The sequence below is a fragment of the Ictidomys tridecemlineatus genome, chromosome 3 (genome assembly GCF_052094955.1).
Source record: "Ictidomys tridecemlineatus isolate mIctTri1 chromosome 3, mIctTri1.hap1, whole genome shotgun sequence".
Lineage (NCBI taxonomy): Eukaryota > Metazoa > Chordata > Mammalia > Rodentia > Sciuridae > Ictidomys > Ictidomys tridecemlineatus.
Window position 1 is genome coordinate 50,804,041 of NC_135479.1, and position 72,089 is coordinate 50,876,129.

At 39.6% G+C, this 72,089-nt stretch overlaps 3 protein-coding genes and 3 pseudogenes across 3 annotated transcripts; 3 read left to right on the forward strand and 3 right to left on the reverse strand.

Annotated features, from left to right (window-relative positions):
• The first annotated feature begins 1,928 nt into the window (after positions 1 to 1,928).
• On the forward strand, positions 1,929 to 2,887 carry LOC101958618 (olfactory receptor 1468-like; annotated as a pseudogene).
• A 6,035-nt stretch (positions 2,888 to 8,922) lies between these two features.
• Positions 8,923 to 9,864, reverse strand: LOC101973954 (olfactory receptor 1E16). Its single transcript, XM_005337383.4, has one exon. The coding sequence runs from the start codon at positions 9,862 to 9,864 to the stop codon at positions 8,923 to 8,925; it is 942 nt and encodes a 313-aa protein (XP_005337440.4).
• Positions 9,865 to 24,137: 14,273 nt separating this feature from the next.
• LOC101958895 (olfactory receptor 1468-like) lies at positions 24,138 to 25,096 on the forward strand (annotated as a pseudogene).
• A 6,003-nt stretch (positions 25,097 to 31,099) lies between these two features.
• Positions 31,100 to 32,041, reverse strand: LOC101974238 (olfactory receptor 1). The gene has a single exon (XM_040270538.2). The coding sequence runs from the start codon at positions 32,039 to 32,041 to the stop codon at positions 31,100 to 31,102; it is 942 nt and encodes a 313-aa protein (XP_040126472.2).
• A 3,751-nt stretch (positions 32,042 to 35,792) lies between these two features.
• On the forward strand, positions 35,793 to 40,171 carry LOC101959184 (olfactory receptor 1468). The gene is made up of 3 exons (XM_005337407.3): positions 35,793 to 35,803; positions 38,325 to 39,244; positions 40,146 to 40,171. The coding sequence occupies exons 1-3, from the start codon at positions 35,793 to 35,795 to the stop codon at positions 40,169 to 40,171; spliced, it is 957 nt and encodes a 318-aa protein (XP_005337464.2).
• Positions 40,172 to 51,631: 11,460 nt separating this feature from the next.
• On the reverse strand, positions 51,632 to 52,370 carry LOC101959467 (ras association domain-containing protein 5 pseudogene; annotated as a pseudogene).
• Between the last annotated feature and the right edge of the window lie 19,719 nt (positions 52,371 to 72,089).

The following is a 72,089-nucleotide window of genomic DNA, read 5'->3' on the forward strand; positions in this document are numbered from 1 at the left end:
ACAACATCAATTTGATGGCATCTTCTGTATTAAAGTGGAAGAATGTTTCATTCACATCAGTATTGCTGAAAAGGACAGGGCATCTGATGGACCCTAATATTTTCCATGAATAGAAAGCTACATCAGAGAAGTTGGTAATGCAGTGACAAAATGTAGTGCTAGGTGGTGACGTCTAGAGAGTTTGTGTTCTGGGTGGATGAAAGTAGCGATTATTCTACTTAAGGAGCGTTGACTTCCTTAAAGTTGAAGGGACATGTCTCATCCTGAAGGACAGCCAACAAATATAGATGAAGCATTGGCCACATCGAACACCATACCAGGTGCTGCCCTATTGCAGGTATAAGGCAGACATGGCCTTTTCTGGGTGCAGTTCACAACCTGGTGGGAAGTCAGCTATCAACCTGTGATCCAGATGCAAGTGGTATGACAAGAGAAGAGGATATTGTGGAAAATGCTGCAGGACTCCCCTAGCATATGGACACAAGGGAGTTTTAGCTTAGCAAGTGTCATGTAATATGCCTGAAAGTAAGTGTGAGTAAGCCAGGTGAAGAGAGAGCAGAGGGACAAAGTGATTGGCAGGAGAAACAGTGTGTATGAGATGCTATTAATTCCAGAATTGCTGCAGAGTAGAGTGCAATTATCACTGTGTGGACAGGTGAGACAGTGGAGGTAGATGCAGGTCAGGTAATAAAGCAACATTTGTGCCTTCAAAGGGAACATTATCTTCAGAGCGATGCCAATCCTCTGAAGCACTAATCAGGAGAGAGTTGATCGATTTCTACTTAGAATGCTACTGAGTAATTGAAGCATATTGAAGGGGAAGGATTCTGAGGCATAGAAACAGGGACATGACTTGAGAAACTGCTTCAATAGAACAGGTAAGATAAGATGACACCATGGACTAGGAATGTGGCCTTGTGATCAGGAGTGGAATATATGTGATGTGGTATGTTGGAGTTGGTGGTAAGAGAAAAGGATGAACGAAACAGCTCACAGACTTCAGATCTGATGCTGCATTCCTTTTCTGAAATATGAGAGAGTAGATGAATAGGAGGGTGGTACAGAGGCAGTGCAATCTGATGAGAGTCATTAGTCATTATGGGACACAGAGATTTATTGGTTGCTTACTGATTTTTATTTTATTTTGTAATTTATTTTTTTGCATCACTGGGGATCAAATCCAGTGTCTTGAGCATACTAGAGAAGCACTGTATCACCGTGCTATATCCCCAGACCCTACATCTGAGTTTAAAATGGTAATCTAAGACATTGGAGTAGATGAGTTTTTCTTGGGGTTGTATATAGATTTATAATAATGGCATATTAAAAATCCTTGAGGAACATCAACATATAAGACACAGATGGAATGGGAGTCAGTTGTGTTTCCCTGGGATTAGCAGTCAGGCAGGTATAAAAAATAACAAAGCATTTTGAGTCAGAAGATAATAGATAAGAGTGTTTAGGAAAGGATAAAATATTCAAACATGTTCCCTAGAAGTTAAGAAAAAGACGTCAATGATGATGCGGAGAATAGACAGTGGGCATTAAAGATTCCAATTATATAAAGAAAATGAGATTAATTATTATAGAATGAATATCAGACAATGTATGATAATAGAACAATGTTCGGGCTGGGGATGTGGCTCAGGCGGTAGCACGCTCGTCTGGCATGCATGCGGCCCGGGTTCGATCCTCAGAACCACATACCAACAAAGATGTTGTGTCTCCCCAAGAACTAAAAAATAAATATTAAAAAAAATTCTCTCTCCCTCTCTCTCTCTCTCTCTCTCTCTCTCTCTCTCTCTCTCTCTCTCTCTCTCTCTCCCTCCCTCTCTCTCCCTCTTAAAAAAAAAGAACAATGTTCATTTCTTTGGATTGTTGAGGGATTTTTAAAAATTATTTTCTCTGAAAGACACTGGAGATAGAGGATGACATGAAGGAACCAAACTCTCATCTCAAAGTTTCTCCTTGTGGGCCTGCCCATCCAGCCAGGGCACCAGAAGCTGTTCTATGCCCTATTCCTTTCCATGTATCTTACCATCATCCTGGGGAACCGCATCATCGTCATTGCCATTTGCTGGATTCTCATCTCCACACACCCATGTATTTGTTTCTCAGCAACTTGTCTTTCTCTGATCTCTGCTTTTCCTACGTGACCATTCCTAAACTATTGCAGAACACGCAGAGTCAAGTTCCATCCATTCCCTTTGCAGCCTACCTGATTCAAATTTACTTCCTCCTGCTGTTTGGAAACCAGAAGAGCTTTCTCCTTGTTCTCCTTTCCTGTGTGGAGTTCATAGCCTATGACAGCTGTGCAGCCATCTGCTTCTTGTACTACACTGCTGTCCTGAGCCCTGAGCTGTCTCTCCCTGGTGGTGTTGTCCCGGGTGCTGACCATGCTCCATTCCATGTTGCACACTCTGCTCTCGGCCAGACTTTCTGTTCAGAAAACCTGATCTTACACTTTTTCTATGACATTTCTGCTCTACTGAAACTGGTTTGCTCTGATACTCATGTTAATGAGTTGATGATATTTATCATGGGAGAACTCATTATTGTCATCCCATTCCTTCTGATCACCATGTTTTATGCACAAATTTTCCCCTCCATATTCAAGTTTCCTTCTTTTTGTGGTATCTACAAGACCTTCTTCACCTGTGGCTCCCACCTGTCTGTGGTGTCACTGTTCTAGGGGGCCAGTACTGGTCTCTACTTATGTTCATCATCTAACAAATCTAATGTGAAAGATTCTATTATGGTTCTGATGTACACAGTGGTGACTCCCATGCCGAATTCCTTCATGTACAGCTTGAGGAACAGAGAGGTGAAGGGAATTCTGAGAAGAGTGTTGAGTAAAGAGACAATTCTATTCTCTGTATCATGGTAAACCTTGTGATACATACATAATTTTATCCAATATAAATGTTGAGTTTGATATTTGATTATCATTGCAGATATTTCTTTCCATGTTTCTATTCAAACAGAAAATTCCCGATAAATAAAAACTGAAATGGAGAGTGTAGTTGATGTAAAAGATAATCTAAATGACTTGATGGGAAGGTGTCCTGTTTGTTAATTCTAGCTAACCTTGAAGGCATAATTTAAATCATTTAATTGAAGTTTCTGTAAGAAGATCTTAAACCACTAATTTATCATGTGTTCCTTTTGAAAACCACAACTTGGCTTTAAATGATAGTCTGTTCTCCCAGGTGAATGCTAAGATTCAAACAACTCATGTCAGCAGTCACTCTTGTAAATTTAATTTTTCATTTCTAAGTAGAAATCTCTATCTGAGCAAGTGTTTATAACATTCTCAACCATTTTACTTCTCTTTTCTTCTCATGTCTGCATTTTCCTTCCTTTTTTACTTGACGTGTATTTAAATGCACATCATGTTTACCTTCTTATGGCAGTTTAATTTGTATTTGTTGGAAACTAAGTCCTCTTGGGGCCCTAAATGTTGTTGCCTCAAGCATGGTCGAGGAGGCCAGAATCTGCTTTTCAACTTCCCTCTTTAAGGATCACCTTTCCTTCCTTGGTTCTTTAAGTATTCCATAAACTTTACTTCCATGATCTTATTTAACTCTTGTGATGATTCCATGAAGGACAGGAAAAAATTATGATGTCAGAGCTTGAATAGATGATATTGACATCATTATCCTAGATACATATATGTATGACTGCATATATGGTGTGATGCTACATTGTGTGCAACCAGAGAAATAAAAACTTGTCCTCCATTTGTATACAATGAATCACAAAGCATTCTGCTGTCATATATACCTAATTAGAATAAATAAATAACTATTAAAAAAGATTGAACAATGTGAAATTTGAACATGCCAGTGTTCCACTATGTGTCAGTACTGAACCTATTTAAAAGCACCAGATTATTGATTGTGGGGGTTCTGCTCACCTACCCACCTGAGAAATAGAACGTGCAGCCTTACATTTTTTTTTTCTGTACCAGGGATCGAACCTAGGACCACTTAACCACTGAGCCACATCCCCAGCACTTTTTAAAAATATTTTATTTAGAGACACGTTCTCACTAAGTTTCTTAGGGCCTCATTAAATTACTGAGGATGGCTCTGAACTTGTGATCCTCTGCTCAGGCTCCTGAGTAGCTAGTATTACAGGCATATGCTACCACACCCCAGCTCAGCCTTACACTTTTCAGTGTCAGCTGTATGTGTCATTGTCTAGGTTTCCATTCTTGGTCATTAGCTTCCTTGTCTCCTGCAAGTGATGATGACAAAATGTGTCATTTCAACTTCTTTTAAATGGCACTGACCTCCACATCTCTGCAGGCCATTTCATAGTTTTTGCGCTCATTTTTCAATAGATATCTACACTTGATACTTTCTGACACACAAAGTTGAACTCTTTATTATTTATACACATATGCTCTTTGTCCTACATTCCATTTCTTGATTCACATTACCTTCCAAATAGCTACCTAATAAGCTGTGCACGTTTGTGTAAATATGGCTGTATGTTCACAAAAGGGATTAACATTCTCAGTCATATGGAAAAGGATCATGTTGGGCCCTCACCTTACACCCTGTACTAAGTTACAGGATAGGGAGATGGCCAAAAGAGAGCAATGTGGTGGTGGCTATTTCCCTAAATTAGTGCTGCCACATTACATTTAGCTTTCTACAAACATCATTTTCAAGTGCTGGTGACAACAGACCCAGGTAATTGTTAGCATAATTGCAACCATTTTCCTTTCCCCCCATCCCCACTTTATGAATACTGTTCTTATTCCCAAGATAAAACTTACTGGTCTGGAGCTGTGCTGGTCTCCCCCTGTTTTCTCATTGAGAGATGGGAGGCAACTTTCCAGCCCCTGAGATAGGGATGTAGTGATTTCCCTGTTCTCTCCTTGAGAAGATAAAAGGACATGCTGGTTTTCTTGTCCCCCACCCCCCTCCCCCACCTTCGGAGAGATAGGGAAACTGCCTGCCTTGTTTCCGAGAAACAAGACTTGCCTTCCACAAGATCAGGGACACTCACTATGTCAGTCAAAACTAAACCCGCCCCTAGCCCCGGCCATGATTCTAGCCTATAAGAGGTAACATTCAAGGGGGAGTCGCTGCTGCTGTCCCTGCTTGCTGCTGCTGTCCCTCTCTCTGTGCAGAGCAGCCTTGTCAGGCTCCTGACAATAAACCCACTTTTTATCCCAGATGTGTGTGTGTGATTAGTCCTGTGCCACTTTGCTTTCAGTAATCGTGTTCTTAATTTGGCTCATGGCTTACTATTTCCTCCAGTCCTTACTCCTTAACATTTTGGGGGACACCAATGAGGCTCTGTGTGCCTGCCATTTTCTCCCCATCCTTTTCAAGAGAAATAGATGCGAATCAGTGCATATTTTACCCCGTGGCTTTGAACTAGTAGAAGATTCCAGCAAATTGATGAACATTTTTCAAAGTTTCGGGGTAATTTGGGGTCCTCTTGAATTCTTACAACTTAGTTATTGATTTCAGGAGTGATCAGGTGATGAGAAATGAATTAATTCCCAATCAATGTCATATACATAAATGTCTTAAGGATTTTTAGGATACTTTAAAATTATATTCAAAGATAACGTTATATTTTTTCTACTTCATAATTATCTTTACTTTTAATGCTAGAAAAGAAAATACATCCTGAAATAATGTACTATTTATTAATTTTAATTAAACAAATGCTTTCATTTTGGTTATATGCAAGTTGAAAATACAATTAAGTTAATATAATTAAGTTAAGCTCTTAGTTTGCATGGTCATATGTTTGAAATTTAAAAAATGTAGCTTCTGAGTTTTGCATAAATTTAAATATTTTCTTTAAAGATTGTAGTTAAAATTTAGTGCTTTAGCCATCTAAAATGCACTTTCATTATGTGAGTAAAGAATTTATTTAATATTTTACCATGTCAATTATTCCAGTACCATTTTTAGGTACTGCATTCTTCACCTACATTTAATTTAAATACCGTATTCATCATAAAACAATCCTCCCCCATAGGACTGTTTCTTCAGATACTTCCTCATTTCTTGTAACTTTTTTTTCCATTCCTATACAAGTACTTGTATAGGAGTTTTTTAAAAGATATATATTGAAATTGCTAGGCATGGAACCAACTTACATTTCCAGGTTTTCAAATAGTTCTTAGAAATTTTACTTATTTTCTCTTTCATGTAAATTTAAGTTTAAGCTTTTTCATTTCCATAAAAATAATTCCACTTGGCATTTGGCATGAATTTCATCAAGTGTCCTTGAGGAGAACTGAAGTTGTTCAAATCTCATCAAATTGTGGATAGTTTTGATCATGCTGATTAGGAAACCCAGGGTCTCATGTAGGCTAGGCAAGTGTAAATTGTAGAATTTTGAATTGACTGGCTTTATTATATCAAAATTTATCTGCAAAAGCTGTTTAAAATGACTATTCTTCTAATGAGAAATTCTTAGACACAGATAGCTTAATACTACTGAGTCATGAAGAAATAAAAACCAGAACTTACCAATAACAAGTAGCAAATTAGAACCAATAATAAAAAGCCTCCCATCAAAGAAAAACCTAGAACATAGGTGACTTAACTGTTGGGTTCTACAAAATAGTTTAGAATGATTAACTCCAATTTTTCTTATGTTTATTCAAAAAATTTTTCAAAAGTAATTCTTCCAAACACATCCTATGAGACCAGCATTAACCTGATGCCAAAATCAGTAAGGAAAGAAAATTTCATGCTAATATTTTTATAAACATATATACAAAAACTTCTCAGTAGAATAATACTTTGCTGAATCCAAAACCACATTATAAAGATTTTCATCATGCTAAAGTGGGATTAATCCCTGAGATGCAAGAATGGTTCAAAATACAAATCAATAAACATGATACATGACATCAATAGAATGAAAGACACAACCCATGATTATCTCAATAGATATGGAAAATGTATTTGATAAAATTTAACACCTCCAAAAAACCCTCAAGAAATCCTTCATAGTGGGAATGTACCTCAATATAATCAATATAATAAGGTCACTTACAATAAGCCAACAGCTAAAATTATACTAAAATGGGTACAGCTGAAAGCTTTTGCTCTAAGCTCTAGAAGAACAGGATGTTCATTTTTACAAATTTTATCCAACATAGTGTTGGAAATTCTGTCCAGAGTAACAGGCAAGAGAAAGAAATAAAGGGCATCCAAAATACAAAAGAGAAGTCAAATTGTTTGTTTGAATGACATGATCTTCATCTTGAAACCCCCCAAATTCCATAAAAACATTAAAATTAACAAATGAGTTTAGCAATTTTTCATGGTACAAAGTAAGCATACAATTTTATACCAAAAGTGAATTATATCAATTGGAAATCAAGAAAACAATCCAAATTACAGTAGCTAAAACGTTAACTAAAATACCTATAAATGTAACCAAAGAGGAAAAAAAGATATCTACTATGAAAATTATAAAATATTGTTGAAAGAAACTGAAGAGGACACACACACGAAAGAAAAAAAGAAAGGAAGGAAGGAAGGAAGGAAGGAAGGAAGGAAGAAAGAAAGAAAGAAAGAAAGGAAGAAAGAAAGAAAAAGGCATCCCATATTCATGGATTGAAAAATCAATATTTTAAGTGGTCCAAACAGTTTGTGATTAAAATACATACATTTAAAAATATTTTAAAATAGAAGTCCATAATACCCAAAGTGATATATGGGTTCAGTTCAGTCCCAATTAAAATGTCAATACACTCCATCAATGCAATTTCTACAGAAATACCCATGACATTCTTCACATAACTAGATAAAACAATTCTAGATTGTTTAGAATAAAAGGAATAGCTAGGAAGTGAAAGAATTAATGGGAGCTTTTGAGAAATTTCTGGCATTTAGATAGTTGTGGGATCAGCAGATATATGAACGGAGGAAAGAAATAGGTTTGAATGCCATCACCAACAGAGTACAACTAAGGAAACAAATAAATGAAGAATGGAATCAACCCATGTTATAGAGAGCTGAGTTAAAAAAAAAGAATGGCTACTCCCCTCTTTTGGAAGTGGGAGAAAATCAAAAGGAACCTCAGAATCATTCTCTGATCTTGCACAGGCTGAACAACTGATTTTCTGGATGACATGGAAAGTCAATGAACTTCCTATTTTGCAATTCTAAACAATGAGTATCTTTTCTACTTCCTTTGAACTGTCATGAATGTATAATAAAAACATACATGTCAGGAAATTTTGTGAAGTCAAAATATCAAGCAAAAAGGCATCCTTTAAAACTGAACCAATCTCAAGCTTCCTTGCCCAGTCCTGGAGAAATAATTTATAGGGTTCCTGCTCTATGTAATCACAGGTAAAGACAGAATTATGCAATTACCAGCATTACAAAAAGGGTTAGAAAATGTATTTAGGGTCAGGGAAGGGCAGAAAAATTAACATAGACATGAAAATAAATAAGGGATGTAGGAAAGCTAAATGATAGAATGATGTCAAAATTTGTGCAGAAAAATTATGTAGGAGATATTAGAAGGAGCCTGGGATTTTGAGATATTTAAATGTTATTGGGCAACAACCTAAGATTATGAAGCACTGTTTAAAACTTATGCCATATTCAAAGCATGTTTTAGACAAGATAACAAAATACAGGGGAATCTTAAGAATGTGAAGAATGGAAATCATAAAACAGTAGCCCTTACCCTGTGCTTTCCCAGGATCACCAAGAAAAGACAAACAGGAAGGCATAGCCAGGTTAACAAGACCTCCTTCCAACTAATCAGCTAAACTTCCTCTCTTTTACCTGTTGAACAATTAAGTGATATGCTACTTCATCAGAAGTTATCATGATGTGGGAAACAATCTACAATAATATCCCAATATTAATATCAACAAATTTACTGGATAAAATGATGTAAAAGTCCCAGTTATTTCTATCATACACAGAAGGGAATTTTCTTCTGACAAAAGACTCTTCCTAGGGCTCCCTTCATGTCTCTGTTCCTCAGGCTGTAGATGAAGGGGTTCAGCATGGGAGTGACCACCGTGTACATCAGAGACATGACAGTGTCTTTCACAGTAGAATTACTAGCTGATGGAGATATGTATAGAATTATGAGTGGCCCATAGAACAGCGACACCACAAAGAGGTGGGAGCCACAAGTGGAGAAGGCCTTACGGATACCTCGAGCAGAAGGGATCTTGAAAATGGAGGACACTATCTTTGCATAGGACACAAGAATGAGTAGGAATGGGAAGACAAGAAAGAGTCCTACCACAATAAATATCACTAACTCATTGACATGGGTGTCAGAGCAGGCCAGCTTCAGCATAGCAGACATGTCACAGAAAAAGTGCGGGATTACGTTGTCCACACAAAAAGAGACTTTTGCCATGAGCAGGGTGTGCAACAGGGCATGGAATGTGGTCAGCACCCAGGACAGCACCACCAGGGAGAGACAGAGCTTGGGGCTCATGATGGTGGTGTAGTGCAGGGGGAAGCAGATGGCCACATAGCGGTCATAGGCCATGGCCACAAGGATGAAGTTCCCAAGGTCTCCAAAAAACAGAAAGAAGTATATTTGTGTCAGGCAGCCTGCATAGGGGATGGAGGGGACTTGCCTCTGCATGTTCTGTAGCAATTTGGGCATGGTGACAGAGGAAAAGCAGAGGTCAGAGAAGGACAAGTTGCTGAGAAACAAATACATCGGAGTGTGCAGATGGGAGTCCAGGCGAATGAGGGTGATGATGAGGAGGTTCCCCAGGACGGTGGTAAGATACATGGCCAGGAACAGGGCATAGAAGAGGTTCTGGTGCTCTGGCTGGATGGGCAGGCCCAGGAGGAGGAACTCTGAGATGAGAGTTTGGTTTTTTCCCATTATTATTTGTCTCCAATACCTTTAAAGGAAATAATAAGGCCCTTTAAATACCCAAGTGAAAATGATCATTTTTTTCTCATACACAGTGTTTACGTGTTTTACAATAGTTGATCCCACCACCATCACAATAAGTATAACCTTCAAGTGTCTTTTATCTCTATGATCATTTATTACTTTTTCTCATCTTCTTTTCAACATGTTTCAGTAGCCCATTCTTTCCTAAGTACTTATCTGTTTGATTCTGTCACAAAAGGAGTGTAGAATTTTCTTTTCCCTGCCTGACTGGGTCATTCTTAGCAACTGTAATTGGTCTCTCTCTCTCTTTCTCTCTCTCTCTCTCTCTCTCTCTCTCTCTCTCTCTCTCTCTCTCTCTCTCTCTCTCTCACACACACACACACACACACACACACACACACACACACACACATATGCCACTTTCTTTTGGGTAACCTTGGTTGATAAAGCTCAGTATGGTTGGGCACGATGGCATGTCTCTGTAATTCATCAGCTCGGGAGGTGAGGCAGGAGGATCACAAGTTCAAAGCCAGCCTCTGCAACTTGGCAAGGCACTAAGCAACCCAGTGAGACTTTGTCTCTAATAAAACATAAAAAATGGGCTGGAGATGTTGTTCAGTGGTTGAGCTCCTCTGGGTTCAATCCGCAGTACCAAATAAACAAACAAAACCCCAAACTGTCTCCAAGTCATCAAAAATGCAGAGGAGGAACATTAAAAGATGAGGGAAACTCATTCAGTAAATGATATAAATGAGTTCTACTGCTGGGAATTCCACCCCTCTGCTGATGGTGTTTAACAGAACTGCATTAACAGTTCGAACCTTTGGATACCATGTGTTGGCATCATAAAGGGAAGAAACATGAGGAGAAAATCATGTACCTGGTTTCTCAGACTTTTGCTTACCTTTTGAGTTTGTGGGACTATCTTTGTGTCAAGAAGCTGTGCAGGGATCACAAAACCAGAGATAACAGCTGCAGATGTTTTCATAGATGAACCACTGAGCTTCTTCTTCTTCAGCCATTAAATCCAATATCCTCACTCTGGGATGCACACAAGAATCATGTAGGGCAGTGTTTCTACACTTAACACACATGCAAATTACTTATCATTAAGACATTCATTCCAGTGCAATAGCTCAGACTCTATACTTTAAATGAACCTCCAAGTAGTGGTGTCAATACTGTGATCACTGGACTGTACTTGAGTAGCAAATACACACATTGCTGTTTAACTCAGATTACTGAGCACCTTGAGATAACTTAATTGGAAGATCTGTGAAGTGGCTTGTGCAACGCTTTTTAAAGTCCCTCAGGTGAATGTAAAATAAAGAAAGGTTAAGAACTGTTACAGCATGAACCCTGTCTTACAGGCTCAGTATGTCAAAATGCTGAGACCTTTGAGGATTCATTGCACAGTAAGTAATATTAATGAGCAGTGTTATTAATAAAAAGTGTTGTAAGTGATGAACTTTATTCAAAATATTTCTATACTGTGGCAAAGTCTTGGAAGGCAGCTCGATGGAAAAGAGGGAAGTTGTCACACCTGAAAACTTACCTGGCAGAACATCATACAACCTGGCATAGTGACAACTTACCCAGGGTGTCTGAGGGTGACTCTGGGGCCCTGACCCAAGATTTTGCTCCCCTTTATTCATTACAAGCATATGAAGTAACGTCCTCTGTAGGCATCACGTGTCTGCCATCCCTTCTCATGTCTCACCTTCTAGCCATCCACGGACCCCAGAGGCTCTGTATCCCAGGGGAGTCCAAATTCGGGCCTAACTCATTAGGCACAAAGTAATTATCCAGGATCTCTTCAAGGCAAATTATCAGAGTCCTGGATGGTGACTGATTAAAGCCACTGATCACACCCTACTGTACTCTGGGGAAAGGTAGGGATGGAGAGCCCAGGGATGTATGATGAATCATTGCCCATTTAGGGAATGGACAGGAATCCTGTGCTGTTGGAGCCTACATTGGGGACTTGAAGAAAAATAGTTGGATAATCCATAAAAATAAATCAAGTACTAGATTGTGAATGATTTGAAATATCTTAGGAGTGTAGCATTTTATACAAGTAGCATCAGATTGCCCTTTTTGTATTGCTGTGAAATAAGTAAACCTCACATAATGAAATTTACTTGATAAGGTTCAAATGAACCTTCAAGTGAGCATTGTATTATGTAGAAAATGCTACATAACAAAGTCTAGGTCATTCATCTCACTTCATCTCACTCTGTAAGAATTTTATCATGATACAGTGTGACAGGAAGAAGAAGAATGAATATAGTTCAGTAAAGTTTTAGGGGGAGGGACTGAGGTTGTGTCTCAGCGGTGGAGCTCTCGCCATAGTACATGTGAGGCACTGGGATTGATCCTCAGCACCACATAAAAAGATAGATAAAATAAAGATATTTTGTCCATATACAACTAAAAACTAAAGATATTAGTGAGAGAGATCACTAAGACAATTTATTATAGTATATGCTTTAAGTGTTCTAACTTATCATTAGATATTGTTGTTGATCTTTTTTTAATTTTTTAATTTTTTTATTGTTGGTTGTTCAAAACATTACATAGTTCTTGATATATCATATTTCACATTTTGATTCAAGTGGGTTATGAACTCCCATTTTACCCCATATACAGCTTGCAGAATCACATCAGTTACACTTCCATTGATTTACATATTGATATACTCATGTCTGTTGTATTCTGCTGCCTTTCCTATCCTCTACTATACCCCCTCCCCTCCCCTCCCCTCTTCTCTCTCTACCCCCACTACTGTAATTCATTCCTCCCCCTTGTATTATTTTTTCCCTTTCCCCTCACTTCCTCTTGTATGTAATTTTGTATAACCCTGAGGGTCTCCTTCCATTTCCATGCAATTTCCCTTCTCTCTCCCTTTCCCTCCCACCTCTCCTCCTCGTTTAATGATGGTCTTCTTCTCGTGCTCTTCTTCCCTAGTCTGTTCTTATTTACTCTCCTTAAATCAAATCAGACATTTGGCATTTGTTTTTTAGGGCTTGGCTAGCTTCGCTTAGCATAATCTGCTCTAATGCCATCCATTTCCCTCCAAATTCTAATATTTTGTCATTTCTTAATGCAGAGTAATACTCCATTGTGTATAAATGCAACATTTTTTTATCCATTCGTCTATTGAAGGGCATCTAGGTTGGTTCCACAGTCTTGCTATTGTGAATTGTGCTGCTATGAACATCGATGTACCAGTGTCCCTGTAGTAGTATGCTCTTTTTAGGTCTTTAGGGAATAGACCGAGAAGGGGGATAGCTGGGTCAAATGGTGGTTCCATTCCCAGCTTTCCAAGAAATCTCCATACTGCTTTCCAAATTGGCTGCACCAATTTGCAGTCCCACCAACAATGTACAAGTGTACCCTTTTCCCCACATCCTCGCCAGCACTTATTGTTGTTTGACTTCGTAATGGCTGCCAATCTTACTGGAGTGAGATGGTATCTTAGGGTGGTTTAGATTTGCATTTCTCTGTCTGCTAGAGATGGTGAGCATTTTTTCATGTACTTGTTGATTGATTGTATGTCCTCCTCTGAGAAGTGTCTGTTCAAGTCCTTGGCCCATTTGTTGATGGGGTTATTTGTTATCTTATTGTCTAATTTTCTGAGTTCTTTATATACTCTGGATATTAGGGCTCTATCTGAAGTGTGAGGAGTAAAGATTTGTTCCCATGATATAGGCTCCCTGTTTACCTCTCTTATTGTTTCTTTTGCTGAGAAAAAAACTTTTTAGTTTGAGTAAGTCCCATTTGTTGATTCTAGATGTTAACTCTTGTGCTATGGGTGTCCTATTGAGGAATTTGGAGCCCGACCCCAAAGCATGTAGGTCGTAGCCAACTTTCTCTTCTATCAGATGCTGTGTCTCCGATTTGATATCAAGCTCCTTGATCCATTTTGAGTTAACTTTTGTGCATGGCGAGAGAAAGGGATTCAGTTTCATTTTGTCGCATATGGATTTCCAGCTTTCCCAGCACCATTTGTTGAAGATGCTATCCTTCCTCCATTGCATGCTTTTAGCCCCTTTATCAAATATAAGAAAGTTGTAGTTTTATGGGTTGGTTTCTGTGTCCTCTATTCTGTACCATTGGTCCACCCGCCTGTTTTGGTACCAGTACCATGCTGTTTTTGTTACTATTGCTCTGTAGTATAGTTTGAAATCTGGAATCGCTATACCGCCTGATTCACACTTCCTGCTTAGTATTGTTTTTGCAATTCTGGGTCTTTTATTCTTCCATATGAATTTCATGATTGCTTTCTCTATTTCTACAAGAAATGCCGTTGGGATTTTGATTAGCATTGCATTAAACCTATAGAGAACTTTTGGTAATATCGCCATTTTGATGATGTTAGTTCTGCCTATCCATGAACAGGGTATATTTTTCCATCTTCTAAGGTCTTCTTCAATTTCTCTCTTTAGGGTTCTGTAGTTTTCATTGTATAAGTCTTTCACCTCTTTTGTTAGGTTGATTCCCAAGTATTTTATTCTTTTTGAGGATATTGTGAACGGAGTGGTTGTCCTCGTTTCCATTTCAGAGGATTTGTCGCTGATATACAGAAATGCCTTTGATTTATGCGTGTTGATTTTATAACCTGCCACTTTGCTGAATTCATTTATTAGCTCTAATAGTTTCTTTGTAGACCCTTTTGGGTCTGCTAGTTATAGAATCATGTCATCTGCAAATAGTGATAATTTAAGTTCTTCTTTTCCAATTTTTATGCCTTTAATTTCTTTCGTCTGTCTAATTGCTCTGGCCAGTGTTTCGAGAACTATGTTGAACAGAAGTGGTGAGAGAGGGCATCCCTGTCTTGTTCCAGATTTTAGAGGGAATACCTTCAATTTTTCTCCATTCAGAATGATGCTAGCCTGAGGCTTAGCATAAATTGCTTTTACAATGTTGAGGTATGTTCCTGTTATCTCTAGTTTTTCGTGAGTTTTGAACATAAAGGGATGCTGTACTTTGTCGAATGCTTTTTCTGCATCTATCGAGATGATCATATGGTTCTTATTTTTAAGTCTATTGATGTGGTGAATAACATTTATTGATTTCCGTATATTGAACCAGCCTTGCATACCAGGGATGAATCCTACTTGATCATGGTGCACAATTTTTTTGATATGTTTTTGTATTCGATTCGCCAGAATTTTATTGAGGATTTTTGCATCTAGGTTCATTAGAGATATTGGTCTGTAGTTTTCTTTCTTTGAAGTGTCTTTGTCTGGTTTCGAAATCAGGGTGATGTTGGCCTCGTAGAATGAATTTGGAAGTTCTCCCTCTTTTTCTATTTCCTGAAATAGCTTGAAAAGTATTGGTATTAGTTCCTCTTTAAAGGTTTTGTAAAGCTCTGCTGTATACCCATCCGGTCCTGGGCTTTTCTTAGATGGTAATCTTTTGATGGTTTCTTCTATTTCCTCAATTGATATTGGTCTGTTTAGGTTGTCTATATCCTCCTGACTCAATCTGGGCAGATTATATGACTTAAGAAATTTATTGATGCCTTCACTGTCTTCTATTTTATTGGAGTATAAGGATTCAAAATAATTTCTGATTATCTTCTGTATTTCTGAAGTGTCTGTCGTGATCTTGCCTTTTTCATCCCGTATGCTAGAAATTTGAGTTCTCTCTCTTCTTCTCTTCTATAGCATGGCTAAGGGTCTGTCAATTTTATTTATCTTTTCAAAGAACCAACTTTTCGTTTTGTCAATTTTTTCAATTGTTTCTTTTGTTTCGATTTCATTAATTTCAGCTCTGATTTTAATTATTTCTTGCCTTCTACTTCTTTTGCTGTTGTTTTGCTTTTCTTTTTCTAGGATTTTGAGATGAAGTATGAGATCATTTATTTGTTGTTTTTTTCTTTTTTTAAGGAATGAACTCCAAGCAATGAATTTTCCTCTTAGAACTGCTTTCAATGTGTCCCATAGATTCCGATATGTTGTGTCTGTGTTTTCAAACTCTAAGAATTTTTTAATTTCCTCCTTGATGTCTTCTAAAACCCATTGATCATTCAGTAACCTATTGTTCATTCTCCAAATGATGCATGATTTTTCCTTCCTTCTTTTATCGTTGATTTTTAGTTTCATTCCATTATGATCAGATAAGATGCATGGTATTATCTCTGCTCCTTTATATTGTCTAAGAGTTGCCCTGTGACATAATATATGATCTATTTTTGAGAAGGATCCATGTGCTGCTGAGAAAAAAGTGTAGCTGCTTGATGTTGGGTGGTATATTCTATATATGTCAATTAAGTCTAGGTTGTTAATTGTGTTATTGAGTTCTATAGTTTCCTTATTCAACTTTTGTTTGGAAGATCTGTCCAGTGGTGAGAGAGGTGTGTTGAAGTCTCCCATGATTATTGTATGGTGGTCTATTAGACTCTTGAACTTGGGAAGAGTTTGCTTGATGAACATAGCAGCACCATTGTTTGGGGCATATATATTTATGATTGTTATGTCTTGTTGGTGTATTGTTCCCTTGAGCAGTATGTAGTGTCCCTCTTTATCCCTTTTGATTAACTTTGGTTTGAAGTCTATTTTATTTGATATGAGTATGGACACTCCTGCTTGTTTCCGCAGTCCATTTGAGTGATATGATTTTTTCCAACCTTTCACCTTCAGTCTATGTATATCTTTTCCTATCAAATGCGTCTCCTGTAGGCAGCATATTGTTGGGTCTTGTTTTGTGATCCATTCAACTAGCCTGTGTCTCTTTATTGGTGAGTTTAGGCCATTAACATTTAGGGTTATTATTGAGATATGGTTTGTTCTTCCAGACATATTTGTTTATTAATGCTGCTAAACCTGATTTGTTTTCCTCTTTGATTATTTTCCCCCTTTACTGTCCTACCTCCCACTGTTGGTTTCAATTGTTGTTTTCCATTTCCTCTTCCTGTAGTGTTTTGCCAAGGATTTTTTGAAGAGATGGTTTTCTAGCTGCAAATTCTTTTAACTTTTGTTTATCATGGAATATTTTAATTTCATCTTCCATCCTGAAGCTTAATTTCACCGGATACATGATTCTTGGTTGGAACCCATTTTCTTTTAGCGTTTGAAATATGTTATTCCAGGATCTTCTAGCTTTTAGAGTCTGTGTTGAGAGATCAGCTGTTATCCTGATTGGTTTACCCCTAAATGTAATCTGCTTCCTTTCTCTTGTAGTTTTTAAAATTCTCTCCTTATTCTGTATGTTGGACATCTTCATTATAATGTGTCTAGGTGTGGATCTCTTATGATTTTGCACATTCGGCGTCCTGTAGGCTTCTAGGATTTGGGATTCTGTCTCATTTTTCAAGTCTGGGAAGTTTTCTCGTATTATTTCACTGAATAGATTGTTTATTCCTTTGGTTTGGAGCTCTGTGCCTTCCTGTATCCCAATGACTCTTAAGTTTGGTCTTTTGAGATTATCCCATATTTCTTGGATGTTCTGCTCATGGTTTCTTAGCAGACTTGCTGAGCTGTCTATGTTCTTTTCAAGTTGAAATACTCTGTCTTCATTGTCTGATGTTCTATCTTCTAAGTGATCCACTCTGCTGATAGTATTCTCAATTAAGTTTTTAAGTTGGTTTATTGCTTCCTGCATTTCTAGGATTTCTATTTGTTTGTTTTTTATTTCCTCTATCTCCCTGTGAAATTGATCTTTTACTTCCTGGATTTGTTTATGTAGTTCCTTGTCAATGTGATCTTTCATTGTCTGATTTTGCTGTCTCATGTCTTCCTTGAGACTCCAGATCATCTGAAGCATGTATATCCTGACCTCTCTGACATTCCATCTGTTGGAGCTATTACCTCTTCTAAAGTTGAGTTGACCTGCATTGCCTGTGGTCCTTTCTTTCCTTGTCTTTTCATACTGCTGGTGTTTCTTTCTGCTTGGTGAAACTGTTGTGTTTTTGAAATTTTCCTTCTATTTATTTATATTGCTCTTGTATAGTTGAAAAGTCTCCCTTGCAGGGCAGGTAGTGGCTGTGATCCTCCTCCAATTGGTGTGATCCGTCTACCACGTTGGCGGGCCCTAGGTCTGCTCTGCTGGCCGGTAGAAGGTCCGCCTACCCAGCAGGCACGAGGGGCACCTCTGTCACTCTGCAGGTTGCTGGGCCTAACCTACCGATGGGCCGCAGGTCCGCCTACCTTGCAGGTGCGGGGGGAGGGGCCGGCTCCGCCCCTCAGCAGGCCGCTGGGCCTGATCTGCCGGTGGTCACAGTCCCGCCTACCTTGCAGGCACTGGGGGAGGGGACGGGCCTGCCCCTCAGCAGGCCGCTGGACCTGTCCTGCTGGTGGGTCGCAGGACCACGTTCCCTGCAGGCGCGTGTGTCAGCTCTGTCACTTGGCAGGTTGCTGGGCCTGACCTGCCCGTGGGTCACCGGTTCGCCTACCTTGCAGGCACTGGGGGAGGGGCCGGCTCCGCCCCTCAACAGGCCGCTGGGCCTGATCTGCCAGTGGTCACAGTCCCGCCTACCTTGCAGGCACTGGGGAAGGGGACGGGCCTGCCCCTCAGCAGGCCGCTGGGCCTGATCTGCCTGTGGTCACAGTTCCACCTACCTTGCAGGCACTGGGGGAGGGGCCGGCTCCGCCCCTCAACAGGCTGCTGGGCCTGATCTGCCCGTGGTCACAGTCCCGCCTACCTTGCAGGCACTGGGGGAGGGGACGGGCCTGCCCTTCAGCAGGCCGCTGGGCCTGATCTGCCTGTGGTCACAGTCCCGCCTACCTTGCAGGCACTGGGGGAGGGGATGGGCCTGCCCCTCAGCAGGCTGCTGGGCCTGATCTGCCTGTGGTCACAGTCCCGCCTACCTTGCAAGCACTGGGGGAGGGGACGGGCCTGCCCCTCAGCAGGCCGCTGGACCTGTCCTGCTGGTGGGTCGCAGGACCGCGTTTTCTGCAGGCGCGTGTGTCAGCTCTGTCACTCGGCAGGTTGCTGGGCCGGACCTGCCCGTGGGTCGCCGGTTCGCCTACCTTGCAGGCCTGTTGTTGATCTTTTCCTGTGCCAATTTACCATGTTTTAATGTTGGCTGTCTGTCAAGGGCTCATACATAAAGGCCTAGACTAAGTATTGCAGTATAGGAGTTGCTATGGTTAAGTGGCAAATACATGTAGAAAAGTCCTTAGGTTATTGTGGATGATTTCAAAAGAATCATGGAATCTCCATTCTAGTTTAAGATGTGATCCTTTCTCTGCATGTGCTCTGCCATCCCTATCCCACATCATGAGGTGATCATGCCAGGGCTGACCTGGCCAAGGCTGCACTAGGCCATTTGCCATTAGAACTCCTCAAACTGTGAGCTAAATGAACCTGTTTATAAGTTGACTGTGCTAGATATTTCATTGTACTGGTGGAAAGCTGGTACAGGAGTCTCTTTAATATTTGGTCCTGGAAAAATTGGATTTCCACATTTCACATTCTGTACAACAGTTCATAGAAACTGGATGGTAGATTTTAATGTTTGTTTGAGTGCTGAGGAGATTCCCCATGACATTCGCTCTGTGGAGCCAGAGATATCCAAAAGCAAAAGCCAAGGTGAGATGGAGCAGGATAGATGTGCAGTGCTTTCATGTGGTAGCCACTGAAATCAGTTGAGATCACTGCAACACTGACTGAAATAAGTGGCTGAGAAAACTTAGGATGGTGCATTAGAAGTGTATAGTTCTGAAGGGACATGGTCTTCTGCCAAGGGATATAACCATCCTTTGTTTGGCCATTTTCTGATTCATGTGTTAGCTAATGTGCAAACAGCAGAGTTGCTACTGTGCATGGGGTAGTTGACATTGATCACTAAGGGGAAACTTTGTTACTCTACACGACTGGAAAAGAGAAGGTGGCATCTGAGTTTCTGGGAATAGTTTGTGTGGCACTTTATATTTCCAAGTCCTTTAACAAACATTAATGAAACTATAGAACCCAATAAAGGTGACACCAATCAGGATGCGGTCCCTAGGAAGGAAATTTGCAATGTGTCATTATGTGAAGATCCTGAAGCTGATGATGGTGAAGGAGGAGTGGATGGTGAGAAAGTGAATTACATACATCAAACCTGGCTTCCCAATCAAATGTGGAGAAAGAATATTCTTGGCATTAGGAAGAGACATAGAGTGCTGGGGATGTGGCTCAAGCGGTAGCGCGCTCGCCTGGCATGCGTGCGGCCCAGGTTCGATTCTCAGCACCACATACAAACAAAGATGTTGTGTCCGCCGAAAACTAAAAAATAAATATTAAAAAAAGGAAGAGACACAGAGAAAGGGATGATAATTGTGCTGGGTATTCAAGGATTTCCACAGAAAATGAGCCAAATGAGGTGCAGAAATCAATTAATTTTCAATACTACATGAGGAAGAATTGAAAATGGTCTGGGAAGTTTTTTTTTCTGATTCTTCTGATTTCTTTGTATCTGCATGTGCTTTAATCATAGAAGTCTGATCCTTGTTAAATGCATTTCTTCCTCTCCTACTGACAGTGAGCAGCAAGATGGGGAGAAATAAAAGGTTCTGCCATCCTTGCTGTTTCTGAAACATGAATTTACTCTACTCAAGGACTACTGTATGGTGTATGGATCCCTGTTATCCAAAGGATAAAGCCTAAACTCTTAAACTCCTAAGATAGGTTGGGACATTCACAGTGTGGTCCCTGATTACTTCGTGGTTTCTGCAGCCATCCACCTTCACATCCTGAAATGTAGGCTGCAGCCACACAGGTCTCCTGCCCCTTCCCCACACAGGCAATGAGAAAGCATCTGTTCTGAGCTGCTCAGCATCTTCACCTTCCCCCAAAGGATGGGCTGGTGTGAACAGAGGCTGTCATGAGTCACCACTACAGGAACTTTGGGAGAATTAGTCTCTGAGAGGTCCTGGCTAATTATTTTGTCTGTAATGAGTTCCTCCAGTGTTGGTACTCCTCTGGGATGCAGAGCTCCTCAGACTTCTGTGTGTAGAAGGGGAAGAATGATAAGGGATGGTGCAGTCAGGTGAAGATTATGGAGACTATTATTCCTGTGTCTCTAATGAATAAGGGGAAAAGGATCTTGGGTCAGGGCCCTGGAATCACCTTCAGCCACCCTGGATGAGTTGGTAGCAGAGTGAATGAGCTCTTGTCTGTCTTTCAAATGTGATTGATTTGAATTCTCAGGTTGTATAATGTTCAGCAGAATAATTTTTTAGATTGTTAAGTTTCTTCTTTTCCATCTTTCTGCCTCCCAAGACTTTCTCACATGGTTTTAATACTTTGATTAATGTTTGTCTCACATTTTTATGTTTTGTTGATAATAATATTCATTGCTATAACTTATTGTGCAATGTACTTGCAATGATTGTATCATTTGCCCTTAAAAATAGTCTGTGAATACAAGTTCAGTGCTGTAATAATTCTTGAGCATTCTTTAGTTTACATTCCCCTATAGAGCTCTAAAAAGCTTGGCATTAGGAAGGCATGGGCATGGGCCTCCTATCATGGATTCTGATTAAATTTATCTAAAGGGGCTCAATAACCTGCTTTTAATGACAATGTATGTGTTTACTACTGAAGTGCATTTCAGTGACAGCAGTACTGATATCAACTTAGTGTCCATTTAAAATGTAGAAGTTGATTTACAGAATCAGATTAGGTTTTTAACAGAATCCCCAAGTGACTTGCATGCATATTAAATTTTAGAAACACTGTCCTAGGTGATTCTTATGTTTGGGTCAGGTTGAGAACTATGGATTTTTAAGCTGTAGAAGTTCATTGGGTCATCAGTGATGACATCAGCAGGTGATGTCTGTGATTTGTTGTCCCTGGATATACTCCCAACACATGAGATCTTCCTACTCACTCACCAGGAAATGAAAAATTCTGAGAGACTAGATGCATGGTCTGTCTACATATTTCTTCCCATTGTAATGCCAGCACCAAATATTTAAGGGCACATACTGCTAATGCGGCAGTGTTAAACACCATCAGCAGGGTGAAGTTACCAGCAGTTGTACTCATTCTTTTCATTTTAGCAAAATGAGCTTCCCACATCTGTTAAAGCTCTTCCTCTGTTTTCTCTGACAGGTTTGTGATGTACTGGGGTTTATTACAGCTGAGTAGAAGAATTAATATGATGTACATGGCTATGATTTTGTGTGTGAATTTATTTTAAGAACATAGTTCATATGATTTGGATATTTCTAAGTTCACAGTTTGCAGACTGTAGATCAGGGAAGAATGGATGTTACACTTTTGAATCCAGAGCACTCTGGAGGCAGAATTCTTCCTCAGGGGAGAAAAGTCTTTTGGGGGCAGAATTCTTGATCAGGAGAATAAAGTCTTTCTTTCCTCTAAGTTTTTTAACTGATGATACAAGGCTCATCATATAGAGGGTAATCTGCTTTTGTTAAAGTCTATTGATTTAAATGTTAATCACATTACAAAATATCTTCATGGCAATGAAAAAGTGATATTTGATGAAAACTTGGCCTCAGGACTGAGCAAAGCTGACACATAAAATTAGCCATCATATATGGCTAATTCCTCTGAGGAGGAACTCAAAGGAGAGCTTTAAAAATATGTTTCTCTCCTCTCTTTTATAATAATTTACATAATGCTCTCAGATTTATTTTCATCACATCAATTTGATGGCATCCTCTGTATTAAAGCAGAAGAATATTTCATTTGTATCAGTATTGCTGAAAAGGACAGGGCATCTGATGGACCCTAATATTTTCCATGAATAGAAAGTTACATCAGAGAAGTTGGTAATGCAGTGACAAGATGTAGTGCTAGTGGTGAAGTCTAGAGAGTTTGTATTCTGAGAGGATGAAAATAGAAATTATTCTATTTAAGGGAAGTTGACTTCCTGGTACCAGGCCATGTGCTGTCCTGCTGTAGACATGAGGCAGACATGGCCTTTCCTGTGTGGAGTTCACAACCTGGTGGGAAGTCAGCTATCAACCTGTGATCCAGACACAATTGATATGACAAGAGAAGAGGATATTGTGGAAAATGCTGCAGGACTCCCCTAGCATATGGACACAAGGGAGTTTTAGCTTAGCAAGTGTCATGTAATATGCCTGAAAGTCAGTGTGGGTAAGCCAGGTGAAGAGAGAGCAGAGGGACAAAGTGATAAGCAGGAGGAACAATGTGTATGAGATGCTATTAATTCCAGAATTGCTGCAGAGTAGAGTGCAATTATCACTGTGTGGACAAGTGAGACAGTGGAGGTAGATGCAGGTCAGGTAATAAAGCAACATTTGTGCCTTCAAAGGGAACATTATCTTCAGAGTGATGCCAATCCTCTGAAGCACTAATCAGGAGAGAGTTGATTGATTTCTACTCAGAATGCTACTGTGTAATTGAAGCATATTGAAGGGGAAGGGTATTGAGGCATAGAAACAGGGACACGATTTGAGAGACTGCTTAAAAAGTCCAGGTGAGCTAAGATGACATCGTGGACTAGGAGTGGCCTTGTGATCAGGAGTGGAATATATGTGATGTGGTATGTTGAAGTTGGTGGTAAGAGAAAAGAATCAACGAAACAGCTCACAGACTTTAGATCTGATGCTGCATTCCTTTTCTGAAATATGAGAGAGTAGATGAATAGGAGGGTGGTACAGAGGCAGTGCAATCTGATGAGTCTTTAGGGACATCTTCAGCTTAAGGTGCCTATGATACACTGAAGGGAAGATAATGGTTATGGGACACAGAAATTTATTGGTTACTCACTGATTTTTATTTTATTTTGTAATTTATTTTTTGGACCACTGGGGATCAAATCCAGAGTCTTGAGCATACTAGAGAAGCACTGTATCACCGTACTACATCCCAAGACCCTACGTCTGAGTTTAAAATGGTAATCTAAGACACTGGAGTAGATGAGTTTTTCTTGGGGTTGTATATAAATTTATAATAATGGCATATTGAAAATCCTTGAGGAACATCAACATATAAGACACAGATGGAATGGGAGTCAGTTGTGTTTTCCTGGGATTATCAGTCAGGCAAGTATAAAAAATAACAAAGCATTTTGTCTCAGAAGCCAATAGATAAGAGTGTTTAGGAAAGGATAAAATATTCAAACATGTTCCCTAGAAGTTAAGAGAAAGACATCAATGATGATGTGGAGAATAGACATTTGGGCATTAAAGATTCCAATTATATAAAGAAAATGAGATTAATTATTATAGAATTAGTATCAGACAATGTATGATAATAGAACAATGTTCATTTCTTTGGATTGTTGAGGGATTTTTTAAATTATTTTCTCTGAAAGACACTGGAGATAGAGGATGACATGAAGGAACCAAACTTTCATCTCAGATTTTCTCCTTGTGGGCCTGCCCATCCAGCCAGGGCACCAGAAGCTGTTCTATGCCCTATTCCTTTCCATGTATCTTACCATCATCCTGGGGAACCTCATCATCATCATTGCCATTTGCTGGATTCTCATCTCCACACACCCATGTATTTGTTTCTCAGCAACTTGTCTTTCTCTGATCTCTGCTTTTCCTACGTGACCATTCCTAACCTATTACAGAACACGCAGAGTCAAGTTCCATTCATTCCCTTTGCAGCCTACCTGATTAAAATTTACTTCCTCCTGCTGTTTGGAAACCAGAAGAGCTTTCTCCTTGTTCTCCTTTCCTGTGTGGAGTTCATAGCCTATGACAGCTGTGCAGCCATCTGCTTCTTGTATTGCACTGCTGTCCTGAGCCCTGAGCTGTCTCTCCCTGGTGGTGTTGTCCCGGGTGCTGACCATGCTCCATTCCATGATGCACACTCTGCTCAAGGCCAGACTTTCTGTTCAGAAAACCTGATCTTACACTTTTTCAGTGACATATCTGCTCTACTGAAATTGGTTTGCTCTGATACTCATGTGAATGAGTTGATGATATTTATCATGGGAGAACTCATTATTGTCATCCCATTCCTTCTGATCACCATGTTCTATGCACAAATTTCCCCCTCCATATTCAAGTTTCCTTCTTTTTGTGGTATCTACAAGACCTTCTTCACCTGTGGCTCCCACCTGTCTGTGGTGTCACTGTTCTAGGGGGCCAGTACTGGTCTCTACTTATGTTCATCATCTAACAAATCTTATGTGAAAGATTCTATTATGGTTCTGATGTACACAGTGGTGACTCCCATGCCGAATCCCTTCATCTGCAGCCTGAGAAACAGAGAGGTGAAGGGAGTTCTGAGAAGAGTGTTGAGTAAGGAGACAATTCTATTCTCGGTATCATGGTAAACCTTGTGATACATACATAATTTTATTCAATATAAATATTGAGTTTTAGATTTGATTATTATTGCAGATATTTCTTTCCATGTTTCTATTCAAAAAGAAAATTCCCGATAAATAGAAACTGAAATGGAGAGTGTAGTTGATGTAAAAGATAATCTCAATGACCTGATGGAAAGGTGTCCGGTTTGTTAATTCTAGCTAACCTTGAAGGCATAATTTAAATCATTTAATTAAAGTTTCTGTCCAAAGTTCTTAAACCACTAATTTATCATGTGTTCCTTTTGAAAACCATAATTTGGCTTTAAATGATAGTCTGTTCTCCCAGGTGAATGTTAAGATTCAAACAACTCTGGTCAGCAGTCACTCTTGTAAATTTAAGTTTTCATTTCTAAGTGAAATCTCTATCTGAGCAAGTGTTTATATCATTCTCAACCATTTTACTTCTCTTTTCTTCTCATGTCTGCATTTTTCCTTCCTTTTTTACTTGACGTGTATTTAAATGCACATCATGTTTACCTTCTTATGGCAGTTTAATTTGTATTTGTTGGAAACTAAGTCCTCTTGGGGCCCTAAATGTTGTTGCCTCAAGCATGGTCGAGGAGGCCAGAATCTGCTTTTCAACTTCCCTCTTTAAGGATCACCTTTCCTTCCTTTGTTCTTTAAGTATTCCATAAACTTTACTTCCATGATCTTATTTAACTCTTGTGATGATTCCATGAAGGACAGGAAAAACTTATGATGTCAGAGCTTGAATAGATGAGATGGACATTATCCTAGGTACATTTATGTATGACAGCATATATGGTGTGATGCTACATTGTGTGCAACCAGAAAAATAAAAACTTGTGCCCCATTTGTGTACAATGAATCACAAAGCATTCTGCTGACATATATACCTAATTAGAATAAATAAATAAATATTTTAAAAAGGTGGAAAAATGTGGAATTTGAACATGCCAGTGTTCCACTATGTGTCAGTACTGAACCTATTTAAAACCACAGATTCTTGATTGTGGGGGTGCTTCTCACCTAATCCCACCTGAGAAATAGAACGTGCAGCCTTACATTTCTTTTCTGTACCAGGGATGGAACCCAGGACCACTTAACCACTGAGCCACATCCCCAGCACTTTTTATATTTTATTTGGAGACAGGGTCTTACTAAGTTTCTTAGGGCCTCATTAAATTTCTGAGGCTGGCTCTGAACTCGTGATCCTCCTACTTAGGCTCCTGAGCAGCTGGTATTATAGGCATATGCCACACACTCCAGTTTAGCCTTACATTTTTCAGTGTGAGCTGTGTGTGTCATTGTCTAGGTTTCCATTCTTGGTCATTAGCTTCCTTGTCTCCTGCAAGTGATGATGACAAAATGTGTCATTTCAACTTCTCTTAAATGGCACTGACCTCCACATCTCTGCAACCCATTTCATAGTTTTACCCTCATTTTTCAATAGATATCTACACTTGATACTTTCTGACACACAAAGTTGAACTCTTTATTATCTACACACATACGCTCTTTGTCCTACATCCCATTTCTTGATTCACATTACCTTCCAAATAGCTACCTAATAAGCTGTGCACGTTTGTGTAATTATGGGTGTATGTTCACAAAAAGGATTAACATTCTCAGTCATATGGAAAAGGATCATGTTGGGCCCTCACCTTACACCCTGTACTAAGTTACAGGATAGGGAGATGGCCAAAAGAGAGCAATGTGGTGGTGGCTATTTCCCTAAATTAGTGCTGCCACATTACATTTAGCTTTCTACAAACATCATTTTCAAGTGCTGGTGACAACAGACCCAGGTAATTGTTAGCATAATTGCAACCATCTTCCTTTCCCCCCACCCCCACTTTATGAATACTGTTCTTATTCCCAAGATAAAACTTACTGGTCTGGAGCTGTGCTGGTCTCCCCCTGTTTTCTCATTGACAGATGGGAAGCAACTTTCCAACCCCTGAGATAGGGATGTAGTGATTTCCCTGTTCTCTCCTTGAGAAGATAAAAGGGCATGCTGGTTTTCTTGTCCCCCACCTCCCCACCTTCGGAGAGATAGGGAAACTGCCTGTCTTTGTTTCCAAGAAACAAGACTTGCCTTCCACAAGATCAGGGGATGCTCACTATATCAGTCAAAACTAAACCCGCCCCTAGCCCCGGCCATGATTCTAGCCTATAAGAGGTAACATTCAAGGGGGAATCACTGCTGCTGTCCCTGCTTGCTGCTGCTGTCCCTCTCTCTGTGCAGAGCAGCCTTGTCAGGCTCCTGACAATAAACCCACTTTTTATCCCAGATGTGTGTGTGTGATTAGTCCTGTGCCACTTTGCTTTCAGTAATCGTGTTCTTAATTTGGCTCATGGCTTACTATTTCCTCCAGTTCTTACTCCTTAACATTTTGGGGGACACCAATGAGGCTCTGTGTGCCTGCCATTTTCTCCCCATCCTTTTCAGGAGAAATAGATACGAATCAGTGCATATTTTACCCTGTGGCTTTGAACTAGTAGAAAATTGCATCAAATTGATGAACATTTTTCAAAGTTTCGGGGTAATTTGGGGTCCTCTTGAATTCTTACAACTTAGTTATTGATTTCAGGAGTGATCAGGTGATGAGAAATGAATTAATTCCCAATCAATGTCATGTACATAAAAGTCTTAAGGATTTTTGGGATACTTTAAAATTATATTCAAAGATAAGTTTATATTTTTCTACTTTATAATTATCTTTACTTTTAATGCTAGAAAAGAAAATACATCCTGAAATAATGTACTATTTATTAATTTTAATTATACAAATGCTTTCATTATGGTTATATGCAAGTTGAAAATATAATTAAGTTAATATAATTAAGTTAAGCTCTTAGTTTGCATGGTCATATGTATGAAATTTTAAAAATGTAGCTTCTGAGATTTGCATAAATTTAAATATTTTCTTGTATAAAATATTTTTAAAGATTGTAGTTTATATTTAGTGCTTTAGCCATCTAAAATGCACTTTCATTATGAGAGTAAAGAATTCATTTAGTATTTTGCCATTACAATTATTCCAGTACCATTTTTAGGTGCTGCATTCTTCACCTACATTTAATTTAAATACCGTATTCATCATAAAACAACCCCCCCCATAGGACTGTTTCTTCAGATACTTCCTCATTTCTTGTAACTCTTTTTTCAATTCCTATACAAGTGTATACTTGTATAGGAGTTTTTTTTAAAGATATATATTGATATTGCTAGGCATGGAACCAACTTACATTTCCAGGTTCTCAAATAGTTCTTAGAAATTTTACTTATTTTCTCTTTCATGTAAATTTAAGTTTAAGCTTTTTCATTTTCATAAAAATAATTCCAGTTGGCATTTGGCATGAATTTCATCAAGAGTCCTTGAGGAGAACTGAAGTTGTTCAAATCTCATCAAATTGTAGATAGTTTTGATCATGCTGATTAGGAAACCCAGGGTCTCATGTAGGCTAGGCAAGTGTAAATTGTAGAATTTTGAATTGATTGGCTTTATTCTATCAAAATTCATCTGCAAAAGCTGTTTAAAATGACTATTCTTCTGATGAGAAATTCTTAGACACAGATACCTTAATACTATTGAGTCATGAAGGAATAAAAACCAGAACTTACCAATAACAAGTAGCAAATTAGAACCAATAATAAAAAGCCTCCCATTAAAGAAAAACCTAGAACATAGATGACTTAACTGTTGGGTTCTACAAAATAGTTGAGAATAATTAATTCCAATTTTCCTTATGTTATTCAAAAAAAATTTTCAAAAGTAATTCTTCCAAACACATCCTATGTGTTTGGAAATCAAACACTGATGCCAAAATCAGTAAGGAAAGAAAATTTCATGTTAATATTTTTTATGAACATATATACGAAAACTTCTCAGTAGAATAATACTTTGCTGAATCCAAAACCACATTATAAAGATTTTCATCATGATAAAGTGGGATTAATCTCTGAGATGCAAGAATGGTTCAAAATACAAATCAATAAACATGATACATGACATCAATAGAATGAAAGACACAAACCATGATTATCTCAATAGATATGGAAAATGTATTTGATAAAATTTAACACCTCCAAAAAACCCTCAAGAAATCCTTCATAGAGGGAATGTACCTCAATATAATAAAGGTCACTTACAATAACCAACAGCTAAAATTATACTAAAGTGGGTACAGCTGAAAGCTTTTGCTCTAACCTCTGGAAGAAAAGGATGTTCACTTTTACAAATTTTATCCAACATAGTGTTGGAAATTCTGTCCAGATTAACAGGCAAGAGAAAGAAGTAAAGGGCATCCAAAATACAAAAGAGATGTCAAATTGTTTGTTTGAATGACATGATCTTACATCTTGAAACCCCCCAAATTCCATAAAAACATTAAAATTAACAAATGAGTTTAGCAATTTTTCATGGTACAAAATAAGCATACAATTTTATACCAAAAGTGAATTATATGAATTGGAAATCAAGAAAACAATCCAAATTACAGTAGCTAAAACGTTAACTAAAATACCTGTAAATTTAACCAAAGAGGAAAAAAGATCTCTACTATGAAAATTATAAAATATTGTTGAAAGAAACTGAAGAGGACAAATACACACACAAAAAAAAAAAAGAAAGAAAGAAAGGAGAAAGCATTCCATATTCATGGATTGAAAATTTAATATTTTAAGAGGTCCATACAGTTTGTGATTAAAATACATACATTTAAAAAATATTTTAAAATAGAAGTCCATAATACCCAAAGTGATATATGGGTTCAGTTCAGTCCCAATTAAAATGTCAGTACATTCCATCAATGCAATTTCTACAAAAATACCCATGACATTCTTCACATAACTAGATAAAACAATTCTAAATTGTTTAGAATAAAAGGAATAGTGAGGAAGTAAAGAATTGCTGGGAGCTTTTGAGAAAGTTCTGGCATTCAGATAGTTGTGGGGTCAGCAGATATATGAATGGAGGAAAGAAATGGATTTGAATGCCATCACCTACAGGATACAACTAAGGAAACAGAAAAATGAAGAATGGAAGCAATCTATGCTATAGAAAGCTGAGTTAAAAAAAGAATGGGTACTCCCCTCTTTTGGAAATGGGAGAAAATGAAAAGAAACCTTAGAATCATTCTCTGATCTTGCACAGGCTGAACAACTGATTTTCTGGATGAACAACTTATTTTCTGGATGACACAGAAAGTCAATGAACTTCCTATTTTGCAATTCCAAACAATGAGTATCTTTTCTACTTCCTTTGAATTTTCATGAGTGTATAATAAAAATATACATGTCAGGAAATTTTGCAAAGTCAAAATACCAAGCAAAAAGGCATCCTTTAAAACTGGACCAATCTCAAACTTCCTTGCCCAGTCCTGGAGAAATAATTTATAGGGTTCCTGCCTTATATAATTACAGGTAAAGACAGAATTATGCAATTATAGCATTAAAAAAAGGGTTAGAAAATGTATTTAGGGTCAGGGAAGGGCAGAAAAATTAACATAGACATGAAAATAAATCAGGGATGTAGGAAAGCTAAATGATAGAATGATGTCAAAATTTGTGCAGAAAAATTATGTAGGAGATATTGGAAGGACCCTGGGATTTTGAGATACTTAAATGTTATTTGGCAACAATCTAAGATTATGAAGCACTATTTAAAAATTATACCATATTCAAAGCATGTTTGAGACAAGATAACAAAATACAGGGGTATCTTAAGAATGTAAAGAATGGAGTTCCCATAAAACAGTAGCCTTTACCCTGTGCTTTCCTAGGATCACCAAGAAAAGACAAACAGGAAGGCATAGCCAGGTTAACAAGACCTCCTTCCAACTAATCAGCTAAACTTCCTCTCTTTTACCTGTTGAAAAATTAAGTGATATGCTACTTCATCAGAAGTTATCATGATGTGGGAAACAATCTACAATAATATCCCAATATTAATATCAACAAATTTACTGGATAAAATGATGTAAAAGCCCCAGTTATTTCTATCATACACAGAAGGGAATTTTCTTCTGACAAAAGACTCTTCCTAGGGCTCCCTTCATGTCTCTGTTCCTCAGGCTGTAGATGAAGGGGTTCAGCATGGGAGTGACCACCGTGTACATCAGAGACATGACAGTGTCTTTCACAGTAGAATTACTAGCTGATGGACATAAGTATAGAATTATGACTGGCCCATAGAACAGCGACACCACAGAGAGGTGGGAGCCACAGGTGGAGAAGGCCTTACGGATACCTCGAGCAGAAGGGACCTTGAAAATGGAGGACACTATCTTTGCATAGGACACAAGAATGAGTAGGAATGGGAAGACAAGAAAGAGTCCTACCACAATAAATATCACCAACTCATTGACATGGGTGTCAGAGCAGGCCAGCTTCAGCATAGCAGACATGTCACAGAAAAAGTGCGGGATTACGTTGTCCACACAAAAAGAGACTTTTGCCATGAGCAGGGTGTGCAACAGGGCATGGAAAGTGGTCAGCACCCAGGACAGCACCACCAGGGAGAGACAGAGCTTGGGGCTCATGATGGTGGTGTAGTGCAGGGGAAAACAGATGGCCACATAGCGGTCATAGGCCATGGCCACAAGGATGAAGTTCCCAAGGTCTCCAAAAAACAGGAAGAAGTATATTTGTATCAGGCAGCCTGCATAGGGGATGGAGGGGACTTGACTCTGCATGTTCTGTAGCAATTTGGGCATGGTGACAGAGGAAAAGCAGAGGTCAGAGAAGGACAAGTTGCTGAGAAACAAATACATGGGTGTGTGCAGATGGGAGTCCAGGCAAATGAGAGTGATGATGAGGAGGTTTCCCAGGACAGTGGTAAGATACATGGCCAGGAACAGGGCATAGAAGAGGTTCTGGTGCTGTGGCTGGATGGGCAGGCCCAGGAGGAGGAACTCTGAGATGAGAGTTTGGTTTTTTCCCATTATTATTTGTCTCCAATACCTTTAAGAGAAATAAAAAGGCCCTTTAAAAACCCAAGTGAATATGATCATTTTTTCTCATACACAGTGTTTACATTTTCTACAATAGATGATCCCACCACCATCACAATAAGTATAACCTTACAAGTGTCTTTAATCTCTATGATCATTTATTACTTTTTCTCATCTTCTTTTCAACATGTTTCAGTAGCCCATTCTTTCCTAAATACTTAACTGTTTGCTTCTGTCACAAAAGGAGTGTTGGATTTTCTATTCCCTGCCTGACTGGTCATTCTTCAAAACTGTAATTGGTCTCTCTCTCTCTCTCTCTCTCTCTCTCTCTCTCTCTCTCTCTCTCTCTCTCTCTCTCATACAGACACACACATACACATGCACACCACTTTTTTGGGGGTAACCTTGATTGATAAAGCTTAGCATGGTTGGGCACAATGGCATGTCTCTGTAATTCATCAGCTTGGGAGGTGAGGCAGGAGGATCACAAGTTCAAAGCCAGCCTCTGCAACTTGGCAAGGTACTAAGCAACCCAGTGAAACCCTGTCTGTACTAAAACATAAAAAATGGGCCAGAGATGTGGTTCAGTGGTTGAGCTCCTCTTGGTTCAATCCCCAGTACCAAACAAATAAACAAAACCCCAATCTGTCTTTAAGTCATCACAAATGCAGAGGAAGAACATTAAAAGATGTGGGAAACTCATTCACTAAATGATATAAATGAGTCCTACTGCTGGGAAGTCCACCCCAATGCTGATGGTGTTTAACAGAACTGCACTAACAGTTTGTACCTTTGGACTTTGGACACCATGTGTTGGCATCATAAAGGGACAAAACATGAGGAGAAAATCATGTACCTAGTTTCTCAGCCTGTTTCTTACCTTTTGAGCTTATGGGACTATCTTTGTGTCTAGAAGCTGTGCAGGGATCACAAAACCAGAGATAGCAGCTGCAGACGTTTTCATAGATGATCCACTGAGCTTCCTCTTCTTCGGCCATTAAATCCAATATCCTCATTCTGGGATGCACACAAGAATCATGTAGGGCAGTGTTTCTACACTTAACACACATGCAAATTAACTATCATTAAGACATTCATTCTGGTGCTATAGCTCAGACTCTACACTTTAAATGAACACCCAAGTAGGGGTGTCAATACTGTGATCACTGGGCTGCACTTGAGTAGCAAATACACACATTGCCGTTTAACTCCGATTACTGAGCACCTTGAGATAACTTAATTGGAATCTCTGTGAAGTGGCTTGTGCAAAGCTTTTTAAAGCTCCTTAGGTGAATGTAAAATAAAGAAAGGTTAAGAACTGTTACTGCACTGAACCTTGTCTTACAGGCCTGGTATGTCAAAATGCTGTGACCTTTGAGGATTCACTGCACAGTAAGTGACATTAATGAGCAGTGTTATTAATCAAAAGTGTTATAAGTGTTGAACTTTAGTCAAAATATTTCTATACTGTGGCAATGTCTTGGAAGGCAGCTCCATGGAAAAGAGGGAAGTTGTCACACCTGAAAACTTACCTGGCAGAACATCATACAACCTGGCATATTGACAACTTACCCAGGGTGTCTGAGGGTGACTCTGGGCCCTGATCCAAGATCTTGCTCCCCTTTATTCATTACAAGCATATGAAGTAACGTCCTCTGTAGGCATCACGTGTCTGCCATCCCTTCTCTGCCATCCCTTCTCATGTCTCACCTTCTAGCCATCCACGGGCCCGAGAGGCTCTGCATCTCAGGGGAGTCCAGATTCAGGCCTAACTCATTAGGCACAAAGTAATTATCCAGGACCTCTTCAAGGCAAATTATCAGAGTCCTGGATGGTGACTGATTAAAGCCACTGATCACACCCTACTGTGTGGGAAAGGTGGGGATGGAGAGCTCAGGGATGAATGATCAGTCATTGCCCACTTAGGGAATGGACAGAAATCCTGTGCTGTTGGAGCCTACATTGGGGACTTGAAGAAAAATAGTTGGATAATCCATAAAAATAAATCAAGCACTAGACTGAGAATGATTTGAAAAATCTTAGGAGCATAGCAGTTTATACAAGTGGCATCAGATTGCCCTTTTTTGCATTGGTGTGCAATAAGTAAACCTCACATAATGAAACTTACTTTTTAAGGTTCAAGTGAACCTTCAAGTGAGCATTATATTATGTAGCAAATGCTACATAACAAAGTCTAGGTCATTCACCTCACTTTATCTTACCCTGTTGGCACTTTATCATGATACAGTGTGACAGGTAGAAGAAGAATAAATATAGTACAATAAGATTTTAGGGGGAGGGACTGGGGTTGTGTCTCATTGGTAGAGTGCTCATCTAGCACATGTGAGGCACTGGGTTCGATCCTCAGCACCACATAAAAAATAATAAAGAAATAAAATAAAGTTATTGTGTCAATATCCAACTAAAAGTAAAAAGAAATATTTTAGGGAGGGAGGAACAGAGAGAGAAAGATAGAGATCACTAAGAAACTTTTGTTACAGTTATTGTTTTACTTGTTCTAAGTTATGATTAGATATTGTTGTTAATCTTTTCCTGTGCTAATTTACCATGTTTTAATGTTGGCTGTCTGCCAAGGGCTCATACATAAAGGCCTAGACTCAGTATTGCAGTATAGGAGTTGCTGTGTTTAAGTGGCAGGAACTTGTGGAAAGTCCTCAGGTCATTGTGGATGATTTGAAATGGATCATGGAATCTCCATTCTAGTTTGAGATACTATTCTTCAGCTGCATGTGCTCTGCCATCCCTATCCCATGAGGTGATCATGCAAGGGTTGACCTGGCCAAGGCTGTACTAGGTCATTTGCCATTCTAACTCGTCAAACTGTGAGCTAAATGAACCTGTTTATAAGTTGACTGTGCTAGATATTTCATTGTACTGGTGGAAAGCTGGTACAGGAGTCTCTTTAATATTTGGTGCTGGAAAAATTGGATTTCCATATTAAAAATTTAATTTTAATCTACACCTCACATTCTGTACAACAGTTCACAGAAAATGAATGGTAGATTTTAATGTTTATATGAATGTTGAGGAGATTCCCAATGACATCCTGCTCTGTGGAGCCAGAGATGTCTCAAAGCAAAGGCCATGGTGAGATGGAGCAGGATAGATGTGCAGTGCTTTTACGTGGTAGCTACGGAAGTCAGTTGAGATCACTGCAACACTGACTGGAATAAGTGGCTGAGAAAACTTAGAACAGTGCATTAGAAGTGTATAGTTCTGAAGGGACATGCTGTTCTGCCAAGGAACATAACCATCCTTTAGGCTATCATTTGACCATTTTCTGTTTCAGATGTGAGCTAATGTGCAAACAGCGGGTTGCTATTGTGCTGGGTTAGTTGATATTGATCACCAAGGGGAAACTTTGTTACTCTACACAACTGGAATAGAGAAGGTGGCATCTGAAATCTTGCAGAATTGTTTGGGTACTACTTTACAATTCAAATTCCATGACAAATATTAATGAAAAGTATAAATCCCAATAAAGAAACACCAATAAAGATTCAGGTCCCTACAATGGAAAGTTGCAATGTGTTACTATGTAAAGATCCTACAGCAGATGATGGCTAAAAATGAGTGGATGGTGGGAAAGTGAATTATATATGCCAAACCTGGCTTCACATTCAAATACAGGGCCAGAATAGTCTTGGCAGTGGGAAGTGACATGACATAGATGGAGGAAGGGACGATGGTCATGCTGGGGCTTCTTAAAGATTTTATACAAATGAGCCAAATGTGACGCAAAGGTCCATTTTTCAAATCTGCATGAGGAAGGGTTGAACATGTTCAGGTAAGTTTATTTTTTCTTATTCTTGTGATTCTTTATATCTGCATGTGCTTTAATCATAGAAGTCTGATCCTTGTTAAATGCATTTCTTTCTGTCCTAGGGACTGTGGGCAGAAAGATGGGAGAAATAACAGGTTCTGCCATCCTTGCAATGTTTCTGAAACATGAGTTTCATGGCAGTACTCTACTCAAAGACCACTGTATGGTGTATGAATCCCTGTTATCCACAGGATAAAGCCTAAACTCTTAAACACCTAAGATAGGTTGGGACATTCACAATGTGGTCCCTGATTACTACATGGTTTCTGCAGCCATCCACCTTCACCTCCTGAAATGTAGGCTGCAGCCACACAGGTCTCCTGCCCCCTCCACACACAGGCAACAAGAAAGCATCTGTCCTGAGCTGCTCAGCATCTTCACCTTCCCCCAAAGGATGGTCTGGTGTGAACAGAGGCTGTCATGAGTCACCACTACAGGACTGGGAGAATTAGTCTCTGAGAGGTCCTGGCTAATTATTTTGTTTGTAATGAGTTCCTCCAGCCTTGGTACTCCTCTGGGATGCAGAGCTCCTCAGACTTCTGTGTGTAGAAGGGGAAGAATGAGAAGGGATAGTGCAGTTAGGTGTAGACTACAGAGACTGTTACTTCCTGTGTCTCTAATGAATAAAGGGGAAAAGGATCCTGAGTTGGGCCCTGGAGTCACTCTCAGCCACCTGGATGAGTTGGTAGCAGAGTGAATGAACTCTTGTCTGTCTTTCAAACATGATTGTATTGAACTCCCAGGTTGTGTGGTGTTCTGCAGAATAATTTTTCAGGTCTGTTAAGTTTCCATCTTTCTGCTTCCCAAGACTTTTTCACATGGTTTTAATACTTTGACTAATGTTTAACATTTTTATGTTTTATTAATAATAATGTTTATTGCTATAACTTATTGTGCAATAATATCAACAATTCTATCAGTTTGAAATAATAATAGCTCTTTAAGTTTGGGTAGAAAGTTGTAATTTTTAATTCTCCTTCTTCCTCTTCTCCTCTTCCTCCTCCTCCTCCTCCTCCTCCTCTTTCTTCTTTGCATTTTTCTTCAGAGATTTAAAAAGCTTTTCACAAACCTCTCTTAGAGATTATTATTCAACTTTATCTGAACCTGGCAGTAATATGTATTTTGATGGCAGTGTATGTACTTGTTACTTATATGCAGTTTATTGACCACAGTATTGCCATTACCTGGATGTTCATTTAATATGTAAAAGTCGAGCAATAGAACCAGAATGAATTTTTTTAAACAAATCCCCAGGTATTTGCATATATATAAGATTTATAAATAGTGCCATATGTGTTTCTTATGTCAGTGCAGGGTGTGAATTATGGATTTTACCACAGGAGAAGATCAGAGTTGATTGGGTCAGCAGTGACAATAGCAGGTGATGTCTCCAGTTTGTGATCCCAGCATATACTCCTGACTCAAGAGATCATCCTACTCACTCAGAAGGGACTCAGCATTCTGAGAATCCAGGTGCACAATTTTCCCTATGAGGAACAAGACTTGAGAAACTGCTTCAATAGTCCAGGTGAGATGAGATGCCATTGTAGATGAGGAGCTTGGCCTTGTGATAAGAAGTGGATGAAGTAGCAGGAGAACAAAGTGTAGAATATACATGACATGGTATGTTGGAGTTTCCAGTAAGAGAAAAGAATGAATGAAACAATTCACGACTTCTGACCTGATGCTGCATTCCTTTTTTAAAATATGAGAGTAGAGGAGGAAGAGAGAGGTACAGAGGAAGTGCAATCTGATGATTTTCATTAGGGACCCGTTGAGCTTAAGGAACCTATGATTCACTGAATGGAAGACAATTGTTATGGAATATAGAAATTTATAGGTTAGGGGCGTCTATACCTGAGTTTTATTTACTGATTATTATTTTTATTTAATTGATTAATTTTTTGAGGTGCTGGGGATTGCATTAGGGCCCTGTGCATGTTGGATGAGCATTTCACCACTCTGCTATATCCCCAGCTTTCATGTCTGGTTTTAAATACTGATATAAGCCATTGGAGCATGTCAGGTTTATTAGGAGAGTTCCACATAGAGTTATGATAAGATAGAGTTTAGCAAAATCCATGAGGAATATCAACATACAAGTTACTGATAGAACAGGAGCCAATTATGGTTCCCTAGGATTACCAGCCAGGCATGTATGTAAAAAAGTAATTCATTTTGTCTCAGAAACCAATAGGTAAGTGTTAAGGAAAGGATGGAATATTCAAACATGTTACAAAGAAGTTAAGAAAAAGGCATTCATGATTATAGAGATGATGGACAATTGGATTTTAAAGATAATAATTATTGTATCAAGGTGGGATCAGTTATTGTAGAATGAGTACCAGATGACATATAAGAGAAAAATGTTCATTTATTTGAATTGTTAAGCGACCCAAGTCTTTCTTTTTTTAAAAAAAGATACAGTAGACAGAGCATGACAGAAAGGAACCAAACTCCCATCTCAGAATTCCTCCTCCTGGGCCTGCCCATCCAGCCAGAGCACCAGAACCTCTTCTATGCCCTGTTCCTTTCCATGTATCTTATCACCGTCCTGGGGAATCTCCTCATCATCATCCTCATTCACCTGGACTCCCATCTGCACACTCCCATGTATTTGCTTCTCGGCAATTTGTCCTTCTCTGACCTCTGCTTTTCCTCTGTGACCATTCCTAAACTGTTGCAGAACATGCAGAGTCAAGTTCCCTCCATCCCCTATGCAGGATGCCTGACTCAAATGTACTTCTTCCTGTGCTTTGCAGACCTAGAGAGCTTCCTCCTTGTGGCCATGGCTTATGACCGCTATGTGGCCATCTGCTTCCCCCTGCACTACACCACCATCATGAGCCCCAAGCTCTGTCTCTCCCTGGTGGTGCTGTCCTGGGTGCTGACCATGCTCCATGCCCTGTTGCACACTCTGCTTGTGGTCAGATTGTCTTTCTGTTCGGACAACGTGATCCCCCACTTTTTCTGTGAAATATCTGCTTTACTGAAGCTGGCCTGCTCCAACACTCATGTCAATGAATTGGTGATATTTATCATGGGAGGACTTGTTATTGTCACCCCATTTCTACTCATCCTTGGGTCCTATGTACAAATTTTCTCCTCTATCCTCAAGGTTCCTTCTGCTCGTGGTATCCACAAGGCCTTCTCCACCTGTGGCTCCCACCTCTCTGTGGTGTCACTGTTCTATGGGACAATTATTGGTCTCTATTTATGTCCATCAGCTAATAATTCTACTGTGAAAGACACTGTCATGGCTCTGATGTACACGGTGGTCACTCCCATGCTGAACCCCTTCATCTACAGCCTGAGGAACAGAGACATGAAGGGAGCCCTAAGAAGAGTCTTTGGTAAGAAGACAATTCTATTCTCTGTATCATGGTAACTCTTGCAATAGGTACAACAGTTTTGTCCAGTATAAATATTGTGATGAACATTTGAATATTATTGCAGTTCTTTCTTCCCATCCCAAAGTTTTCTGTTCAAATAAAATATCACATCATTTTCCAATGTTAAAAATCTGAAGTGAAAACAAAAGAGCTGAAGTGGAGATGGGTAGTTGATGTAAAGTCTGTTATCAGTAATCTGCTAGGAAGGTTTCCTGCTTGTTAATTCTAGCTGACCCTGGAAGCATAATTTAAATATTTTAATTGAAATTTCTATCTGTTAAAACAATAATTTACCATGTGTTCCTTTTTAAAAAACCATAACTTGTAAAAAAAATTTTTTAGTTGTTTATTAACACACAGTATCTTTATTTATTTCTATGTAGTGCTGAGGATCAAACCCAGTGCTTCCCACATGCAAAGCAGGTGCTTTACCATTGAGCTACAGCCCCAGCCCCAAAACTATAACTTTTTTTAAAGTGATATACTGCTCTTCCAGGTCAATGCCAAGATTCAAACAACTCAGGCCAATGCTTGCTCTTCTAAATGGAACTTTTTATACCTGAATAGAAAGTCTTTACTTATCTCTTTCTCAGAAAGTGTTCACATCATTCTAACCTTTATTACTTCTACCTTCTTTCCATGTCTGCATTATTCTTTTGTACCCAATCTGTACTTAAAATGAACTTTCCATTTACTGTGTTATAGCAGTTTAGTTTGTATTTGCTGGAAACGAAGTCCCCTTGAGGCGCTAAGTGCTGTTGAGTCTGTTTTTCTGTGGGGAAAAGTGCATGGAGTACTGCATACATGGCATACATTAAGGGCATCTGAGTGGCAGGCCCCTCCCTTTGTGCTAGGCATGTAAGCGGCAGGCTGTTTACCCAGTAGGCACAACCCTGGGCATGAGGCCATGTGTTGTAGTCCCTGTGCTTGCTCCACAGCCCACTCCTCGATTGGTCGCTGCAAGAGCAGTTAGCAGAATTGCATTGATGGCTGCCTGTAATCTGCCTAGCTACTGCCTGAGTATATATACATGGTAACTGTGCAATAAAATCAGACCTGCTTCCTGCTTGGTCTCTGGAGGTCTTGGTTAGTGACTCTGCAGCCACACTCTCCTCTACCCTGTTCTGTGGACCTCCTCGCTGGATGAGAGAGAGCACACACACTTTTCAATCTTACTCTTTAAGGATCACCTTTCCCTCCTTGGTTTTACAAGTTATCAATAAACTTTACATTCATGATCTTACTTAACTCTTGTGATGATTCCATGAAGGAAAGAGAATCTTAATATGGGCCAAAGATTGAAAAATGTGGGATTTGAATATGCCAATGCTCCACTAAGTGTCAGTACTGAACCTGTTTAAGATTGCAGGATATTTGATTGTGGGGGTTCTTCTCACCTCTCCCCCACCTCAGAAATAGGATATGCAGCCTCACATTTTCCAATGTGAACTACATGTACATTGTCTGGATTGTTATCATTGGCTCATGAGTTTTCCTTGTCCCCTGCAAGTGATGACAACCAACTGTAACATTTCAACTTCTCTTAAATGCCACTGACCTCCACATCTCTGCAGCCCAGACCTCCTCCATATCAAAACATAATAGTTTTTATCCTCATTTTTCAATAAATATCTTCACCTGATGATTTCTGAGTCACAGAAATTTGAGCTCCATTTTCTACTCACATATAGTCTTTATCCTACATTCTGTTTCTTGATTCACATAACTTCTATGTAGTTACCCAGAAACAAAATAAAATATTGATACATAATTTTACATAAATGTACCTTGAGCTGGGAACAAAAGTGACCAAATTATATTATGCATACATACCAATGAATCTCACTATTCTATATAATTTAATGCACTTATAAAATAAATGAAAAACATACATGTACCTTGAAAACAATGTTAATTGAAATAAGACAGCTGTAAAGACCATATATTGTATAATTCTATTCATATGAAATATTCAATCTCGGAAAATCATAAAGATAGAATGTTGTTGCAAATTGCTGAGTATTCGTACATATGGAGAAATAAAGAGTAGTTATTAATTGGGGTAATGATTAGGTTTTAAAGTTGTGATGAAGGATGCATCAATCTGGGAAAATACACAAAAATAACTATTAAATGTACACTTTAAATCAGTGAATGAAATAGTATGTATAGTATATGTTAAAAATTTGTGAATAATGTATAGTTAAAAAATTTGTATACAAGTTGCATATTAAATATTTTTGCATCAATGTTAAATTTCTGGGTCTAATCATGCATGATACAATAACATTGTATAAAATTGCTCTTGTTTGTAGGAGATTCTGAAACCTGGACTAGTTAGTGGTAAGTGTCTTTGTATCAAAAATTATCAGTAATTGATAAAAGGGTGAGAGATATGTGGAGAGAAATGAGAGAGAAAGGGAAGAACAAAAGAATGGATTGAAATAGATGTGATTCTGCAATCTGTATACAGGGTAAAAATGGGAGTTCATAATCCACTTGAATCAAATGTATGAAATATGATATGTCAAGAGCTTTGTAATGTTTTGAACAATTAATAATAATAATAATAATAATAATAATAATAAGAAGAAGAAGAAGAAGAAGAAGAAGAAGAAGAAGAAAAAAAAGAATGGATTGAGGCAAAGAGATAGACATGATATGAACAAATGAAAATGGCCTGGGGATTTTATAGAGTATTAGAAATAAACACTAATTTGACATTGAGCTAGTAACCTTTGTTTTGAATGTCACAGGTTTAAGTTCAGTCATACATACACCTCACTTCTTCAGTGATAATATTTATAGAAACATAATATTTTAAATTCTGTTTTCACTTGAGTTAATAAAAGGATAATTATCATCTTAGTTTTTATCAATTGGAGTGTAAAAAAATTTAAAACCTCCTGAAAAAAATTATTGGTCTAAATGGAGGAAAAAAGGGAACAAAATTATTATCCCAAGGTATAATAGTAGAAAATGCTCTTGAAATGAAGAAAGATAGAAAGATAGAATTTTAAATATAGTTTGAAATGATTGAACTGGAGGTTTGGAGGAATAATTCTATAAGCATCAAGGAGGAGATGATATGTGAGAGGTGAAGGAAAGATGGAGTAGACAATCTTCACAAAGATTATTCCACAGGTGGTTTGGAAAATGATATTTCAATGGCAAAGCACATCCACAAAATTTCTTATCTAGTGAATTTACACTTTAGGTGTAAACACATATACAAAAGAACCGTCTAAAATACATGAGAATATAATAAATATAGCATCCATGAACCATTTCTTTTTCAAATCTACCAAAAAGTTAATCAAAATAAAAATTCAAAACTAAAAAGTCATAATCCTAGAAGAATGGTAGGACGAATTTGTTTAACATAAGTAACAATGTAAGAAAAAGTATGTTATGGCAAGAAATGAAGAGAGCATTTATAACAAAGTTGATTTTAAGGTTAATAGCAGTAAATAGCAAAATATCTTGTAGAAAAAAGTTGGTCTCATAGAATAGAAGTTGGGTAGCAGGAATATTTTCTAATGTTCTGCAACACAGTAGGATGAATACAACAATTAATCATAATTTCAAATGGCTGATAGAGCAAATATTGAATGTTCCAAACACAAAGAAATGATAAATGCTTGAGGTAAAGGTTATGTCAATTATCATGATCTGTTCATTTTACGGTCAATGCACGTAGTGAAACATCACACTGCATGTATTCCATATGTATGCACAATGATCATGCAACAAATTAAAGAACATTTGTGGGCCAAGCCAAGTGAGAAAAGAAAATGTACATATGAGAAATCATTGGAAAAAATAATGTGAATGTTGAAAACTTTGAGGTAGGAATAGTTAAGTAGGAGACACATAGATCAGTGGAAGAAAATAGAGTCTCAATTGACTTTAGGAAAAGGTATCTGGCCACTTCTGTGGAGGAAGGGAAATTGAATTTGTTCTCCTTGCATATTACATGATCTTATATATAGAAGACCCCCAAAACTCCACCAAAAAACCCTACTAGAACTAGTAAATAAATTTAGCAAGTTGCAAGATACAGAATCATCAAATAAACATCAGTAGCATTGTATGCAAATAGTGAATTATATAAATTAGAAATCAAGGAAACAATACTATTTATAATAACCAAAAATGATTAAGTAAAAGACCTATGAATAAATATAACCCAAAATGTGAACTATTTCTATATAAAAAATCATAAAAAACTTATGAAAATTGATAAAAGAAATTGAAGATGACATACAAAAAGTGTGATGGTATACCCTGTTCATGCATTGGAATAATTGATATTGTTAAAATGTCCATCTTGCCCCAAGAGATCTATGGATTTAGTGCAATCCCTATCAAAATATCAATGACATGGGGCTGGGGTTGTGGCTCAGTGGTAGAGCACTCACCTAGCATGTGTGATGCCCTGGCTTTGATCCTCAGCACCACAGAAAAACAAATAAATAAAATAAAGGTATTATGTTCAACTATAACTAAAAAATAAATATAAAAAATCAATGATATTCTTTACATAACTAGAAAAAGTAGTTTTAGGTTTTATATGAGAACAAAAAACCTTAATAGTCAAAGCTATTCTGAGCAAAAAGAAAATAACAGGAGGTGTTGCATGACCTGAAAGTTGTAATTAAAACAGCATGGTATTGGCATAGAAACACACATAAATCAACAATACAAAGAGAACCTGGAAGCAAACTCATGCATCTACAACCAATTGATTTTTGATACAAGTCCTAAGAAAACATTGGAGGACCGACAGTGTTTTCAATAAATGGTGCAAGGAAAATTGAATATCCACCTAGATCGATCTCTCTCTCTCTCTCTCTCTCTCTCTCTCTCTCTCCCTCTCTCCCTCTCTCTCCCTCTCTCTCCCTCTCTCTCTCCTTCTCTCTCCCTCTCTCTCTCTCCCTCTCTCTCCCTCTCTCTCCTATCTCTTTACACTCTATCTAGTAAAAACCAACTCAAAACACATTAATAACTTAAAAACAAAAATGAAGCAACTAGAAACAACAGAGAGGAAATGCTTTAGAACATTTGAATGGGCAAGGAATTTTTGCACAAGATCCCCAAAGCACATGAAACAAAAGCAAAAATAAACAAATGGGATTACTTCAAACCAAAAAATTTCTACACTGCAAATAAAAGAATAAAGAGTTAAGAAACAGGCAACACAATGGAAGAAAATATTTGCAAAGTATACTTCTGACAATATTTTTATATACAGAGTATATAAGGAATAAAAATCTTCAATAGCAAAAAACCAAAAACCTGACTGAAAAGGGGGCAATAGAGCTAAACAGACATTTCTCAAAAGAAGACATACCAACGTTTGAAAAAATGCTCAACATCGCTTATCACCAAGAAAATGCATATGAAAAGCACAATTAGACATCACCTTACTCCAGTAAAAATGGCTACTATCAAAGAACATAACAAGTGCTGGGTGGCAAGGATGTGAAGTAAAGGGAATCCTTGCTCACTGTGGAGGGGAATGTAAATTAGTATAGCTGATATGGAAAACAATGTTAAAGTTCCTAAATAATTAAAACTAGAACCACCATATTCAGCAATCCCACTCCTGGGTATAGATCTAAGGAAATGAAGTCAGTATGATGAAAAGACATCTGAACTCCCATGTTCCTTGCAGTTCTATTCATAACAGCTAAGAGATGAAAACAACCTTAGTGTCCACCAGGTGATGAATGGGTAAAGAAACTGTAGCATATATACATAATGGAATACAATTCAGACATGAAAATAATGAAATCCTTTCATCTGTGACAACATGGATGGAACGGGAGACTATTATGTTAAGTGAAATCAGTTAGGCAAAGATAGACAAGTGTCACTGTAATGTTGAATCTAAAGAAGTCAATCTCATAAAAATTGAGAGTAGAATGGTGGTTATCCAAGGCTGGAGAAAGTAGGGTGGGGCAGGGAAGAATGGAGAGATGTTGATCAATGGCTACAAAGTTATAGTAAGGTAGGAACAAGAAGTTCAGTGTGCTATTTGGCTGATAGGTTACCATAATATACTGTGTATTCCAATAAGCTGGAAAAATTTTTTTGAAAATTTTCCCCATAAAGAAATGGCAAATGTTTGAGGACATAGAAATCTTAATTTAAACATTATACAATATTTACATTTGTCAAAATGTTGCAAGCAGTCCTGATAATATGTACAATTTTCATGATTTTTTTCTGTGACAGTTTAATATAAATGAAAATAAAAATGAAAAAATATCTTTAAATGTTACAAGATTTCTGAGGTCATTCTATGTGTCTTTTTATTGTAATATTCTTTTGTATCGATCAGAAGATCGTTTTTTTTCCTCCCTATAGTTCTTGTACCTAGTTTTCAGTGCAATTGAGTAGAGGATTCATTTTTTGTTAGATTTTTTTCTGGTGTAAAAGAAATTGATTTAATTTAAATATTAATCCTTTGTCTTGTCACTATTACTTTTTTGTTGTAGTTTGACACTGAGATTTCAAAGTTTATCTATGATAAAAACTGGTGTTACCTTAACAACCACCGGAAATTTAAAAAAAAACAATTGAGAATAATACTCAAAGGAATATTGTATGTATAGTGCAAAATTTTGTGAACCACAGTCTGCTTCTTTTATTTTTGGCAGTTTAAAATAATAGAAATTTATTTTCTCTGTGTTCCCGAGAAAAGAAGTTCAAAGTGAGGTGTCAGCAGGGCCTTGATCCCCATAAGACTGAGCATACCCTCCCTTGCCTCTGCCCAGCTCTAGGGGTAGTCATCAGGCCATGGGATTTTTAGCTGGTAGCTCTATTTCTTAGTTTTCTGCTTTCAGCATTACATGGTGTACTCTCTGTGTCTCTGTCTTCACATAGCTTTTTTTTTTTCTCTCCTTAAATGGGCATTGCTTATATTAGCCTACAGTTCATCCCCATGGCTTCATTTTAACTTGAATACAAAGTACTAAGTAAGGTCATATTCACAAGTGCTGTGGGTTGTGACTTCAACATACCTTTTTGGGTGACACAATTCAACCCATAATAACAGATGTTTAGGTCTGATATGCTGGTGGGACAGGATATAATGGGACCTATTTCTACTAGCTAATTGGGACAGGAGTGGGGGCTAGGTGTGTGCCTGAGCAGGGGAGAGAGGGAAGCAGGATGGACTGGTCAGTGTGAGATCTGTCATATCCCTTGGTTCACTCAAAACAACAACATCAACAACAAAACAAACAAACAAGGGCTGGGGTTGTGGCTCAGTGGTAGAGCTCTTGCCTAGCATGTGTGAGGCACTGGGTTCGATCCTCAGCACCACGTAAAAATAAATGAATAAAATAAAGGTTCATCAACTTCTAAAAAAATTTTTAAAAAAAGAGTCTGAGGATTGGAGAAGGGATACAAGCTCTGCTTTCAGGCAACTCTGTGAGGCAGAGGACATAGACAGGGGCTGCTCAGGGGTCAAGTGTTAAAGTGTGCAGGCAGGGGGGGCGGGGAGAGAGAGAGAGAGAGAGAGAGAGAGAGAGAGAGAGAGAGAGAGACTTTCTTTGCCTTTTCAAGGAACACAATGCAGCTTTGGCACAAGGAGGGTCTCAAGGACATATACTGACCATCTGAAGCACTTGCAGCCTCAAGATCAAGGGTACTGGGAGATAGCAGAAATATTAATGGGGGCCATTGCCAATGGCAGAATAGGGCCCTTTCAAGATAGTTTTAGAGAAGATCAAGGGGAAAGTGCAAGTCCCAAATGTGGGGAGCCGCTCTGAATGACCCATGCCTTCCGGTCCCGAAGCAGGAGGCTCTGAGCAATCACTACATTTCCTGGTGACTTGGACATTGCCCAGCTCGGATAGTAAAGGTGGGTCTTCAGGTATAGGTGGGTTGTGTTTCACTAACCTGATCCTTGTAACCCTGCCCCTTTTGGCCTTTTTTTTGGATAGAACTTTCTAAAGAATAAGAGTCCCCCAATAAAAGCCCACTTCCAAATGTGCTCTCTCTCTCTCTCTTGCCAGTCTCTCATGACTTTCTCTTGCTCTCCTCTTTGGGGAGCCCAAGGCTGAGAGTTGAGAAGCTATCCTGAAGCTTGTGTAAAGGTAATTTGTGTCTGGGTTTTATTTGGTGTCCCTGAAAATTACAAGTGACCTGAAGTTCAGCTGCCCGTGCAGATCGGGGGCGGCACCCAAAGCCCCCCAAATCATCATAATCTACTTTTGTGAATACACCCCCACCACTTACACACAGAAGTGGTTTCTCAGGTAACCACATGGGAGGTTGATATCGTTAATCATTGTATGAGGAAAAGGAAAAGGAGAACACTTGTTTGGAACCTAGAGTTTGAGGTTGTGCATTGTGCTAGGTTTTTTTTTTTTTTTTTTGTCTGTGACCCAAACAAGAAAAACTGTGACTTAATAAGAAAAACTTAGAGGAGGAAAAGTTTATTTTAGCTCACAGTTTTGCAGATTCAGTCCTTCGTTGGCCAACTCCATTGTTTTGGGGCCCAGGGTGACAGTCCCTGGCCAGGTTGATAAAGCTCTCATTGATTTGAACTTGAACTTAAGAGTGTTTTCTGAACATAACAATCAAGTCTTGTCTGGTGAGTACCTTACTGTGTTATCATTGGTCTTAAGACAAAGGCAAAGTCACTTTCAAGGGACAAATTGTACTTTATTATTTGACCTGTATCTACCCCCACTGTCTCCTCTGTCCCCACCGTGACCCTTGCATCCCACTCTCCAGCAGTGCTGGACCTAAGGTTGCAAATTATTGTCTCTTGCATGTTAGACTCAGTGTTCCCCCAGCCTATCACTTTCTCCCCTCTGCTTCCTCTTTGCCTGGCCCATCCTGATTTATCCTTCAGGGATGTTATATGGCACTTGCTAATACAAACCTTGCTCTTTTCCCCAGATCAGGTGAGTCCTGCTGCAGTTCCCCACAGCCTCCTGCACTCATGTCACACCACTTGATGTTCTGATCACTGGTGGGTAGCTGACTTCCCACCAGATTGTGAACTCCATGCAGGAAACTCCATGTCTGCCTCACACCTGCAGCAGGGCAGCCCCTGGCATGGTGTCTGATGTGGCCAAGGCTTCTTCTGTGTTTGTTGGCTGTCCTTCAGGCTAAGATAGATTCCTTCAACTTTAAAGGCAACAAAGTCCCGTTAAGTTAGAATTACTCTCCTGCTAAATCTTCCCAGAATTAGAATTCACTAGACTTACGCATTTAGCCCTAAATTTTTCTAGTACCAAGGTCACACATGTAATTTTGTATTTACAAAAAATATTAGGGTACATGGAATGTGCTATTCTTTTCAGTGATACCAGTGACTCAAAACAAACATCCTTCTATTTTAATCCACATGATTCCATTGATGTGGGAAAAATAAATATGATGAACATTTTGTAAGGTATCGGGGGAAAGGTGTATTTTTTAAGACTTTGCTTCAATTCTTCTACAGATGTTCATGCCATAAGTGATGGTTAATTGTTATGTGTCAAATTGGCTAGACCCTGATACCAAATAACAGTTCTAAATGTTGCTGCGAAGGTATTTTATGAGATGAACATCATCACCCTAGGTACATGTGACTGCACATATGGTGTGACGCTACATCATGTACAACCACAGAAATGTAAAGTTGTGCTGCAATTGTGTACAATGAATCAAAATTTATTATTCTGTCATATATACCTAATTAAAATAAATTAATTAATTTTAAAAATACATTTAAAAATTTTAAAAGTATTAAAATTTAAATCATTAGACCTTGAGTAAAGTAGATTACCCTCTGTTTTAGGCAGCTTTTTTGCTGCTGTGACTAAAAGAACTGATTAACACAATTGTAGAGGAAGAAAAGTATATTTAGGTGCTCAGTTTCGGAGGTTTCAGTCCACAGGAGGCCAGCTCCATTCCTCAAGGCTTGAAGTGAGGTTGAACATTATGGCATAAGAGTGTGGCAGAGGGAAGCAGCTCACATGGTGATCAGAAAGCAGAGAGAGAGAGAGAGGTCTTCAGTTGCCAGATACAAATATATACCCAAAGCCACATCCCAATTCCCATCTCCTCCAGCCACACCCTACCATTTCAGTTACCACTCAATTAATCCCTCAAGGGATTAATTCACTGATTGGGTTAAGGCTTTTGTAACACAATGATTTCTTCTCTGAACCTTCTTGCATTGTCTCACATGTGAGCTTTTGGGGGACACTTCACACTCAAACCATAATACCCTCCCTAATGTGATGAGCCTTGTACAGTCATTTGAAGGACTTAACAGAAAAATCTTGAGTCTCTAAAGACAAAAATTTCTTCCTCCAGAATATTCTGGACTCAAGACTATAACATTCTCCTCTTTCCAGGGATCCCAGTAGGTGGGCCTGCCCTGCAGATATCAGACTTATCAGTCCCCAGGACCATGTGCAATATATCTTTAAAATGAATCCCCCACCCAAACACACACACTTCTGTTTTCTTCTGCACAACCCAAACTGTTAAATAAAACAGAGGAGGCGCATTAAGAGATGTAGGAAGCTCACACCTGAGCTCAGATTGCTGGAACCTTCACTCTGCTGATGGTGTTTAATACAGCTACACCAACAGTTTTTATATGTGGACAAAAGAAAATATCCTCTGAACAAACACTTGCACACTGAGCAACACAACCATAGAAGGCACTACCAGCAGTCACACCACCTCTGGGAGGGAAGGAAACCCAACATGACTTCCAAAGGCTCAGATCTCAGCATAGGTCTTTAACTGTGCTTTAAAGTCTGAATTTTCCCGTAATTTTCTTATTTCATAAACACCCTTTCTCTTTATATACAGCTATATGCCCCCATATATATGTGTGTGTGTGTGTGTGTGTGTGTGTGTATACAAACACACACACACAACTTTTTTTTCCTTCTCAAAAATAAAATAGCCATCCCAATCAAGGGAGACTATCAGCAGCATTCAGTGGCTGCAGCAGGAGCCATGTCTTCTTTTAAGGTCAGAGACATGCAGGACAATGGGAATAATATGCAGCAGGGAAAGGGAGAGATTTTTCTTTTTAAGGAAGAAAAGACTGAGCATGAGGCAGCAGATAAACAGGCTTTTGTGGCTTAAAAAATTGTTGTTAGCTCATGTTGTTTTTGTAGTTCTGAAGATGATGCACAGGGTTTATGACAAGGGATTAGCATTGCTCTGGGATGGGACATTATGAACTCAGCCTTGGTAAAGGAGGAAAATTCTGAGGCTACATGAAGCTTGGGCTGGAACTGACTCAAGAGGGACTTGGGAAGGCAGAGGACAGCAAATAAACAGTCATTCAGAGGCTGGATGAGGACACCAGTTCTGTTTCTGAGAAATGGCAAGTCCTTCTCCCTTTGCATTGGAGCGTCTCTGTGGTCCTGGCTAGGAGGAGGCATGTAAGGTTGCCACCGCCAACACACTATGTTCCCCCTGGACATGTTTCTCTGCAATGCTTTCTGGCTTTCTCTTGCAGCCTGATTTCTGGACTCAACAGGAGACTTTAAAAATGGTAAATGGCTAGTTTCCCCTTAATGGAAACACATGAGGATGATGGCAATGTTAAATTCAAATTTGTAACTTAAAAACAAACAGCATTGACAAAGATGTGACGATCAAACACATGTATGTATGCCTTTCGATTTACTCATGCACAGTCTTGCTAATAAGGACCAGGGCCAGAGCAGGCAGCAACTTCGCTGCAAATCTCTGAGCCAGCCTCAGCCTTGGTGCTCCTTACCCCAGCAGCTAGGCCAGAGGCCATATGAACTTCCCTTAAGCAGGAACAGCAGGTGCCTTGGGCAGTGTGGGACAACCCTTTTCTGAACATTATTCTGCTTTCAGGAACTTAGCTCAGACCTGCTAAAGGAATATGCTACAACACCTGACCTAAATAAAGGTTTTGAAGGTGGTGAATAAGAGAAACTAAAGATGAGTCAAAGCCAGAGAAAGAACATATAGTTCTAAAACCTTTTACTCTTTTCCTTTTGCTGGCTGGTGTGAGAAGTTCTGGTTTGGTAACAAAAGAGGCAACTATTTGGTCAGTGAAAGGCCTGCAGCTTGAGAGATGCCAATGTTGTCCATCTCATGAGTTCTGATCCTTGGCAGAGTCTGTTGGGGGGCACAGCATGGGAAGTGGGCAGGAGTCAACCCCCCCACACACAGACACTTGTCCATGGAAGAGACTTTGTGCCACGTCTGGAACAGCTGGGTGGGTACAAATACACCCACCAGAGGTGTCCTGAGAAAAAGTATCTGCTGCAAAATAATAATTATTAATAAAAACAAATCTGAGAGCATTAGGAGGAGAGGAAGCAAGACCAGTTACCCAGGTTTGCCCTGGGATTCTCTTAAAGCCTCCTCCAATTTCTGTCTAAACTTGTCATACTTCTTCTGCCCTTGCTGGATTTTGTCCTGTTCCTCCTTTTCCAAGATCCTTAGGAAATTCTGGAACTCAGGGATGGAGAATGTGTCCCACTCCCTCCTCCAGTTTCATTCTCCTTTAGCACAAAGTTGAGGACATCTGTGTCTGGCCAGCAAGGAGGCACAGATAGAGGGAGCAGTCAGCAACAAAGCGTTTCTAGAAGAGCACTTGACCACCCTTGTGTATTTGCTTAAAAAGTGCAAACTTTGGGGGATTTTCCACAACCATAAACCTCTTGAGCAGCCTGTGATTGTGCTGCTGATGGGCAGCTACTAGATAACATCCAGTGGCATGTAGAAAGATGTCTGCTTGCCTGTCATCGCCCCAGGTTCACTTCCTTGATGGCATCCTTGATGGACTGGGGCCTGATCCCAGCAGGCACTGCCATGGACCGCACCCGTGTAGGTGCCATGTTTGCTAAGCTTCATGTCCAGGCAGTTCTCCAGGCTGTTGTGGCTGTTGATCTGCTTGATCTCCTGCAGTGTAGGCAGAGGAGATTCCCGAGATTCCCTCCTCCACCATCTTACAGATGTTCTCTGACAGATGTCTGCTCTTCACATTCCTTAAAAAGGTCCTCTTGGCCGTGAATAAGCAATCTTCCAACTCCTCCTCTAGGCTGCAGTACTTCTTACTGCTCATTGCTCATGCTGCTCTCCACCTGTGTCTGGACCAGCTGGCTAGCTCGCTCAGCCCAGGGGCGCCATCTCCTCTGTTTTTGAAGAATTTGTTGAATACATTCTCCAGAGCAGCTGCACAATTTTCCATCCCCACCAGCAATGTATGGGAGTTCTAATTCCTCCGCATTCTTACCAATATTTTTTTTCCATTTTTTAAAAACTAAAATCAAACTAGTGTACAACTAGTATTTTGGAAAGCATTCCTTGAAACTTTTTAACATCTGTAGAGGATGACTGATGACATTGAACATCTTTTCATGGACACGGGGCCACATGGGGCCATTTATACATCTCCTTTGGAGAAATATTTATTGAGTTCCTTTGCACATTTTAATTGGGCTTTTTGTCTTTATCACTTAGTTGTGAGAATTCTTTATACATTTCTACATATTAATACTCTTACAAACTGACATGCAAATGTTTTCTCCCATTTGTAGGTTGTTCATTAACTTTTCAGATAGTGTTTGTTGATACATACATGCTTTTTATTCATCTATTCTTGCTTCTGTTGTGAGTTTTTCTTTCTGTTTTGTTATTGTTGTTTGTTTTGTTTTGGTCATAACCACAGAACCACAGCTAAATCCACCTTCATGAAGATTACTCTTACATTCTAGGAGTTTCATAGTCTTAGCTCTCATATTTAAATCTTTCAGTAATTTATGTGTTACTGTTTGTATGTCTTCTTTTGAGAAATATCTATTTCAGGGCCCTTGCCCATTTCTTAATGGAATTATCTATTTTCTTTCAATAGAGTTTGTGTTCCTTAAATATACTGGATATTATTCTCTTATCAAATGCATGAAAAGAATATTTGTTTATTTTATTTTTCTTTATTTCTTTCATCAGTGCTTTATATTTTTTGCTCCTATAGATCTTTGATGTATTTTTGTTAGATCTATTCCAAAATATTACATTTTAGGGGGATGAGAATAAAAATGACATTGTGTTTTTAATATAAAATTCCACATTCTCATTGTTAGGGTGCAGGAAATCAATTGACTCATGTATATTAGCTTGAATCCTACAAACTTCCTATAACTATTTGTTAGTTATGGAGTTATTTTGTGAACTTTTTTTGGTTTACTACTTAGAGGACCATGTCAGCATCAGACACAGTTTTATTTCTACTTTTCCAATCTATCACTATTTGTTTTTCCCCTCTTATCACATTAGCCATGATTCTAGTACTATGTTGAAAAGCGGAGATGATAAGCAACATGCTTGCCTTGTTTATGATTTTAGGAAGAATGTATCAAGTTTCCCACCATTAAGTATATAAGCTGTAGGTTATTTGGTAGCTATTCTTTCTGAAGTTGAGGTTCTTCCTATCTATATCCAACTTACCAAGGGTTTTTTTTTCTTTTTTCATGAATGAGTACTGGATTTTGTCAAGCGACTTTCTCTGCATTTAATGATTTGATCATGTGATTTTTTCCTTTAGGTTGTGATGTGATGGATTTTACATTATTGATTTTTGAATGTTAAACCAGCCTCATATATCACTTGGATAGATTTCACTTGGTCATGGTTTATAATTCTTTTTATACATGATTGTATTTCATTTGCTAATATATTTGGTTGAGAATTTTTACATCTGTATTCATGAAAGATATTTGACTGTACTTTTCTCGTAATGTCTTTATTGGGTTTTGGTATTCTGGTAATTCTGTTCTCATAGGATGAAATAAGAAGTATTCCCTCTTCTTCTTTATTCCAAAGAGGTTCTACAGAATTGGTATCATTTTCTCCTTAAATGTTGGTAGAATATACCCAAATATACTATTTGGGTTTGGTACTTTCTCTTTTGGAAGGTTACTTATTGACTCAAGTTCCTTGATTGGTACAGGTCTATTCTGATCATCTATTTTTTCCTGGGTGCACTTGTGAGATTTTTTTTTCTTCCAAGGAATTGGTCTCTTGCATCTAGATTAGTGAATTGATGATAATATAGTTGTTCACAATATTAATTTATTCCTGATGTAAGTATTTATGTCATTTCTCTCTATCTCTTCCTTTCTCTCTCTTAGTCTGATTAGAGGGATCTTAATTTCATAGATCTTTTCAAAGAAGCAGCTTTCAGTTTCACTGGTTTTCTTTATTGATTTCCTGTTTCAATTACGTTGATTTCTATTCTCATTCTATTATTTATCTAATTCTATTTAATTTAAATTTAATTTACTCTTCTTTTTATAACTTGACAAAATAGAAGTGCGGACAATCATCTTTAGATCTTTCTTACTTTTGAATACATGCATTTAATGCCATAAGTTTTTCTCTAGGTAACTGTTTTTGTTGTATCCTGGTAATTTTTGTAAGATCTACTTTCCTTTTCATTGAGTTCAAAGTAATTTTAAGGATTAATTGAGAATTGAAAAATCAACCCTTTTATTATTATGTGATGAGAAAGGGCAAAAAAAGAACATGACAATTATTTCTGGAATTTTTCATTAAATTCCAGGACTGTGGTTTAGTAGAAGTAACTGAAATCAGGAAAAATGAGAACATGGATAAGTGGGACTATTGTGTCTCAAAACTACAAAACACTGATTAAAGAAACAAAAGATGTAAGAAATGGAAATGCATACTATGGTCTGGACTGGAAGACTCAATATTCTTAAGTTGTTGACTCTTCAAAAACTTCTCTCAGGATTCAGCAAAATTCCAACCATAATTCCAACAAGATTCTTTTGTGTACAAATTGATGATCTTACTATAGAATTTATGCATGAAGGCAAAGCTAGAAATTAAAATCAGTTTTGAAAGAGAAGAACAAAATAGAAAGTTTCACATTTCTTATTTCTAGTCTATTAAGTGACAATGACCAAGTAAGTGTGATATTAAAGAAAAGATAGAAAGATATATCAGTGTTGAGAGTCATAATAGCATAAAATGCAGAACTAGATTCACTCTTATATCCACCATTGATTTTTAATACTGTAAGCAAGGCAAATCAGTAGAATATAGCCTTCAACAAATGATGCTGGAAAAATCAGATTTCTCATGCTAAAGAAACAAAACAACAACAAAACCCTTTACTCCATTCTTCTCATTCTCTAAAATAATTAACTTAAAATGCATCATAGACCTTGTTATTTGTGTGAGTATGAGGAGAGTTCCCATGACATCTTTCTCTGGAGTCATAAAAGTCCCAGAGACAGGTGCAGTGGCACACACCTGTAATCCCAGCGTTTTGGGAGGCTGAGGCATGAAGATTGTAAGTTCAAAGCCAGCCTCAGCAACTTAGTGAGGCACTAAGCAACTAAATGAGACTGAATCTCTAAATAAAATACAAAAAAAGGGCTGGGGATATGGCTCAGTTCAATCCCAGTACCAAAATAAAATAAAAAGTCCCAGAACAAAAATTAAGGAGCAGGTGGAGAAGGATTGAAGGAAGGTGATGTCAAGTTGCATCCACTCAAGCTGGTTGAAGCCAGTGCAGAGCTGGCTCCTGCAGCTGTGGCTGAACGAAGAGACGAGACTGATGAACCTAAAATGGTGTATCAAAATATGTATTTCTCAGTGAATGTGCTCTTCTGCAAGGGATGTAACAACTGTTTCACTGATTTGGAAATTGGAAATATAGTAAGTCTCTTTCTCTGTATTTTATTTTTTGGCTAAACCAATGCACAAAAAGCAGAGGCGATTAATACTGATACCAAGGAAAAGGTTGTTTGTACACAACTAGAGTGGGGAGGACTGAGTCTGAAAACCTGGGGTAATTTTTGGGTATCACATCCTATTTTCATGTCCAGAAATAAATGTTAATATAATCTATAACAACCCAATAAAGGCAAGATTATAGAGGATGCAGATTCCTTAGGAATGAAGTTTGCACGGTATCACCATGCACAGAACTTAATTTAGTTGGTGACTTCCAATTTCTGGGGCCATATGGAGCAGGCAGTTGAAGAAGGGAATATAAATGATGGTATGGCCTTGTAATCAATTTCAAGAACATAGAACATGACATTAGGAAGTCATCTGATATATATGAAGAGTATTTGGGATAGTGTTAATGATGGGTGCTATGAAGGTTTTCCTAGAGAGGTAAGGAGGCAAAAGTAACTAAATAATGTGGAATCTGGGCTTCTTTTTCTAACTTGACCTGAGAAAGTATTGGACATGATGTGGAGGTGTTCATCTTTTTTTTTTATTCCTATCCTTTCCTTATATAGGATATATGAGCAGGCTGCACCAGCACAGAACTCCTGCCTATTCCCCAAGCAGCCAGTGATTAAGCATCCATCCCTGAGCTTGTTTCCATCCTCAGAGTTCCCCAAAGTATAGTCAGGTGTGATCAATGGCTATAATCACTCACTGTGGCAGGACTCTGAGAGAATTGTCTTAATGAGGTCCTGATTAATTACTTTGTTTATAATTAGTTATCCCAGGATCTGAAGTCCATCGGGAGCCGGTTCCCTAAGGTGCAGCAATGAGTAATGAGAGATATGAGCTGGGGTGGTGTAGACACAGATTATGACTATAGAGGTTTTTACTTCACATGCCTACAGTGAATGAAGGGAGATGGATCTCAGGTCAGAGGTCACTCTTAGAAATCCTAGGTAAATCAAGAAGGGTGGTGCTTATTTCACCTGTAGTGTCTTTTCAATTTGAAGGTATAGTTTTTCCAGGTTATGCGTTCTCTAGGATGTTTTTTTTTTTAATTGGATGGCTTATCTGTTCTATAACCCTCTGCCTCTCACATCTTCCCAACATTCTATAAGTATTTTGTCTAATGTCTGCAAGTTGAATTGTTAATGATAACATTCATAAATATCAATGTGCAGTATATCTTATGATACAACGACAAGATTATATCATTTCAGCATAATGACTGCTCTGTGAGCTAGGTAGGCTTTAATGCAATAGGCTTTAAATGCAATTGCTTTCTTTTCAAATCATCTGTAAAGAATTAACATTTTTTGGACAGCCCCCCTCTTAAGACATTGTGATTAAATTTTTTTGAGAGGATCCAATAATCTGCAGTTTAAAGAAAATGTTTGTCCTTCCTATTCCTGTGCAACCCATCTACCAAAGCATTGACTTTCTGTGGGTATTAAGGAAAAATATAAAATCTGAAGCATGAAGTCAGAATAAGTATTTTAACAATTTGCCCAAGTGAGTTGCATGTACACTAGAAGCACTGCCCTCACTGATTCCTATGTGCACCCCACACTGAGAATTCCTGATTTCAAGGGTCAAAGAGACATGAAGGTTAATCCATCCTCAGCACAGCAGCTGAAAGTGATGCCTCTTGTTTGTGATTCCTAGTCACACTCTTGATATCTGGGATGGAATTTCCTCAGTTACAAGGGAAGAAAACTTGTGAGAAACCAGGTGTATGATTTGCAGTAGACATATGTAAAGGAGAGGAAGCTTAGCTGAGCAGTTCACCTAGGGAAGGGGGTCTTGGTGATCCAGGTTTGCTTTTCTTTGTCTTTCCCAAGTGATCCTGGGAAAGCCAGGTATAAGAATTACTGTTTGATGTGATGTTCATGCCTGACATCAGTAAATTATCCCAGGTTCTTATAATTTTATCTAGAACTCTGCTTTGTCTCTAGTGTCATTTTAAAATAGTGCTCTATAATTTTAGGTTAATTCTAGATAAGATACAAAAAATCTCAACCTATCAGCCTCCCCCAATGTCTCTTACATATGCTCTCCTGCAGAGATTTTCACATCATTTTATCTTGAAGCCTTCTTTCCTCCCTCTCCTGGATTTATATTCATGTTTAACATTTTCTGACTTGATCTAAACGTAAATGAATCTTTCTTTTTTAAAAAATGGATATTTTATTTTTGGTACAATATTTTGTACATATCCTGGTGATTACCTAACATGAAACTTTATTATTATTTTCCCCCAGTAATAGGAAGGGTAACTAGAGGTTGGTTAAAAATTTTAGTGTTTAAGAACACCACTCTTCTATTTGGTATTTTGGACTTTGAAAATGTATTTTATGGTTTTTTTCCTACTTTCATGACAATTCAATGGGAATAGAAAAGATAGCATTGTTGTTTTACAGGCTTAAATTGAAGTTCAACATTTTCTCACATCACAAAGAGGACCAGTTTGAACCTGTGTAAAATCACAGACCATCTGATTCTACAGTTTCTTCTCATTCTTCTCCCACTTCTGAAAGAGAAAGAGCATCCTTTTTTAACTTCCTTTCTTCCTCCCTCCCTCCCTCCCTTTTTTTGGTACTGGAGTGTTTTACCACTGAGCTACATCCCTAGTCCTCTGTATTTTTAATTTTGAGTAGTGTCTCTCTAGGTTGCCGAGGCTGGCCTCAAATTTGCTATCCTCCTGTCTCAGTCTCCCGAGTTATTGTACCACCAACAAGGCAGTTATTTTACTTAAACTCTCGGCAGCACTATGGAATGGTCCTTGATCTGTTGGTTTCCTTCATGCTCAGCAGTACTCAGTCTCTTCTGGGTCATGAGGGTGAGGGCCTCTTGCTCAACCGTGTTCAGTTTCCTCTTGATCCTAGGGTGAGCTCCCCTCGCCTAACAGTGCTCACTCTCCTCTGTGTCTTCTCAGTGAGCACCCCTCACCCACCATTGCTCAGGATTCTCTGAGTTCTAGGTTCTATCGTTTCACCAGAGTAGAAACCTGCTGGGATCTGTGGCTAAGGAGCAATTCCTACCTTGACAGGACATTGTGAAATATGGCAAAGGACCATTTCTCACCATCACGGAGAACTTCCTGAGACCAGTGAGAAACCACCACTGTCCCACCATCACTGTGGTGCCTGAGATATAGCCCTGAAGGATATTCTCTCAAAGAATCTGTGTTGTGTGAATCCTGAGTGTGAGCTTGCCCACCAGCACGCAGTCTCCTCAGCGTCCTGAGTGTGAGTGCCCTCCTGCTCAGTGATGAGTCTCCTCTGTGAGAGCCCCTCGCCCTCCAGTGCTCAATTTCTTTTGGTTCCTGTGGGTGAGCGCTCTTTGCCCACCAGTGCTAAAGCACCTCTGTGTCCAGGGGCCTCACCCCAGTGTGTCTTCATTGCAGTTGGTTCTTGGTCGCCTACTAGTGAGCACCACGCTCTCTCTAGTGTTACTTCTTTATGAGAATATGGTGGGTGTTTCTCCTGCAGTTCCCTGGGCACCTTTGATCTTTGTTGTTGAGTGCATATTTCCTTTCTTGCCTGTCCCTCCAAGAGTTTGCTGTGTGTTTCGTTTTGGGCTCTTGAGATGCTGGGAGTTTGAATTTCTTGGCTGCCTCTCGTGTGGAGCAGGAGTACTCTCAACTCACGGTGGTCCTTCATCACCCCAGCTTGTGATGATTCCTGGAGACATCTGGCTGTCCTGGTTGGGTTGTTCTATCCTCTTACTTAGTAGATAGATCTGTAACTGCTGACAGGCTTTCTGCAGGGTGCCTTTCTGCACTGTGCCAGAGATGGCTGTCCTGAGGTTCAGAAGCCCTGAGGCAGAGATTTCCTGTACCCACTCTGAGCCTCCTTCTGACCAGGCTGCCTCCTTCTCAGGGTCATCCCTGGGAAAGGCTGGGAGCAGGGTTCTGCCCTCCTCCCAGGCTCTCTTTTTGTCCCTTCTGGGCTCTTATTCACTGATGACAGACACAGTCAGCTTCATGGTCTGCCTCCTCAGTCACCTGGACTCTTTCCCAGATTGGTCAGCTCTTCCCTCGAGGAAATGTTGGGGATTGAGAGTGGGTTCTTCTTCCCCATCTTTAGTCCCAGAGTTTTGGGGACATACTCACCATGTTCTGCTCTGTACCCAGTGGGAGGAGCAGCACTGAGGGGAGGAACAAGAGCTCCAGACCCAGAAGATCCACACATCTGGGTCTCCCAGCTTCGTTCCTGTAGATGGCACTGCTTCTATGGGACAGGTGGAGGCAGATCAGCATCTTCCTTTGTTTTGGCCAAATGGAGATTGAATTCATTTTTTTTCTTTTTATATTGTCTTTTCTTATTTGTGATGTTGGTGAGTGCCCCTATCCAGTCAGCAGAGACTCTAGATTGTTGGGCCCTGGGAATAAAAAAATGTCATCCCCTATGCTTGCTCCCCTGCTGAAACTCCCAAGGGTTCCCAGCCAACTGACCCTGGGCCCCTCACTGAGGTGCTGACCATGTCCCCTGCACAATTAGAGGCTATGACCAGCCTGGGCCTGTCGTATCCCAGCTTCCAGTGTCTCTTCAGTCCCCTCCTGGTCTCCCCACCTTTCTTCCCTGTTCCCCCCTGTGCCAGGCCCTTTCAGCAAGTCCTCTTAAGGGCATGGAGCCCCCACCTTCCCAGACCACCCTCAAGCAGCTCCTGGGCTTCAGGGCAGATCACTGGGGCATAGTCAGGGCTGGAGTGAGAGTCCAGAGAGGAGGGCCTCTGAGCCTCACTCTGGAGGCCCACCCTATGGTTAATATCCGCCTCCCTAGTTTTGCATTCAAAGAGGCAGCAGCTGGAGTCCAGCTCACTGGAGAAATGTGAAGGACAGGGGGCAAATTCCTTCAATGGAAAGCCTCTGGAATCTGGGTCAACAGAAGGAAAGGTGAGGGGTGGAGAGAGTCCACACCTTGAGGGCATGGGGAAACTGAGTTGTGTGGTGTGGCTGCTGTCCTGTGGATACCCAGGTGTGGCCGAGGGATGGGCAGCAGGAGGGCTGGGCCCTGATCCCTCAGTGTATCACTAGATGCAGCTAGGGCAGGAGGGGCTCAGGAGGGCCCAGGAGGGTGAGCCCCAGGGGAGTGCAAGCCCCTCCTCCAGGTCCCAAGGCCTCCACGGCCACCCCATACGGCCCAGGAAACATAATCGGCAGCTGCAGGACACAAGGACACATGTGCACAGAAGTCTCCATATACTGGCTCAATAATAAACCACAAAAGAGCTTTAATAACATTCAAAGTATGGTATGGATGGGTAGTGTGTGTGTGATGTGTGCATTTCATGTGTGTGCTGTGTTTATGTGTGGATAGTTGGGTGCTGTGCATGTTATGTGTGGTTTGTACAGCACAGTTTGGACAGGATGACGTGTTTCTTGGTATTTGAGTTGTCATACTGTGTGTTGAGTGGGGATATGTGACTATGTGTGTTGGGTTGTGTGATGTGCAAGGAGGTGTGTGTGCTTCTGGTATGTGTGTGTGTAGTTTTGTCCGTCAATTCTAGTGTGATTGTTCCTTTGCAGAGCCAGACCCTCAGGGTCAAGGTGCCACCTACCCTCTGTTGGTGAATGGCAGTTATGTTAATGACAGTGATCCCTTTGTCCACAGAACAGCCTGTGGCAGACAAGGGACTCCTGAGATTGATATATAAGGCAAGGCCCAAGTATCCATCATAGAATTCCTGTGTCAAGATGGCAGGTGGCTAGCGGGCCTGGTGCCCAGCAGGATCGTGGTTTCCCGTGGCCTCCTGGAGGACTTCATCAATTTTCTCTGGGTTATTGTCTCCAAATATGCTACAAGCCCAACAAGCCAGTAGAAAGCATTTGGGAAGCAAGTTGGTAACTGGACCAGCACACAACCCAGCCTCAAACTCACATGTCTTGGGCTCAATAATGCAGATGAAGCAATCGAAGAAACTCTGCTCACTTGGCCACTTCTAGAAATTGTCAAGCACTTGAAAGGGGAAGAGGAGGTGTTTATCCAGTAAGGCAGGATGAGTCCATGAAATGTGCACTGCAATGTGAAGTGGAAATCCTGTTTCAGACCAAGGGAGGAAACACTTCTGTGATGAGGAGTGAAGGTGAAGGAGCTGAGAAGCTGGACAAAGTGGACAGGGCTATGGTGCAGCTTCACAGAAGGTCACAGGGAGGAGGAACAGACCCTCCTGTCAGATGAACTCAGGCCAAAGCACCCCAGCTCTGCACATTTTTGGTTCTGAGGTTTTGACCATGGGTTGTATGCATTGGCCCATAGGTATGTGTTTATGGAGTACTCTGTGTGCATTCATTATTTGGGTCTTCAGGGAACGTCTGTCTGCTAGATGCTAGACAGTGGTCCTTTCCCCACAGGGCTCTGCCCTGGCCATTTGCCCTGTGCCTCCAGAGCCCTGCACTGCTGCCTGCCACTCCCTAGGGCTCTCTCCCAGCAGCCCTGGAGCATTCTTCTTCAGGGCTCCATCCCTCAGCAGTGCCCTGGCCAGGCCTGTGTGCCACGCTCAATCAGAACACAGCCACAGAGCTGGCACCATCACCCTCCTAGTCATGTTGGGCCTCCCTGGGCTTCTGCACCAGTTCCCAGCCCAAGGAGTGGGACTGAGCCTCCTTATGGGTGTTCTGGAGGCTATGGGGGAGCCAGACAGTGGAAGTTGGAGGGGGAGAGGGAGAGAATGTGAGCTCAGAGCAAGTGGGGGCTGGGGGACAGGAAATGCAGGCTGCTGGGGAGGAGGCTTCCAGTGAGGGTGCTGACTTGAGGGTGTGAAGGCAGGAGGAGCTTCCAGCTCCACCCTGCTGGTAAGACTTTGGAAAAACAGAGCTTTCCTATGTTGACAGCACCTTTTCTGCCCTGAGTCTGACAGGATGCTCGACACACCTCATGTCATGAACCATCTGCCTCCAGTCTGTAAGGGAACAGTGATCGCCTCAGTTTCCAAATGGCAAAGGATGCTCAAGGGGTTTATGTGACTTTGCCAGTGGTACCTAAGCAACAAGGGGCAGGGCATGTACCAGAACCCAGGCCCATCTGCCCCTGGGCCCATACTCTGTGTGGTACTAGCAGCACCCTCCAGGGGAAGACACAGTCAGGAGCTGGTCAAGGAGGGGCCAGGTCCTGTCCTGTTGCCTGTGAGGATGTTCTGCCTGAGTGTTCCAGTGAGATGACAAATGCTGTCTATCAAGCAGTTGTCCCCGTGGGAGCACTGTGAGTTGGTGGGGTCATTCAGACTTGGACATATCTAGATTTAAGTCAATTCTAGGAGCACATAGAAGCCTGTTTCTACAGAGCAGGGTATTGCACAAGGCCAAGGTTGGCAAGATGAAAACCAAAGCCTACAGCCAGACCGGAGGAGGAAGGCTGGCCCCGCCCCAAGTGCTAGTCCAGAGGAAGCCCATCAACCCTTAAAACCCATCAAAGGGGGTGTGGCTACCAGCATGGTTCTGCGGCTGATCCAGGTACCCGGTTTCCAACTCCCCCATCCTTAGCTACCATAACTCAAAATATTTCCCACAAGCTTTTGGAGGTTGTAGCTATCAACGCAAAACAACAACTGTACAGACACCTGGTTTCTACCTCAGAGACTAGAGAAGGGAAGATACAGGTGGAAGCTCATTTCCTTTCACACTGGCTATACCCACCACCCTGAATACAGAGGCTCAAGCTAGGAATAGACAACGCCACCTACTGGAAGCAAGGAAAACAGTGTTCTGGGAGACTTTTTTTTCCCCTCTCTTTCTTTCTCTCTTTTCTTCTCTCTCTTCCACAACTTCAGCATATGTGAAACCAAGAACTGTGCATGAACAACCAAATTACCAAAGTAATATAATATAGAGAAATTGCATATGCCCCACCTTCCCCCCATTTTTTTCTTGATTTCTATCTTACTTTCCTTTTCCTTCTCTTATTTCTCTTTTCTTCCTTGTTATTTTTTCTTTTCTTTTTTTCATTAATATTCTCTCGATCCCACTTTCAATCTCCTAACTTTTGCTATCTATACATAGGGTAACTATCTAAATAGATAGGAGGTTGAGTCTATACATTCTTCCATAAATTACCAGTCTAGTGGTTAGAGCTCTCCAAAGGTGCTAAGTTAGTTTAACCTCATACCCTCACTCCTTTCCCTCTAAGTATAACATCCTTCGTCTGAAATTAAGTTTTCTATATGCCACCAGATATGGTACGCCTTTTATGAAACTAATGAATATATTCTTAAGTAATAATTAAAACCAATATCTATAGTCTTAGAATCCAACTATAAATGTATTAATAATGAAAACTTGTGCTTAGATGATGTACTGTTGATATTGGGAACTGTTAACATTGTCTTTCTCCGCAAAAGAGGGATTTTGGAGCTATACAAGAACAATACAAATATATAAGGGGAAAAACATTAGCATAACAGTTTCACAAAGCTAGAAAGAATCATGAGCAGTATGAAAAGACAAGGAAATAAAGGACCACAAACAATACAGGTCAATTCAACATTAGATGAGGTAATATCTGCAGCTGATGGAATGTCAGATAAAGAGTTCAGGATATACATGCTTCAGATGATCTGGAGTCTCAAGGAAGACATTATACAGCAAATTCAGACAATGAAAAATCACTTTGACAATGAATTACATAAACAAATCCAAGAAGCAAAAGATCAACCCTATAGGGAGATAGAGGATATAAAAAACAAACAAACAGAAATCCTGGAAATGCAGGAAACAATAAACCAAATTAAAAACTCAAATGAGAGTATTACCAGCAGAGTAGAACACTTAGAAGATAGAACTTTAGACAACGAAGACAAAGTTTTTCAACTTGAAAAGAACATAGACAGCTCAGTGAGAATGTTAAGAAATCATGAGCAGAACATCCAAGAATTATGGGATAACATCAAGAAACCAAACCTAAGAGTTATTGGGATACAAGAGGGTACAGAGGTCCAAACTAAGGGAATGAGCAATCTATTCAATGAAATAATACTAGAAAACATCCCAGACTTAAAGAATGAAAAAGAAATCCAAATACTAGAAGCCTACAGGACACCGAATGTACAAAATCATAAGAGATCCACACCAAGACACATAATAATGAAGATGCCCAACGTACAGAATAAGGAGAGAATCTTAAAAGCCACAAGAGAGAGGAAGCAGATTACATTTAGGGGTAAACCAATCAGGATAACTGCTGATCTTTCAACACAAACTCTGAAAGTTAGAAGATCCTGGAACAACATATTTCAAACACTGAAAGAAAAAGGGTTCCAACCAAGAATCATGTATCCAGCGAAATTAAGCTTCAGGATTGAAGATGAAATAAAAATCTTCCATGATAAACAAAAGTTAAAAGAATTTGCAGCTAGAAAACCAGCTCTTCAAAACATCCTTGGCAAAACACTACAGGAAGTGGATATGGAAAATAACAATGAAAACCAACAGCGAGAGGTAGTACAATAAAGGAAAAACTAAGCATAGAGGAAAAACAAATCGTGTTAAGTAACATACATAACCAAATATGGCTGGAAATACAAACCATATCTCAATAGTAACTCTAAATGTTAATGGCTTAAATGCACCAATCAAAAGACATAGGCTAGTAGAATGGATTAAAAAAAAAAAGATCCAGCAATATGCTGCCTACAGGAGACTCATCTGATAGGAAAAGACATACACAGACTGAAGGTGAAAGGTTGGGAAAAAATCATATCACTCATACGGGCCCTGGAAGCAAGCAGGGGTGTCCATACTTGTATCAAATAAAATAGACTTCAAGCCAAAGTTAATCAAAAGGGATAAACAAGGACACTACATACTGCTCAAGGGAACCATACACCAACAAGACTTGACGATCATTAATATATATGCCCCAAACAGTGGTGCAGCTATGTTCATCAAACAAACTCTTCTCAAGTTCAAGAGTCTAATAGACCACAACACAATAATCATGGGAGATTTTAACACACCTCTCTCATCACTGGACAGATCTTCCAAACAAAAGTTTGCCGCAGTCCGGCTGCAGCAGAATAACCGGGGGGTGACGAATAACTTCTGTAGATTGATACAGCAGGAATGGAAGCCGTTTATTGTAGGACAACATAGCTATTTATACATTTTGTACAGCTTATCTTAATTAGCATAAACTAGATACATCAGTCAACCAATAGGGAATCTCCACACTTAATGGCTCGCTTTTGTTACTTCTCAAACCACTCCCTCTGGCATTTTGCCAGGCACCATCCAGACTTGTTTACGAACTCTAACATTTCTCTGGCAAAATACCACGTGTTATTTTGACTTGTCTACAGACCTTAACAAACACACCTCTCTCATCACTGGACAGATCTTCCAAACAAAAGTTGAATAAAGAAACCACAGAGCTCAATAATACAATTAATAATTTAGACTTAATTGATATATACAGAGTGTACCACCCAACATCAAGTGGATACACTTTCTTCTCAGCAGCACATGGATCCTTCTCAAAAATAGACCATATATTATGTCACAGGGCAAATCTTAGCAATTACAAAGGAGTTGAGATACTACCATGCATTTTATCTGATCATAATGGAATGAAATTGGAAATCAATAATAAAATGAGAAAGGAAAAATCCTTCATCACATGGAGATTAAACAATATGCTACTGAATGAACAAAGGGTTACAGAAGACATCAAAGAGGAAATTAAAAATTCTTAGAGGTAAATGAAAACTCAGACACAACATATTGAAATCTCTGGGACACTATGAAAGCAATACTAAGAGGAAAATTCATTTCATGGAGTTCATTCCTTAAAAGAAGGAAAAGCCAACAAATAAATGACCTCATACTACACCTCGAAGCCTTAGAAAAAGAAGAACAAATCAGCAGTAAATACAGTAGAAGGCAAGAAATAATTAAAATTAGAGCTGAAATCAATGAAATCGAAACAAAAGAAACAATCGAAAAAATTGACAAAACTAAAAGTTGGTTCTTTGAAAAAATAAATAAGATTGATAGACCACTAGCCACGCTAACAAAGAGAAGAAGAGAGAGAACCCAAATTACTAGCTTACGGGATGAAAAAGGCAACATCACAACAGACAATTCAGAAATACAGAAGATAATTAGAAATTATTTTGAAACCCTATACTCTAACAAAATAGAAGATAGTGATGGCATCCATAAATTCCTTGAGACATATGAACTACCCAGATTGAGTCAGGAAGATATAAACAACCTAAACAGAACAATATCAAGTGAGGAAATAGAAGAAACCATCAAAAGACTACCAACCAAGAAAAGCCCAGGACCGGGTGGATATACAGCAGAGTTTTACAAGAACTTTAAAGAAGAACTAATACCAATACTCCACAATCTATTTCAGGAGATAGAAAAAGAGGGAGAACTTCCAAATTCATTCTATGAGGCCAATATCACCCTGATTCCCAAACCAGATAAAGACACCTCAAAGAAAGACAACTACAGACCAATATCCCTAATGAATTTAGATGCAAAAATCCTCAATAAAATTCTGGCAAATCGTATACAAAAACATATAAAAAAGATCGTGCACCATGATCAAGTAGGATTCATCCCTGGGATGCAAGGCTGGTTCAATATATGGAAATCAATAAACGTTATTCACCACATCAATAGACTTAAAGATAAGAACCATATGATCATCTCGATAGATGCAGAAAAAGCATTCGACAAAGTACAGCATCCCTTTATGTTCAAAACGTTAGAAAAACTAGGGATAACAGGAACTTACCTCAAAATTGTAAAAGCTATATATGCAAAGCCTCAGGCTAGCATCATTCTAAATGGAAAAAAACTGAAGGCATTCCCTCTAAAATCTGGAATAAGACAGGGATGGCCTCTCTCACCGCTTCTATTCAATATAGTTCTCGAAATACTGGCCAGAGCAATTAGACAAACAAAAGAAATTAAAGGCATTAAGATAGGAAAAGAAGAACTTAAATTATCATTATTTGCAGATGATATGATCCTATACCAAGAAGACACAAAAGGGTCTACAAAGAAACTACTAGAGCTAATAAATGAATTCAGCAAAGTGGCAGGATATAAAATCAACACACATAAATCTAAGGCATTCCTGTATATCAGCAACAAAACTTCTGAAATGGAAATGAGGAAAACCACCCCATTCACAATATCCTCAAAAAAAAATAAAATACTTGGGAATCAACCTAACAAAAGAGGTGAAAGATTTATAGAATGAAAACTACAGAACCCTAAAGAGAGAAATAGAAGAAGATCTTAGAAGATAGAAAAATATACCCTGTTCATGGATAGGCAGAACTAACATCATCAAAATGGCAATATTACCAAAAGTTCTCTATAGTTTCAATGCAATGCCAATCAAAATCCCAACGACATTTCTTGTAGAAATAGATAAAGCAATCATGAAATTCATATGGAAAAATAAAAGACTCAGAATAGCAAAAGCAATTCTAAGCAGGAAGTGTGATTCAGGAGGTGTAGTGATACCAGATTTCAAACTGTACTACAAAGCAATAGTAACAAAAACAGCATGGTACTGGTACCAAAACAGGCGGGTGGACCAATGGTATAGAATAGAGGACACAGAAACCAATCCACAAAATTACAACTCTCTTATATTCGATAAAGTGGCTAAAAGCATGCAATGGAGGAAGGATAGCATCTTCAACAAGTGGTTCTGGGAAAACTGGAAATCCATATGCAACAAAATGAAACTGAATCCCTTTCTCTCGCCATGCACAAAAGTTAACTCAAAATGGATCAAGGACCTTGATATCAAATCAGAGACTATGCGTCTGATAGAAGAAAAGGTTGGCTTTGATCTACATATTGTGGGGTCGGGCTCCAAATTCCTTAATAGGACACCCATAGCACAAGAGTTAATAACAAGAATCAACAAATGGGACTTACTTAAACTAAAAAGTTTTTTCTCAGCAAGAGAAACAATAAGAGAGGTAAACAGGGAGGCTACATCATGGGAACAAATTTTTACTCCTCATACTTCAGATAGAGCCCTAATATCCAGAGTATAGAAAGAACTCAAAAAATTAAACAATAAGAAGACAAATAACCCAATCAACAAATGGGCCAAAGATCTGAACAGACACTTCTCAGAGGAGGACATACAATCAATCAACAAGTACATGAAAAAATGCTCACCATCTCTAGCAGTCAGAGAAATGCAAATCAAAACCACCCTAAGATACCATCTCACTCCAGTAAGACTGGCAGCCATTATGAAGTCAAACAACAAGTGCTGGTGAGGATATGGGGAAAAGCGTACTCTTGTACATTGCTGGTGGGACTGCAAATTGGTGCGGCCAATATGGAAAGCAGTATGGAGATTCCTGGGAAAGTTGGTAATGGAACCACCATTTGACCCAGCTATTGCCCTTCTCGGACTATTCCCTGAAGACCTTAAAAGAGCGTTCTACAGGGATACTGCCACATCGATGTTCATAGCAGCACAATTCACAATAGCTAGACTGTGGAACCAACCCCGATGCCCCTCAATAGATGAATGGATAAAAAAAAATGTGGCATTTATACAAAATGGAGTACTACTCAGCACTAAGAAATGACAAAATCATGGCATTTGCAGGGAAATGGATGGCATTAGAGCAGATTATGCTAAGTGAAGCTAGCCAATCCCTAAAAAACAAATGCCAAATGTCTTTTTTGATATAATGAGAGCAACTAAGAACAGAGCAGGGAGGAAGAGCAGGAGGAAAAGATTAACATTAAACAGAGTCATGAGGTGGGAGGGAAAGGGAGAGAAAAGGGAAATTGCATGGAAATGGAAAGAGACCCTCGTTGTTATACAAAATTACATATAAGAGGTTGTGAGGGGAATGGGAAAAAATAAGGAGAGAAATGAATTACAGTAGATGAGGTAGAGAGAGAAGATGGGAGGGGAGGGGAGGGGGGATAGTAGAGGATAGGAAAGGTAGCAGAATACAACAGTTACTATTATGGCATTATGTAAAAATGTGGATGTGTAACCGATGTGATTCTGCAATCTTTGTAATGTTTTGAATAACCAATAAAAAAAAAGAAAACCAAAGCCTAGACCAAGTCCAGGGTTGAGCTGAGCCAGGTCAAGAAAAAACCAAATGCCAAGATAAAGACCAGGGCAACCCTGTCCTAGACACACCTGAGCCAAGCTCAGCTGACAGCGGACAGGCAGCAGGACCAGGCGTGCTGAGGAAGGGACAGGTGTGGTGGTGCTGGATACTTGCTTCCTCCACAGGCAGGTCTGGGATCATCCTGGACCCTGATGCTGGCTCTTGGCACATCAGTGTGTGGATCTTTAATATATATATATTTGTTGATGTGTGATACCTGTAAGGGAACCCAGAGGCACTCTGCCAGAAATTTTTTTCTTTTTAATTTCAACACAGGATCTCACAAAGTCATCCAGGAAGGCCACAAACATGTGATCCTCCTGCCTCAGCCTCCTGGTAGCTGGCATTAAGGCGTGGCCACTGCACCAGGCTCTATGAATGTTTTGACCCGGTGACCACACTCAATGGAAGACTTGTGCACACAGCAGGGTGAATTCCCACATCTCTTCTGGAGTGATCTACTGGCAGATTCTGGGAGTCTCCTGAGTTTCTAGAGGACAGTCAGGGGTGGGATAATTTTAGTGTTTGGCAGGGAATGTGGCTGCAGAATATACCCCTGACTAGGGCTGAGACGATGGGTTCAGTCCATGGATGAAAGGGACAGATTGATGGGGCCTTAACTAGAGAAGAGGGTCTGACCCACATGGTTTGAGGAATGACACGGACCTAAAAAGTGCGTCTTTCTGCCCCTGCAGGGAAGAATAGGTTGCAGGGAAAGGTAAATAAAAACATATGCCATCCTCCAGATGCAAAGGCAGTGTTGGCTCTTTGGAAAGTCCAGACTACAGATGTCCCCTGCCATCTGCAACAATGGCCTTGCTCAGCCCTGCAGAGTGGAAAGAAGGTGAAGGCCTCGTCCAGCCCTGGTCAGAGGTGGAGTGGAGGCATCTGCTAAGTTCCTTCCAGGTCAGCTTCAGCAGCAGAATGTGTAAGGCCTCCATCTCCCTGCTCGCAGACCCCAGAGATGCCCGCCTGGCGCCAGGGCTGAGGTCTCCTGTGTGTCTCCATGCAGGCCACTGCTTCCTCCTGCTCTCACCTTCTCCACTTTCCCCAAGGTTTCCACAGTGACGTGTGCTGTTTTGTAACACAATAAAGTAGAGTTTAATAGCAGATAGAATGTTTTCCCAAAGACCCTGAGTGTGAGTTAGCAGCCAGGGTCACCTGGTCACGGTTGTGATGCCTCATTGACCCCACAGCTGGGGCCTCCCGGGAGCCTGCCTCTGATCTCAGATGGTCTCCCACCTAAAACTGCAGGATCCACACTTTTGATGGGGGGAGGATGAGGCAGAGGAGATGAGGGACCCCTTAGCTCTACCACTGGAGGAAGCATCTGGATTTTGGGACCACACTTGGGTGCAAGTACCCCAAGAGCAAATGAGGAGAGGTTCAGGGCTCAGATAACAAAATTCTCCATGCATGCAGCATCAGGAGGGCGGGGAATAAGGTAGATCTGAGCACCTATTTTGAGACCCACATCCTCACAGATGTCCCCAGTGACCTTCATGGTGGACAGCCCCAGGGTCCTGGAGAGAAGAGGAGGCCCAGGTGAAACGGGGTCCTGGTAACGTGGACAGGACAGTGATGGCAGCCAGGGAACCTGGAATCTGGGGCTGGGCAGGGGGGAAGATGCTGACCAGGGCCCTATCTCCACTGCAAGCCCTCCTGGTGCTTCACCTGATGGATTCCAGGCAAGTGCTTCACAACTCCAGGTAAAAGCTTAGCCTGGGAATCACTCTTTCTAAGCCTGTTTTGTTGCTCAATTTTGGCTCAGAAAGGGTCTTTTGACACTGACTCCTCTGATGAGGGGCCAGATCAGACCAAAGGACAGGACAAGTCCATTCCAGCGACATGGGCCCAGACTACTTGATACACAATCAGTAATGTCTTCAGAAAAGGTTATTCAGAGGCAGGGGAATTGTCAAATGAAGATGGGCAGGTGCCAACCCTAACCAAAGCA

Excerpts from the sequence above, each read along its gene's own strand:
- LOC101974238 (XM_040270538.2), bottom strand. The coding sequence starts at position 32,041 with ATGGGAAAAAACCAAACTCTCATCTCAGAGTTCCTCCTCCTGGGCCTG.
- LOC101973954 (XM_005337383.4), bottom strand. The coding sequence starts at position 9,864 with ATGGGAAAAAACCAAACTCTCATCTCAGAGTTCCTCCTCCTGGGCCTG.
- LOC101959184 (XM_005337407.3), top strand. Across the intron at positions 39,245-40,145 it reads GGGAGCCCTAAGAAGAGTCT|TAAGCGGCAGGCTGTTTACC; the intron begins TTGGTAAGAAGA and ends GTGCTAGGCATG.